The 72,089-nt window shown below is 44.4% G+C and overlaps 3 protein-coding genes and 1 long non-coding RNA gene across 4 annotated transcripts; 3 read left to right on the plus strand and 1 right to left on the minus strand.

The window, feature by feature from the left end:
* The first annotated feature begins 59 nt into the window (after nt 1-59).
* On the plus strand, nt 60-443 carry LOC135393291 (uncharacterized). Its single transcript, XR_010422569.1, has 3 exons — nt 60-211; nt 273-342; nt 418-443. It is a non-coding gene; the product is annotated as an uncharacterized LOC135393291 (long non-coding RNA).
* A 3,708-nt stretch (nt 444-4,151) lies between these two features.
* On the plus strand, nt 4,152-5,975 carry LOC135393292 (uncharacterized). The gene is made up of 2 exons (XM_064623764.1): nt 4,152-4,956; nt 5,035-5,975. The coding sequence occupies exons 1-2, from the start codon at nt 4,245-4,247 to the stop codon at nt 5,661-5,663; spliced, it is 1,341 nt and encodes a 446-aa protein (XP_064479834.1). The 5' UTR covers nt 4,152-4,244; the 3' UTR covers nt 5,664-5,975.
* A 29,939-nt stretch (nt 5,976-35,914) lies between these two features.
* On the plus strand, nt 35,915-37,890 carry LOC135393293 (TNF receptor-associated factor 3-like). The gene has a single exon (XM_064623765.1). It carries the CDS (start codon nt 36,065-36,067, stop codon nt 37,541-37,543), a length of 1,479 nt encoding a protein of 492 aa, XP_064479835.1. The 5' UTR covers nt 35,915-36,064; the 3' UTR covers nt 37,544-37,890.
* An 11,145-nt stretch (nt 37,891-49,035) lies between these two features.
* On the minus strand, nt 49,036-50,472 carry LOC135392503 (TNF receptor-associated factor 6-like). Its single transcript, XM_064623209.1, has one exon. The coding sequence runs from the start codon at nt 50,470-50,472 to the stop codon at nt 49,036-49,038; it is 1,437 nt and encodes a 478-aa protein (XP_064479279.1).
* Nucleotides 50,473-72,089: the final 21,617 nt, after the last annotated feature.

Genomic DNA, 72,089 nt, shown 5'->3' on the forward strand with positions numbered 1-72,089 from the left:
CCGATGAAGGTATAGAAGGAGAAGTACATGTGTTACACCAGCGAGGGTCACATATGGTTCATTTGAGCAACGCATTTGAGCAACGCAAGGCGTTACCGATGGCAAAGTGTCGATGACTAAAGTGCATGGACGCTTGTACAGATGTTCAGTCAGAGGTGCAATTCTGAAGGACACTCTCCACTAACATGCATGGACTTGAGCGACGTTCAAGGTAAATTAATCTATATTACCACAATTTAGGAAGCGTAGAGTCAGTACATTTTTCTTTGTAGAAAATTCTGTCACGCCAACTTCTGCAGCATGACTGTTCTCCCGCACTGAAAGACCTCCCTTGTATGTCAAGTGAGTCATTGTTACAGAACATGGTCACTCTTTGTTGAAAATAGGAGAAATGCTATCACGCTGTCTCTGCTGCAGCGTCAAAAATCGCAGACCAATCCAAGATGTGCCGCCTCCACCCACTTGGCAACCTTATTCTCACTGTATGATTCATTCCAGTATTTCATGGCCTTGCATTGAACGTGTTGTACTTTAACGCTGGTAAAATTAAGACATTCATCATGCAGTGAATGAAGCTGGGCATCCGGACCCTGAATTTCCCATCGGGGTACGCAGAAGTACGCAGAAATTTCCAGCCATACAAAACGCTTTCGAACATGCTTTCAGCATGGTTGGCAAACCAATCCAACCTAAATTTCAAAACCGCTGGATGACCTTGACACTTTATGCGCTTCATATCGCTTTCGACATTGTCACACAGAGTCCCACACAGTCCGCCAAGTATACAACGATGCAATGGCAGACGTGGGAAATGAATGAGCGTCTACTTCAGCCAGTGGGGCAGTCAGCCCCGCTGTCTCAGTCCCAGCGAATAAGGCAACCAGACGCACACAACTTCACAGTATGGTATGCCACTAGAGATTCTCCCAAACGATATTGTGATGCGTTGACTGTTGTATGGTGAAATAACTGCAAAGCAAACTGTTTCAGCTGTGCGTATCCCAAGCAGAAATCAACAAGATGAGCGGCCCCTCCCTCGTACTGCTGCAGTGTATATCCTGCACATGGTAGGAATATTTTCCTGTATGTTAGAAGTGCATTGCAGATCATAATTCCGTAGTCAGCATCATAAAAAAGAAAAAAAAAAGGATCGCGTACTATACCAAGCATACGATTCCCTCTGTCATTAATTTATTTCCTTTTCTTTCTCCCAGATATTGTGTGTTAGTAGCTGGTGCTCGTAACGAGTGCCTACATCTCCATTTTTCTTCTTTTTCATTCCATTCATGTTGCCCATATTTCCAAATCTGTAAACACATTTTGAACACTCTGTACTCATGAGAAAATCATGTACTTTAAAGTAAAAAATGGCATCTCCTGTTTAGATGCCAACATCTTGCCTCGGAGCAGATGCTTTGCACATCGGTCACAGGTGATCAGAATATTTTATTTAACATAATTATCTAAGTACACAAGTCACACGTATGTAGCTTTCAACGTTTTCCTTGATTTTGTGGCAGATTGCAACTTTTGTACGTTGTTTCTTCTTCTAGATCTTAGGGTGTTAATAGGTGCTTCTCGAGGGCTGTCTCAGGAGATCTCCCCACATCGGAAGTAAATACCTCCACTTTGCCTCTTTGCTTCCAGCGAAAGGGCGCAAAGCAATTAACATAACTTACTTTAGCCTTTACAGCTCAAGTGCTCAGAATGGTGCATACCATGAAGCTTATTCAGGAGCACCACACCGCGCGACTTGACCTCATATTGGCCAAGTTAACAACGGCACCAACGGAAGGGCCTGCAGAAAATGACATCTTCAGGGAGCCATTCTAATATCGTCAAGAGCTTCTGCGATTCGATGTCTCTCTTTACCATCACAAAGGCTATAATTGGTACGTTCTGCACAATCCACGCGCATTGCCTACATGTATTTTGCATAAGGTTGTGCGTAAAGTTCTGTTTTCGTCAGTTGAGTATCTCATGGTTTTCTTAATGATGCGCGAGCACGTTCTTCTGAGATGTGGGGGCAGTGACGAAAGAGACACCACTAGACTAATCCAATGTCAACTATTGTCAGATGATGTGGCACAGAACTTCAGCTACAAGGGTCGTAAAGGGAAAAAGAAGAACTTAAGCGCCCTCAATCTTGGGCAAGATTGTCATTCGTATTTACTTTACTCTGCATACTAAAGTGCTCATAACACTCAAATCATCCATTTGCAGCCTTCAAACTGTCTTGTCAAGTTCTCATGCATGCTCAAACGACTAGAATGTAGCCCGCTCGAAGCTTCTGCTTGCCAAAAGTGCAGAGGGGAGTTATACTGTGATATTTTCTGGAGCATCGTTTATCTAATTGAAGTACTGTATACAATATTTCCTTGTGATCTGACTTAAAACGTTGTTCCTTAAAACACTGTTATGCGAGGTAAAAATTGAAGACTTTTGTCATGTACAGTATGTGTCAGCCACATATGATTGAACGAGGAATGTAACAAGAAAAGGCTATAAGTGTTGTATATCAAGCACAGTTGTTGAATGTTTCGAAAAGTAGTATGTTTTGGTCACATGTATCTTTTCCTTGAGACAAATTAAATAGCTGTGAGTAATTGCCTAATAATGCCTTACGTAGACGATGTTCGTAGCAAAAAGATCGCGAAATTACCACAATACGAAATAATACCAGAAGTGACAATCTGTCACGAGCTTTGTGCCTTTCGATAGAATAGCGTCCACGCTTATGTGAAAAACTGTTCCTAGTTGTTGCTGTTCCTAACTATTTCCAAGTTGTAACGCGGTGCATTTTTCTTGAAGAAAGAAAAAAAGTGTACTTTGACTGAGACACAGGGGTAGGTGTTTCTCAACCCAGTCTATACCTTCTGGTTGACACATAGACCCTATATAAGAAGTGAAAAACTTTGCTTTGTTATCCCTAAGTTATTTATTAGCAGCATTGGGGGAAAAACGGGTAGACAGATTAACAAGGTTCATCAGCTGCTGTTCGCGTAGAACGCTTCGCCTGTTTTAATACCGTGGTTCACATTAGCTGGGACACCCTGTATACAAACATTTCTCAGTTTACTGTTCAACCCACACTTTTTCTATTTTCTCTTCTGAGATAGATGAGAGAAGTTTGTGAATGTGTTTGTGAAGATAGGTGGAACCTTGCACCTCCACTGAGTTTCAGAGGTTTTTCCAACAGTGTGTTTATGAACTCTCGTTTGTAGTACGTGTTGTGTACAAGGCCATGTGCGCTTAGGAAATAAATATATTTTACTGAAATTCCAAAGCAGTAGTTTCAGTGCTCTTCGCCATTCTGAGCCACGGCAGTGGGCGGGTAGCGGGAGGAGGAGCTACCGCGATCTCTGGGCTGCATGCATGCTTCACTGCAATACCTCAAAAGACGCACGCAGTATCATCCCAGCTTGATCGCTCGGGTGATCCCCGGGTAGCTTGCGGGGACGTTACTCGGGTGGCCAAGTTGTGCGTTTTTCGGAGTTTTTTCGGGGATTGGCATTCCTACCGGGAACGAACGCATCGCCCCAATGCGTGGTTCGGGGTTCATCGCAGGTATGGATTTTGGTTTGCTGGGATACTTATGTCCTGGGTTACCAGACATGATAGTCACACCGCGAAAACGGCTCTCAATCTTTGACCTTGGTTATTAACCGTATTATGCACTCAGTGTCCACTGCGCTAGATCAATGAAAAAAAAAAAAAAGGAAGGAAGAAACATCACTCTCCCGCGTGATATAGTACGACTGTCAGGACCCGGAGGAATGACGTCAGAGGCGAAAGAAAGGAGAGTCTTAATAACTCCTCCAGTTCTCATAATATTCGTGGTCAACACACGATGCGCTTTATATTACATTGAATTTAAAGAAACAAGGCTTATTAAACATTTACGCTTATGCATGGAATTTTAAAGTGTCTGCTTATTTTGCCACGCTATACATAAGCATGTGCTCTGTCACAAGGGTCTACGGCCGCCATACAGCCCGTGCACCCATATCCCCACACGTTTTTTTTTTCTATCGTCATCATTATCGCCTATACGCACATACCTCGGAGCAAACGATCAGACAAGAGATAAGCACATAGCCCATGTAATCTTTGAACCGGGTGTTGACGCTATCGTTTTGCCCGCATTGTATCTCGCAGAATTCTATCAGAACGCTGTCGCTCTTTGTTTGCAGTAGGTGTATATCCTGTTTCGCATAGCGTTGGGTTTGACTTCAGCTTACAACATGCCAAAGTACGGATACATTAGTGGATTTTCTGACGCGATGGATTGGCGTCCTATCGAATTTGTTGACCTCCCTTCGGTCCAGTCGTGTTCTCTATGTCACGTGGTCCCCACAGAGACGTTCTTCCTGGAATGTTCCCACGCTTTGTGCAGCCAGTGTTACAAGTCACTCCTGCAGGGCAATCGACTCTGTCCCCTGGATGGGGGGACAATTGAAGAAGATGAGGTGCAAGCACTTACCTTCAAACCAAGCCACCTCAAGAAACAGAAGATGCACTGTTGCAATTTGCGTCACGGATGCGACTTTGTTGGGATTCTAGACGAAGTGAAGGCCCATTTCTTGAAGGATTGTACTTTCCACGTTGCAACGTGTAACAGGTGCGATGCTGCCATCTTACGTAATGACTTCGTCCATCATTACACTGAACAGCGATGTCAGGCTGGGAGATTGTCAACGGGCAACGAGAGCCAAGTCAGCACCAACGCAAATATTTTCGACATTGAAAGGAAGATGGACGTTGCATTGGATACTGTCATGGAGAGATTGTGTGCGATTGAAACACAGCTCAACGTTCACGTTGTTAGTATCGACGGTGCAAAGCAAGGCATATCTGCCAATGGGCAAGCATTAAGTAGACTTATTGATCAGCTGGAACGAACGTCCGGTGACACGATGCATCAGGTCGCGGAACTCACGAAGTGCGTAGACACCGGTAAACGCTTGTTGTTAGAGATTATTTCAACGGTTGCAGTAACGTCAGCAGAGGTTATTAATCATACGTCCTCCGCAGGGGAAAACGAAGAAGGTAGATGTCGTTCTCGAGTTTTGCGGGGCTCACCTGGTCAAAGTGCATCCGAGGTTAAAGACGCTGCGAATGATGTGAAGAGGATCATGAATGTTGTGCTTGAAAGTTGCAAGAAGCTCCGTTCTACTCAAGAAATGTTACGTGAGCTGCAATCAGTTACCCGTTTGATCAACAATGTTGCCTATTTTCACATTCAGGACTTTGCCAACATTGAAAAGGAATCGTTGGCTGAGAAGCGAGTAAGGCGGATCTCTGATGTGTTCCACTTGTTTGGCTACTCTGCTAAACTACAAATAGGTATCCGAACTTATGATGGGGTATTATACCTCGGTGCTTTCCTGAGAATTTGTCAAAGCTCGAAGGACTCGTGCTTGAAATGGCCGTTTACACTGCCTTATGCCGTCTTGTTGGTCCATCCAACTGATGAGACAAAGAATATTGAGGAGCACGTTGACGTCTTAAAACTCATAGATAGGTACAGCGGTTCCTTCCGTAAGCCAGTACGAGCTGCCAACAAGGGCATTGGCACATGTCAACTTTGCAAACTGCAAGATGCAGTGAACAAAGGCTTTGTACATAATGACTCAATCACTGTTGGTGTAAGAATTCTGTGACTTCGAATTAGTTGGGACTTTCTTGTTTTCAACGATGTTCCGCCGCGACACATTCTGTTACAGTGCAGGTTACTCTGAAAATTTACGGGGTAAATTGATATACTCTTAAATATCCGAAATGACATAGTTGGTGTCGAAGTTCCCTGCTGGTTCGATCTTCAAAGGACCCTGCTGGTTCAACAATGTACAGAAGCTTGGGAGCTAGACCTCGGAAAGCCACTCCGATTGGTAGAATTCTTCAAGAAGAATTTCACAACAATACTTGAGAGTTTAACCTTGTTCGCAGTTGTATTAAAGATCAGGCACATCTTATTTTGTATTAATTATTAGGGGAATAGAATCTGCACACGGCGAGCGCCCTGTGCACCTCTGGCCATCGTAACCGTTTCTATTTTTCAATAGCGTCTCCCGACTGCGGATGCCCAAAAAGGTACGTCTTCTAGTACGGAAAAAGAAAGGATGAACGCCGATGTCCTTCACGTGGTGATAGGTTCTGGTCAAGGAATGCTTTTTCTGTGATGTCAGCGACTGCAATGTCATGAATACCCTCTGTAGAGCAGTTTGTGGAAGAAGTGTTCGACTGACACGAGCCACGTCGTTGGTTTAAACAAGTTCGTATTCCTTAGTTGTGCGATACATACAGTAATGTCTGGCTTATCCGGTGTTCATATATCCGGAAAACTCGTTATCGGGACTACATTACCGGCAACGAACATGCTACCATGGGATTTTGTCTCGGCTATCGTGAATTCGTTATCCGTATCTGGACAGCAGGTACAGGTCCCGACAAAAGTTTACGGAACACGCGAGCGGTGTATTTTCTCCTCGGTACGACACCCTAGCGGCAAGCGGAAGCTGGCGAAATCAGGCCAGTTCACTGCCTCAGAGGGGTGGACGACTGCGCTCTTAGCGACACAGCGCGGTAGTTTCGGTATGATTACTGTTGTATGTGCCCGCAAAGTGAGTTGGATTTTACTGTTGTGCTCGCCAACAACACGTGATTCAACGATTGTTGAGACAGGGAGCTCGCCGCTATCTCGTGATAACGAGGATGAATCATAGTGGCAACATTTTACGGTGTATTGCTCTTATTGGAAAGCCATGATATGTAGACAAGAGAAAGAAAGGTATCTGGTAAACAGTTGCTTTATTATGGACGACGCGTGACGAGCTGATAAACAATTGACGCTGACATTGATAATTGATTGATTAATAAACACCTGACGTGAGTCACGAGTTGTTGACGAGCACAACAGCTAGATCCAACTCACGTCGCGGGCACATACAACAGTAATCACACCGAAACTGCCGCTGTGTGTCGCTAAGAGCGCAGTCGTCCACCCCTCTGAGGTAGTGAACTGGCCTGATTTCGCCAGCTTCCGCTTGCCGCTATAGGGTGTCGTACCGAGGAGAAGATACACCGCTCGCGTGTTCCGTAAACTTTTGTCGGGACCTGTACGTGTACCAACGTCATTGTGACTCGCTTATCGGCAAGGGTGAGACAATTGATGTTCTGAGGCTGGAACACATAGAAAGGACAAATACATATAAAGCCTCAAGTGCCTAAGAAATTAATGGAATTAATGAAGTTAATGAAGGCTTCTGTCCCCTCAATGCGCTGTGTTCGGATTGTTCTCGAAAAGGATAGCACCTCACCGCGGCATTCTGTACTGTTTGACTCCCACTTTTGCAGAGGTCACTCCCTTTTGGTGTGTCCGGGCACAGGGTAGATAATGGTAGACGATAAGCGAAAGAGGCGCCTTGTATCCACCGGGAGCAAGAAATCCACATGTGAACGTCAATGTCCAGGCCGTCCGAAAGCATCGCCTGTCTTTTCGCCTATGCCAAAGACATTTGTAAAAAGACAAAAACATGTGCGCGGAACCAACTTTCTGGGACATTACCCTTCTTTTCAGAAGCTGCTGCGTCAGCAGGGTGACGCAGCGGGTGCCGTGGCTGTTACCAAAAATTCTGTCATACGCGTGCCTACTAATTTCAAGCAGCTCACTTCGCATGAATTTCTGAAGTAACGATCTTTTCGTTGTTTCGTTTTCTGGAGACAAAAAGACGTCTCCGGACCTTTTCAAAAAATTTTCCTTTTTCTCCAAACCATTTTTTTTCAAAAATCGGGTTTCTCCGGAAGTGTGCTTGGTTCGGTTATCCGGAAACTCGTGATCCTGACGAAAAGGAACGACTCCCGAGGCCTCCGGATAATCAGGCATGACTGTATTTCACTATCATACTTCGTCTTCGTGCTTGAGTTTGGCACAAGAGCAGAAATGGTACAGGATGTGATTCGAGATACTGGATGTGAATGCGGAGCCTGATAGATAGCACCGAATTTCTCGCAGAACCGGCAACTTTACTCTGGAATATTTCATGGAACTGCGTCAGGGTGTAAGTTTCCATGCCCGTGCTTGAGTACTTCGACTCACTTGAGGAAGCGTTACCACAAGGGAGATACGATCCATTGGTCATGGATGCGGTTGCCTTCCGTTGGCGGCTTCATTCCGCTAAACTTGACGTGCTCGTTATCCTATAGAGTTCGAGATTGTGCTGTGATCAGTATCCCACACGGAGGCTATATATTCCAACTTTGGAAGGACTAGTTATATTGGAACGACTATCATTGAGGGATCAGCTACGGGCTCGCGGTTCCTTCACTTTCACATGGAGCAACTACGTTGAGAGATGGTCACGTGCGAGATAGTTATGAAAACTCATGGTCCGTCAAAAAAGTTTTTCTTGACGCCTAACGTCACTGACTGAGTCATGCTCTTCAGCATTACAGCATAACTCGTTGCAGCAGTGCTCCTGCAACTGACCCATATCGACATACCATTACGCGCAATTTAAAATTATCCCCCGATTTTCTTCAACGATTGCTATCGCAAGCTATGCAGCAGAAAGACCGCTAAGTTTTTACTGGTGCATCCTGGAGCCCACTGGAGACCTTCCTATTTTAGCTGTAATGACATGTCGGTTATAATTATACGTGGAGTTGTTACGACGTAACTGTAACAATGATCCCTCCCCCAATTTCTGCAACAAATCCCTCAGGTTAAACCACTTCTTCTTACACACGCACAGAGCGCAAAGATAGCAGTAACCTTCAAAAATATTTCATAAGGGCAAGATGAGACACGTGGCAAGACACGCATTATTTTGCTCCGACGCCGCCAGTCTCCGAGACGTGTTGCTCCATGCGCTTGAAAATTTACTCATAGGTGGCTCTGCATGTCCGCTTTATTGCACGTGAGAATTGTCCGAATTGGTCTTGGTGTTGAAGAGAAAAAAAAATCGGTTGCTTCTGCCTGGAATGTAAAGACCCGCAAAAAAATGCGCGATTTTCTGTAGTCATTTTTCTTGTCGTCTGGGCAGCAGCGTTTCGCAGGCTTATTTTATCAATGTACGTCCACATTCTATATCTTTATTCATTCATCTACATATATGCAAAATATGGGCACTCTTGATTTTCCGCTGTTGAAAAAAAATAAAAAATAGAATGCATGCGATGACATGCACGGTGCAAAACGCGGCAATTTAATGTAACTTAGAAACTGGTAAGTCAACTATTAGGTGACCTTATGCTTGTTCCTCAGAGATTTCTTTTCTGTATATTGCTTAGGATTTTCCAGCGAAGCAGAAGCGCACGCAAAAGTGAGCGGCCAGCGACACATCAGACTTGCGGTGCCTTGTTTGCGCATCATGTGGGCGGTGGGGTCAAAGGGGTTGCGCAGGGGCCTAAGGGCTTTACTTTGTGTACTTGGATTGCAAAAAACTAATTTATATAGCTCATTACCATGGCGTTTCTCAACTTGCCCCACGCGATGTCTCATCTTGCCCCGAGGGTTGGGGCAAGATGAGACAATCTGCATTTTTTAATTTCTTGTTCTGTGTTTATTTTAGACTGGCTACGTCCGTTCTTCATTTGTAGGTCAGAAGCTCTAGACCCCTGAGAATGTGCCTATGGCTAGTTTTTGAACAAAAACACGAAAAATAAAAATTTCATATTCAATTGAAAATTTCTGTCTCATCTTACCCCTCCTTACACTACACGTCCAAACACCTGCAGAAACACAACGCAAGCATTGCGCGCAGGCACCGGCAGACAACAAAGTACCCTCCCCCCCCCCCCCCCCCCCCACACACACACGCTAAATGACCCATGCACCGCTGAAGAATAGCTGAAGCACAACACAAAAACAGCTGAAGAAGATTGATTTAGTGCAGTGTCTCAAAGATGAGCTTGTTATCAACATAAGGGGATTACGTTATTAGACCGGTTGTCAATACCTGTGCTTTTAAACTCCATTTGCCCCCCTACAACAGTGACAGCCTTTGGGAACAGACGTATTTCACGGTGTTTTCAAGATCCCGTACACATTCACAAGATATCCGTAGGGATTATTAATATCCACAAAATTCAAGAAATGCGGCCACCTGGATATCCTCAGGATGCCATGCAGACGTACGTGTTCCAAAATGATCATGTCCTATGGACATCCCAATCTACCAACACGATATCTGTGGGGTCTCCCATGGAGTGGTTTGAGTGAAAAAGATATATCTATATATATATATATATATATATATATATAAAATGAGAAAAATAGCCGGAGCTCTTTGGCTGCACGTATAGCATATGTTTGTAACTCAAACGTCGCCATGCCAGTACTGGACAGCTGTTTCAGCCTTGTTGGGCCTCATCAACAGTACGCAGGCAGGCAACGTTTGAGTGGATGGCGTCAGAAGGTCACGTAACACGTAATTCCTCCCGTCAGGGTGAGATAACTCACTCACTGAAAGCCCAGTGCAAAGCCAGTGAAGTATAAAATGAGAAAAATAGCCGGAGCTCTTTGGCTGCACGTATAGCATATGTTTGTAACTCAAACGTCGCCATGCCAGTACTGGACAGCTGTTTCGGCCTTGTTGGGCCTCATCAACAGTACGCATGCAGGCAACGTTTGAGTGGATGGCGTCAGAAGGTCACGTAACACGTGATTCCTCCCGTCAGGGTGAGATAACTCACTCACTGAAAGCCCAGTGCAAAGCCAGTGAAGTATAAAATGAGAAAAATAGCCGGAGCTCTTTGGCTGCACGTATAGCATATATATATATATATATATATATATATATATATATATGACGGCAAAGGTGTTACGCACAACACTGTGTTCAACTGGTCACGGAGTAGCCGCCTCTCCGTTGAGCTCAAGTTCTGTCAAGACATGCTCAATGTTCGCCACAAGCCACAGTTGCAGTGTAATCTATCATCACTGATACGATCCTGCACTTGAATTGTGAAAGGCAGGCTATACGTGCAATGAGGCGGAGGCTGTGCAGGAACTTTACTTAAACCACAATACACCTCGTGTAAGTTCAACACATCTTACTCAAACATTTCTTAAAACTGACGAGACAACGTATATATATATAATCCTAAAAACCTTAAACCAGGCCGATTTTACATGCTTCCGAAGATACATAAACCAGGCAATCCCGGAAGACCAATTGTGTCCAGTAACGGTACCGTTACAGAAAATATATCGTCCTTCGTCGATCACATTCTTAAGTATATCCCCCCTAAATTACCTTCTTACGTCAAAGATAACAACCATTTCCTTCAAACTGTATCGCAAGTAACCGTTACATCAAGCTGTCTCTTGGCAACGTTAGACGTCACGTCCCTTTACACAAATATTCCCCACGCAGATAGCAGCGGCCGTTTCAGCATACAGAAATCAACCTGACCAGCCGTATGATCCGACTGTCCTCGCCGAACTGCTAACCCTTATTTTGCTATCCTCCAATAACTTTGAATTTGATAGCAAGCATTATCTGCAAGTTAACGGGACAGCTATGGGCACGAGAGTGGCTCCCAACTATGCAAATATCTTCATGGCATCCCTGGAGGAAACATTTCTCGAATGTTCCGAAGAAACCACTGAAACCACTCGTGTACAAGAGATTTTTAGATGATATTTTTATCATATCGCCTCATTCTGAAATCGATCTCACGTTCATCAACAGATTCAACCAAATTCACTCTAACATTCAATTTACCTCCCACTACTCCGCGTCCACTGTTACCGTCTTGGATGTGGAAGTCAAGTTACAAAACGGCGTTATCTCAACCAACTTATACCGGAAGTCTACAGATGCTCAGCAGTACTTATCGTTCCGCAGTTGCCATCCAAGGCATACTAAGTTAGCCATACCTTATAGTCAGGCATTGCGGTACCGCAGAATATGCACTAACGATGCCGAACTAGACAACCATCTCCAACGACTAGAACAAACCTTCATTGATCGTGAATACCGGGACAAACCTGTGAAGGACGCTATAGCCACAGCAAGATCCACAGATCGCCAAGAATTGCTCCAAAGATCTGCTAGAGCCAATGGAAATTCTGCAGCAAATCTCACTGTCGCATTCAATGGCAGCGTTCCTAACATTAGCCGGGTACTCAACCGCCACTACACAATTCTTTCACAATCTGATCGGATGAAGGAAATATTCTCACAGCCACCGCGCGTAAGTTATCGCCGGCCGCGGAACATCCAAGACAGACTAGTAAATGCCAAAATTAACAAACTTCCAGAAAATAACATTGGTTGCCGCCCTTGTAATGCAAGTAGATGTAAGTAGGTGTATGTAGTAAGCATTTGTAAATCAATGCAAGCTGCTAAATCTGCAGAAAGTACCAATTCTAATTATCGGGTCAACATTAATGGCGACTTTAACTGTAATTCTTCCAATGTGGTCTATCTTCTTCAATGCAATGAATGCAACGCCCAATGTATCGGACAGACAGCTACTTCATTTAGAACGCGATTCAATAACCACAAATCTGATGTCGCGAAGAAACCTAATCTGCCAGTGTCGCGCTATTTCAATAAACCAGGGCACTCAATCACCAATATATCTATTTTCATCCTACAGTCAGGCTTTCCTTCCCAGCGGCTCAGGGAACAGCGCGAATCTTAACTCATTCATAAATTCCAGTGTCAGATGAAGGAAAATCCAGGAATCCTTTCTACTATTCGCAACTTGCATTCCTAATCCAGCACAATACACACGCTCTTTTGTCTCTTTTCAGTCTCACAGGTACTCCCTCAAGGTCCTGCTGCACAGACCCGGCCATTCCCCTTTCACTAGTCACCAACCTGTGTTAGTCATGACAAAAGCGCATGCGCTGCTCTCTTTCCCTTGTACATAACCCTCTCCCATATATAAAGATTGTTCCTGTCACCAAACCCCAGTCCCGTCGAAGGCAGCGCTGACTGCCGAAACGTCGACCCCTATCCCTATATGTGTTAATAAACTCCCCTTTGTGTTTTCCTGTAAGCTCTTTGTCGTCTTCTAATTTTTCCTGCTTATATATATATATATATATATATATACAATATTGCAGTCGCCTGCTTTAAAAAAATCGTCCGGACAATGGATACGCTTCTAGAGGGGGGGGGGGGGATATGTTTAATAGAGTGAAAAAAAAACGGAAATGTCAGCCAGGCTATTGCCAGCTTGCTATTCCGAAAAAGAAACTGAGAAATAAACAAAAGGAAAAAACAGAAAGGAACTGAAAAATAAACAAATAGAAAGATGAAGAAAGGAACTGAGAATAAACAAAAGAAATAAAGGAAAGGAAGAAGATGAAAGAAAAACAGGCATGCAGTGCAGTGCAGTACAGGCACGAAGGAAAGTCAGAGGGCAGATGCAAGGCCAGAGTCATTTAAGAAGCGGAGTAGGGCTGTGGTGACGGCCCACTGAGTAGGCCGAGGAACGGGACCGAGGAGGGTGGCAATAGACAATGTGTTGCAGCCTAGCTGTATTAGACGGCGATGGAGGGTTTGCCGTTGAGGAATGTGCTGCTGGTAGTGCAGGCTGGATTCTAGAGGTGCGCAGCACCCCAGATCCATGAGCACTATGAAGATTCGGACACAGCGAATAGCACGAATGCTGGCGGTTGACGAAAAGGAGAACACTTACTTCAGCAAACAAGAAACCAAAAATTTACTCTTGCAAAACAACTCGATAAGGTACAAGACAAACTACACGGGTCACAGGCTGCTATACTTTTTGCTCAATACACAAAACACATCCGAAATATACCAAACAGGCGACCATAGACAAAATATAATACCCTTCGAACTCTGCCACGTATAGCCTACTGTCACAAACAGACCCTTACTGCAAAACAGTGAAGTCCTTAAAACAATAGAAACTTAGCTCGCACCGGCGGGAAGTCCTCGGAGGTGGCCAATCACAGTCCTCGTCCAGAAGGAGTCCTCGGCGATTTCCCTTGAAGTCGTCGCACTTCACCACACACAACACTTGTTGATTTAATTCAACCTCACTTGTAATAATTGCACTAACTTGTTGATCCCCAACTTGGGAAAAACACTTACGTTCACGAAGAACAACCCTGCCTACGCTCGTTGAATCTTACCTCGGGCGGGAAAGCCGCCGCTACCGCTTGCGATACAACTTTCACTTTTCTTCCAACGCTGACCACAGGACTCGTGCCCTTCTTTTAATTCCTCGCGTCACGGGGCTTTCTACAATGCCCGCAAGACGTGGCCCACTTTCCCTAGTCAAAAATGGGTCGCTGCTTGCGTCACATTCTGGGAATGGAAACTGACCAACTCATATAAACAATACGGCAACCACCTGCCTTCCCACGGTCGAACGGCTATTCGGGCAACCAAATCCAAGATGGACATTTCCTTTCCACGTAGTCTGCCGCGAGGCTTACATGTCAACCGTTGAAAATTATATCGAAAATCACTTTCCCTTAGATATACCGTAAATTAGATACATATATTTGTCGTACTGTGACAATGTCAAAACACTCTTAGACTAACAGTTATTGAGTTGTTGTGAACAAAACCTTCATGCACTGCGTCGTGCAGTTTGCAGAATTTAGGTATGCCAAAGCTCCTGTTCGAATATCCTACAGGCCTACTAAAACACGAGTTGTACTCTTTCAATAATACAATCTTCTGCGAGACGTCAAGATGACACTCGATATTCTTTTTCTCGTCAGTTGGGTGAACCAACATGATGGTATAAGGCAGTGTAAAAGGCCATTTCAAGCAGGAGTCCTTCGAACTCCTACAAATACGTAGAAAAACACCGACATATACACTGCTATCATATGTTCCGATAACGACTTCCAGTTCAGCAGAATACCCAAACAATGAGAAAACATCAGAGGTTCGTATTACGACCTCCTTAGACAAAGATTGCTTTTCCATATCACTGATGTGTTGAACGTGGAAATAGGCGAGACTGTACTTCAAACGGCTAACCATGTGGAGCTCACCCAACATTTCCTCCATACACTCTTACCTGAGTTACTTCTATTGTTACTTTTAGACCGTTGTTACGTGTATTTAGAAGTAACATCGGCTCAAAGGAAGAGGTAACACAGGAAATTGCGAATTTTAGAAGTAAATTGGGTCTCGAAGAGCTGGGGCAGAGGTAACCTGTGGGGAAAACCCCTGTCCTCTCCTGGTTACTTGTACGTGTTACTTCTAGTTGGAGTCCGTTACTTCTACGTCGTAATGCGTTCGCAAACAATCACAGCCGCTTTTGATCGCTTTTGGTCGCTCATCTGGCAACAGTTTATAGTATCACACGAGAAGGGACACTACATCGCGTCCTCGTGTTTTGTCGGTTGCATCTTTTGAAATGTGACGCCTCTGTGGCTGACAAGTTAAATCACGCTCGTGGTTGTAGATGTGTTGTGAACTGCTTCCAAATGACGTTTACAAACAAGGACTTCTCGGGAGTGTCGAGAGGCAGATGCAAAGAGTGCGAGGATTGCAAGAAATACATAGTGGAGTCCGGCAGTCGTCATCTAAAATATGAATACTGTGCGCACAGCCCGGTTTCACATAACAGGATACGTGAAATAGGTAAGTGCGTATTTCATCATGATCGTTCTAAGTAGATTCGCTGTTGGTTCCTGTCTTATGGTAAGTCATACATGATGTGCTGTCTGCGCATATGTAAGCTGTTGGTCGCAGTGTCAACGCTCGGCCTTAGCGCATTCTGCTTTCTCTTGCCAGCTTTGCTTTCTACATCGACTTCACTTTGCATCTCTCCGTGTCGCCTTCTTGTCCCAGCATGTTTCATACGCTGAAGGGTATACGATACCTATAGAGCCATTTTGACATTGGGTTTTGTGTAATGAAATTTAACTACGAGCAAATTGTTTCCATTCAGCGTTGAAGAAGAGTGATAAGCGCTATAGTGTGTGTGTCGTAGGTATTACAACGAAGAGAAACTGGATTTTTCGTAGTACATTGTTCTGAGAAGTATTTAGTTCTCTTATCGTGGGGTTATACTTTTCATTTCGTTTTTTTTTTTTCTGCCGGACTTAATCGATTTTGGTGTATGGGCTAATTGCTAAAAAAACTAAAGCCTAGTCGACTCACTAATGAAACGACGCGCGATATGGAATTCCTCATGAATAGGCAACTGATTGACCACTACAGTAATTTTATGATTTCGTTTCTTTATGCCCAGGTGTGTGTGTGTGGGCGATTAGTATTTTCTTTATTTCTTGATACGGCTTGATTTTGACTTGTTCAGGTTCGTGTTGTCAATGACAGGTTATTTCGTCGTCTTACTGGCTGGTTGATGAATTGACTCAGTCATTTTCTGGCTGATTGCCTTCCTAAATTTCACTTACTTCGTGGTGAATGGGTCGACTGATGACCTGAGCCACTGTGATTGATCGATGTGGTTAATTGACCGTAATGGTTGCCCACATTGATGTCTTAATTGGTTGTTATCAGTGGTTTGCTAGTACAACTGACCACTAGATAGCATCTCACGAATTATACCAATGAAGAAAGTCAAGACAATCAATCAGTCAGTAACACCGACTAGTCAGTAAACTGTTAAAAAATAAGAAATCGATCACATCTGCTACTGAATTACATTCAGATGAATTTATCTACCAGGCAACCTAAATCCCCATCCCGATGAGTCAGGCAGTGGAGGAGCGGGTGGGCTGGTGGTAATTTATATGTCAAGGGCCTGCAAACTAATGTCGACTGATTTCCCTCAGGTGGTGAAGAACATGTTCGGGACGTGAGCTTGCAGCCACAGGAGGAAACAGGGCATAGCTGTGACGTTTTCCATGGTATTTATTTTCTTACATATAACGACCTGCCATCCACAAAATATTTTGCCATCTGTGTTTGTTGGAAGTTAACATTTCAGTACTCTCTTCTTTTTATGTGCATGTATCGCTGGCCTCACAATTATGCTGCATTACACCTTGCCTTGAGGAAGTTCAATGTGAGCTCCATACCGTGGCTGGTTTCATCACTGCCGCTACATGTACAAATATGGAAGCTCGTGAATTGGAAAATACCCTGTTTTCGGCAAACAACGCTGCGATACCGAGCACCGAGTCTTCCAACATATCATATATCTACATTTTTTGCATTCATTACCCGTGCTTGCACAAATGTAATTAAGATCTGCTTTTGCTATTAATGATGTATACCCAAACAACGTGAGAACGATAAATAATGAGTGCCCATTCCATTTTAGATATTTATGGTGGTGAAAGCGGCACCGTCCCCACAGCAACAAGCAAGAATGAGGACAAGGTCCGTATGCATGCATGCCTCCCATGCAATTGTACAACACAATATTTCACGCGATTCTGTGAACACATCAAAGGCCCTTTGGAGCTGTGTTCATTCTACATAGTCTCACATATGCCACCACATCGAGAAACGATATCTTCGTTATCTTACGTTGCCAATGCTGGGTCGTGTTTTCCTGATATTCATAATAAAATACGTGCCCAGGAAAGCCCATGGTCATTGCATTTTGCTATGTCGCCCGTGTCGTGTTTCGTGTGTGCCTGCATGCAATTCGCTGCATGCATGCACGGACGCGAGGAACGGGCGGGTGCAGCCCCGGAGCCCCGGGAACGGTGTTACTTCTAAATACACGATGCATCTGGTTACTTTTAGAGAGGTAACCCCGGCAGAGGTAACACTGTACCCGTCTAGTGTATAGGTAAGAATATTGCAATTTTTTTACCTTTACTAGAAGTAACCGGGCTAAGAGTGTAGTGCGAAGCCTCTTGAAACCTTCAACCAAAAGTTTTAGAGTCCCGTTAACCTCGTTCGCTGCGTCTTTAACATCAGGTGCATTCTCACCAGGTAAGGTTTGCAGAGCTGTAGAACCACTTCCACCTTTTTCGGCGTTGTCTGCCTCATTGCTGTTTTTTCTTGCGGACGATGCAGGACAAAGAATCTCTGCAGGCGTGACTGCTCCCGGTGAAAGAACATCCAACGATACACGCTTTCCTGTACCTACGCGCTTCGACAATTCTTCTATCTGCTGCATCACGACACCAGAAGTTTGTTCAAGTAGGGCAAGAAGTTTACTTAACGTCTGCGCATTCGCAGATATGCCTCGCTTTGCACCGTCGATGCTGATGACGTGAACGTTGAGCTGCGTCTCAATGGCGCACAGTCTCTCCATGACAGTCTCCAATGCAATGCCCATATTCCTTCCAGTGTCGACAACGTCCCCGTTGGTGGTGACTCCATTTTCGTCACTCCTCGAGGAACTTTCAGCCTGACATCGCTGTTTAGTGTAATGATGTACGAGGTCACTGCGAAAGATGGCAGCATTGCATCTGTTACACGTCACAACATGGAAAGCACAGTCTTTCAAAAAATGAGTCCCCACTTCGTCTAGAATCCCAACAAAATCACATCCGTAACCAGAGTTGCAGCAGCGCATTTTCTGCTTGTCTAGATGGCTCGGTTTGAAGGTAAATGCTTGCACTTCTTCTCCTCGAATTATTCCGCCATCCAGGGGACAGAGTCGGCAGCCTTGCAGGACTGACATGTAACAGCGGCAACACAAAGCGTGGGAACATTCCAGGATCAGTGTTGTACGTAGCGCCGTTACTAGTAGCGGCGCTACCGTATCCGTTACTTTTTTCGGTAGCGGAGTAGAGATCGCGCTACTTTTTTAAACTGGTAACGAAAGAAGTACTTCCGTTACAAATTTGCGGTAGCGCAATCTTTGAGCACTACCGCTACCGCTACTTTCCGAGCTGGGGTTCGCGACAACTCGACTTTGACCTATCATCAATCCTCCACTGCCTGCCTTCGAACAAGCTGCCCGATATCACAACTCATTCTGCGAAGACCGGACAAATAGCCGAAAGGAGGGCACAGAGGCCGTTATCTTACAAAGAGGCTGTGTCCTCCACGTGTTCCCTATTTGGGATTAACCTTCTTGAAGATCTGGTGTATTGTCGGAGTTGTCTGCAAACTGACGTCACTCCTACGGCATTCTGGTGCGGTATTCGCTAGCTATGAGTCATGACATTCCACATGACATTGCACCACGTACCCTTAGGTGCTTCACCGTTGCCATTTCTTGTCCGCTGCAATGGAGGGACCATGGCCTGCTACAGCAAGCATCTTTGACTATAAAGAGGAGAAAGAAAACAGTAGCGTGGTGTTCAGATGTCTACTATGCGCCTAGGTGGGAAAGCTGTATCTGTGCGTCAACGAAGTCAACGTCCAATTTGAAAAAGCACACCATGGTATGTTTACTAACTTCTCGTTCCGGGCAATCTGAGTTCTTTTTGTGACAAAGCTGTTGAGCCTTTTATCGGTAGAGTTGCTTTGTGCTTTATTTGCTTTAGAGGAAGAGAAAAAGATATGCAGGATATCGAGTAGGCTTTAGTAAATCTGTAAAAAACGGTTTTCCAAATTTTAGCCTTCAGGCGACCTACGTGTAACCTCCATTGAACGTGGATTTATTATTTTGGGATATTATTTTATTTTATTATTATTTATTATTTTGAGGCTATTGTTTTATTTTATTATTTATTATTTTAAGACGTTTGAAGTACGTCATCAACGATACTGTTTGTTTCTTTCCTAAAAAGTAGCGCGTGAAGTATCGGGTTACTTCTTACGGGTAACGGTAGCGGTATTCCGCTACTTTTGGGTACGTGTAACGATATCGGGATTTCGTTACCTTTTGCTCAGGTAGCGCGTATCGGTATTGCGCTACCTTTTTCGGGTAGCGGGTACAACACTGTCCAGGATGAACGTCTCCGGGGGAACCACGTGACATAAAGAGCATAACCTGTTGGAAGGAAGCTCTAAAAATTCAACAGGACGCCAGTCCATCGCGTCCGAAAATCCGTTTATATACTTTACGGATGACATGTTCTCAATTGAAGCGACTACCGTCCAGAAACAGGATACACACCTGCTTCAGAAACCACCGCGGCACTACAGCGTTCTGATAGCGTTCTACTTAAGACAATGTGAGCTTAAGGACAAGGTCGACATCTTGTTGAGAGATTATGTGTCCTACCTGCTTATCTTTCGTATAAGGGCCCTTGTTGTTTCCAGGGGACAGATAGTCGTTTGTCCGATGATAGTGTTTGCATGAGGTCGTCTCTGAGCTCGCAGATCGTCAGTGAATAGAATCGGAAGGAATATGTAGATTACATACCGACCGCTTGATGGACCCCTCCGGTAGCGCACATGTGTGTCGATAACGATTTTGTACGCACTTTGAAATTCGATATAGAAATTCTGTATAGTTCAGCCAGTTGCGTTCTGGCTTGGTGAGCTCAAGATCGCAGGTTCGATCACGGATGAGGACGGTGACAGTATATGGGTGAGGTAAACATTGCTTCCAGCACCGTGTGAAGCGAATCACAGGAGAACGTGCGAACAGCCTTTTTGGTACGTAGATTAGAAAGGTTCTCGTTGGTAAATTGTTCATTAAGCAGCTGTGGGAGATCATGACGGAATGATTGGTGGCCAGAGTTTGTGCGAAAAAATTGGATTCTGTACTTGTCGTTTCTACGGAGGAAGCTGAATGAAGTACGTTGTTGTAAAAGGGAACATGTTTCCAAAAACTGCCAGTACACTTTTAGACGAAAACGCTTAATAATCACCACTTTTTCGCAACATTATGTTGCTAATATAAAAGGCATCACGTGCCGCTTGTATACAGATAGTTGTATACAAGCAGCACTTGGAGCAAGTAGCACTTGGACTCAGTGATATTATGTGGCGCCTTATATCATGCGGCACCTTAGACCGATATGATATGCGTTGCAGGATGCCACTTCTTGCTAGCGTTCATATGTAATACTTGTGCATAGGCGGTATCCAACTGTGCTCCCTGCGACAGACTCGTCAACAGCCACCGAGGCGATGCTATATGTATTAAGTTGCGTATAGCGTTACCTCGGAGGCTGTTGACGTGCCTGCAGCGGGGAGTACTGTTAGATGCCGCCTAAAGAGCTTGAGCAGTGAAAATAATGACACTGTCATTATATTTATCTGCGTACTGATTCAGGCTTTCTGAACTGAAGAACTGAGCCGCAGCTCGACTGCTCATATGCCGCCCCGTCAGTGACAAGTTTCATGCGGTTGTAAATTGCCTAAATTCGTCATTGCTAAAATTCTAATAAAACTTATATTGGTATCCACACGACTTTTGTAGCAATATGATAAAGAACATCTTAGACAATGATTCCAGAACAACTTAGTACATAGCATCTGCTGCAAAGCAACGACGAACACAAAATCAATGTAAGCATATATACGAGTACATATTACACTTTATTATCTTTACACTTTTGCAGTGTCTTCAATATATGTATAGTGTTGGGACTTTGGGCACCGAACACGAGGGATGTTGCCTTGGCGGCACTTGTGAAATTTGTTCAGAACTGTGGGACGGACACCACCTTTTAAGATCCTCTGTGCATCATCTTGGATCTTGGTCCAAAAAACCAAATGATATCGGGCCACTATCCTGACCAGACATCGGCCCAACTCTGGGCGGTGTTGCAAAGTGTATGTTGGGCCGATGTCGGCTCGACATCGAGGTGCTGCTTGGGACACGACTTTAGTCCGTGCATAGCAAAAAGCGCCGAATACATCGGGTATTGTGAGGAATAACCAGGCAGTGAGGCAAACCCACAACAACCAGAGTACGTATCCCTACCTATAATTCCCTGCGGAACATGGTCGGATACGTCAAGCTACGTTTTGTGACAATTCGCGTACATTTGCGAGTTTGTGTTTAAAAAACTTGTTTTGCATTTGCGGTTCCAACACTCGCTATTCGGAAACTCCCTATTATCACGCGACATCAGAAGTACAATTAGAAGCTACGCGATTTATTAAAATTACCACAGGATTTATATTACGATAACTTTCTTACCCTTAGGCAGTCGATCTGTAAACTTATGCCGCACATCACAAGGCTCCGACGAGCGCCCATTGAAATGGGGGGGGGGGGGGGTATGTTTAATGCAAAGTAAGAAAAAAGAGAAGGGAAAGGTTAGCCACGGTGTGGGCTTGCTATTCCCTAATGCTTTCAAGCAAACAAAAGAAGACACAAACAGCTGGGATATAGAAAATTATCAAAAAATACAGAAGAAACAGCTCCTTCACTAATCGTTGCGCATAGGACGCATCAGAGAATGCCCAGGAGTTTAGATTCCCGAAGGAATCGTGTCAGCGCAGACGTGACTTCAGCGTGCTGGGTAGGGCCAAGTAGCACCGCGAGGGAAAGCTCTCGGTAGCCTAGATGAGCAAGGCGGCGCCGGAGACTCGATCGGTGGTCTTCGTACCGCTGGCAGGCAATGAGAATGTGTGGCACATCGGCTTCTACGTTGCACGTTGGGCAAAGAGGTGATGGGTGCTGATTCATCTTAAATAGGAGGAGAGGAGTTCGGGCCACATTCAGCCGCAGCCGATGAAGCAGCGATTCCTCGATGCGCGGGATGCGGCCAGGCACAGCATATGTCATTAAAGGGTCAATGGATTTAAGGAAGGCATTGGTTCGTATAGCTTCTTGCTGAAAGAGCTGTGTGCGGTTGGCAGTGAAGCGGCGGATTTTCAGCTATTGAAATGGGTGACCAACTGGATCTTGGACCGTTGGATCCGCACAACCCACATGATATGCGCAATGAAGTATCAGACCACGCCAGACGCCGAACAAGTTGTTTCACTTCGTAACAAAGCCGAGAAACAGGTGTCGTTCGATCGGCTAATGCGTCTGGAGTCTTTGCAGGTCGTTACGTGCTGGGAGAGACGGTTGAATGGTGCAAGGGTGTAAGCGGTATATATCAGTACGCATAAAGTAAGATAAAATAAAGAAGAGAGGAGCCACTATGTCTCCGCGGCGCAATGTGCGGCACATGACTCGAAGAGTAAAAAATTCCTGCGCTTAAGCGTATCACGCGCGCTTTTGACCCCTATATAAGTGGCACACGGCCTGTGTCGCTTAATATTTCCAGCAAAACGCTTAAAATATACGTTTTTCATTGCAAGTGGCAAATTGAACGTACCAGGCATAGAGAGTACTCGTCTGTACCTAATTTATATGCAGAAAGTACTCTATAGTTGCAGGGTCAACCCTCGTTTTATGAACCCTCGATTTACGAATACCCTCGTTTCATTAACGGCGTGATAAGGAACCAAACTTTTTCCAGGTATTTCTCCCTCGGTTTATGAACTCTCGATATCCGAACTGTGAACGAATTCTCAGGGTAAGAACCGCAGAAACGCATGTGTTCTGACCTCGATTTATGAAAGGGGACGGCAGAGACGTCCATAGGATGGTTGTGCCTCATATGCACCAAATGCTCATAACCTCCAAACGCTCAAAACCTCCAAACGCTCATATGCACCGAAAAAAAGTTAGTGGTTTTGAGCGTTTGGTGGAAATGAGCAGGAGGGGAGAAGCTGCTCATAAGCACCAAACGTCCAGAACATCCGAATGCTCATATGCACCGAAAGGCGGGCAACCACAAAGGCCGGGTCTTTCTCTCCCGCATTTGGAACAAGGTCATAGGTTGAGAAAGGTGGAATGAATGGCGATTACCAAGGCCGCTTAATGTGTCAGTTTGAAGTTTATGTAACAGCTTGGTCCTGCTTGTATGTAGCCAGAACGAATAGCGCCTTCTCGTTTATGGATTTCAATTTGAGCTTTATTTTCATAGGCATGGAGGCAGCCTAGGACAAAAGACTTGATTCTAGCTCGAAAGGCACTCGGCTCCCAGGGATGTAGCAACAAAGAGCGTGGTCCCCTCCGAACATATGTCCGGGTTCACTTACAGTGCAGAAGCTGGAATACGATATTTATATAGGGTTTATATTATGCATACATAGGCCTGCAGTGAACATTTGCGCAAAACCCTTGTTTCGAGCCTTGTTCTTCGCAAGTTGGTTAATCAATGCGTCATAGTCCAGAGATATGATAATCATGTTTTCGGTTGACTGCGAACTCAGAAAGCCTGACACCTCTTATGGTTGATTGAGCGCAGGATATTCTTGATCGGTCAGTTTCATTGTGCTGAGACTTCTTTCAGCATCAGCGACAGTAGCTGGTGTGGTCAGAAAATAGAATGCTGACGCAAATGCAAGGATTCAGATATATCTCCTGGAGGCTTTCTTGTATGTGTACGTTAAAAATTGTTTGGCATCTCTTTGTTTGGCGTCCTCTCTTTTTCTCAGTGACATAAAAGGATATTCCATTATAAGTTCGCTGGCATCGATGTCTACCATTTTTACTTCAAAATTTTTGCTGCGATTCTCCAGTTCAAGTTCCCATTGACACTGCCCCAAGTTGTTAGCGTTTTACAGAAATCCAAACAACTTTTACCACTCCACGAGTTGGTCGACGAAACAGAAGATATGGCCTGATCAGTGAAAATAAGAAAGAACTGCGATTTGAATTTTCGTTCTGCAGAAAGACGACTCTTTTTTTTTTTCACTTCTAGGAGAAGGTAGCAGACATTGCAGAACTGCTTCATGATCTTGTCGCGTTGTCTGTACTCCGCAAAATAAAGGGAGGAACAGAAAGAACAGACGCAATTTGTACAATACAAGCGGTGCAGCAAATGGAACCGCTTTTATGTTCCTCGTTAAATGGCGTGTAGCATTTTTTAATTAAAATTTCAATTAATTTGAAAACGCATATCTTCCAATTTCGAACAAATGAGGAGTGCGAATGATAGCACTTGATTGGCTATGATCCGGTTTATCAGGTGTCCACAACGACGCTCCTGTATTTTGGGGCGCACGGAACCGCGCGGGACCATTTCTTCCGCCACGCAACCAGGGACGAATTTTTTCCGGGACGAACTTTTCCGGGACTATTTTTTCCGAAACTCCATCCAACATGCTCTACACATTCTCGCTCCTATAGTTGTTCTACCTTCGGTCTGGAAGATGACTAGCTTGGTTCTTTGGATGATTGGTTTTCAACTCATTTCTGTTTGCCCACCGTTCTAGGCATTCAAGAACAACATTACTTCCTCTTATAAGTAGAACTCGGAAATTTACGTGCCAAAACCATGAAAGTAGACAGATATTTAGACCCCCAAAAATACCTAAACAGGCAAGAACATACAAAAACAGACACGTTGTAGCACATGCCAAAACTACTTCTAATGTACGCTTCACGACGCAGACTTTATACTGTGGAACTGTAGCGAATGCTACAGAACCATTCGATGACGCCAGTGCCTGACTGCGACGCCCTGCAGCGTCAACCGTCCTTCCTGCACCGCTAGTTCAAGCTCACTGGGTGTTATCGTTGAACCTCTAACATATATTCAGTTTAATGTTATTTCTTCAGTTTATTTTTACTACTCGTTTTCTCTTGTGTTTACGCGCTATGGAGTAGACGGCGTTCCATGTTGACATCCGTTCATCGGCCACATTTTCTCTTACACGTTTTGTCAACCACACTCTACCTCAGGTAGGCGAATCTAATTCACTGTGGTGACGATGAAAGGTCTCGCCGTTGTTGGCCTCACAGAGGTGGGCAACGTCACGACTGACGGCCTGGAGGAATGTGTATCCTGGTCGACTTCTATAGGAACTGTGCCGACATATGATTTGGTCGAAAGACATTTCATCGAAGATCGAAACGGCAGCGGTCGTTTGATCGATTTTTTATTGGTTCACTTGGAGTGTTGAACGCCGGAGTTCTAAATGCGGTTATCCTAAGCAACATTTAACTGCGTGTAACCCGTCTGCTCGTAAACACATTCCTCATGCTAACCCACCTTGTCAAATAATAATTGATTTCAAGTAGTAAACATTCTTGGCAAATAAATAAAAAATAAATTAATGACATTTTTCGATTATTTATTCCTGTTGAATGTGGATAAATTTTAACAATGTATTATTGTTTCTGACAATCAACTGACCATTGTATAGGAGAAAGAACAGTTTTAGTTTATTTACTTTTCGCCTATGTGCAGGTGAATCTAAATTTAGTTCTTGCAACAGACATGTAACCGAAGAAGTCTTTCGAAACCTAGACAAGATAAGTAGGGCAGCAGATCTTTGTACTTTCTCTATTTTTCCGGATAGCGTGCATGTGTACACCGTTAAAACAGAACTTCACCACATAGCACGCTCCTAACCAACCATCATACCGAATGATATCATTCTGTGTCATGATTTGTTCAAAACAGGCGGGAGGCGCCTATCTGGGACAGATTATCTTGTCCCAGATAGGCGCCTCCCCCCTGTTTTGAACAAATCATGACACAGCATGATATCATTCAGTATGATGGTTGGTTAGGAGCGTGCTATGTGGTGAAGTTCTGTTTTAACAGTGTAGTGACCAAGATTGCAGGTGCATACACTAAACGAGGTTGAACTAAGGTTTTATATGCTGTTAATTTAATATATTTCGTTGTGCCATGGCGAAATTTCCTTCTTAGCATCGACAGACTTCGAGTGGCTTTCGCGCACATATGGCTATCCCGTTTCAGACCGTTCCCTTTAAATGCTTTAAATATGTCAGCAGCAATGAGAAGGGTGCTCAGAAGAAACACAGACTATCGGCTGCTCCCAACCTGGGGCAACTTTCTTCAACATGTGTCCGACTGGTTCGTAAATTACAAACGTCTGCAAGTAACCAGCGGTCTCCCTGCAAGAAAAAAAAAGAGGAAAAGAAAAATAAATAATAATAATAAAAATTAAAAAAAGCAGAGTACCCTGATTGCCAGCTCCGTATGCTCGAGTCAAAAGTTACAGAAAAAGAGGTGCGGATAACATCGTGCATGCAGTTTTGAACTCCCTTCGAACAAACGTCTTTCGAACAAACGGCGTCGATCAACCGGCTTTCGATCAAACGGTTTTCGACCAAGCGGCGTTCGATCAAACGTCATTTGTCCAAACGGCGTTCGACCAAATGGGCGGACACTACGGCGTTCAAACACCCATTGACTCACGACAGATAAAAATAAACTTCCATAAAAATTCGTTCTGACTACATACAAGCAGGACCAAGCTGTTACATAAACTTCAAACTGACACATTAAGCGGCCTTGGTAGTCGCCATTCATTCCACCTTTCTCACCCTATGACCTTGTTCCAAATGCGGGAGAGGAAGACCCGGCCTTTGTGGTCTCCCGCCTTTCGGTGCATATGAGCATTCGGATGTTCTGGACGTTTGGTGCTTATGAGCAGGTTCTCCCCTCCTGCTCATTTCCACCAAACGCTCAAAACCACCAACTTTTTTTCGGTGCATATGAGCGTTTGGAGGTTTTGAGCGTTTGGAGGTTATGAGCATTTGGTGCTTATGAGCTACTACCCATAGGATGACGCACGGGGAAGTACAAGGACCGCGTCAATATAGATGAACAAAGAGTGAAGGTCAAGCACCCGTGCAGTGTGCCACAGCCAAAAGAATTAGAGAGTGAGAACAGAGGAGTGCATTTCCTGTGTTGACGGCAGTCTTGGGAAGTAACCTAGTTACAAGTAACTAGTCACATAAAGATAACTTTTGACTGTAACTACGTACTGGTACGGGAAATGTAACTTTCAACTGCAACTAGTTACTATTTTCGCGATGTAACTGTAGCTATAACGTAACTACTTTTTGGCTCGAGTAACTGTAACTATAACTAGTAAAAGTACTAGTTTCAAAGTAACTTTTCCCAAGACTGGTTGACGGGGTTTTGCTTTAGCGCAGTTGTCAAATGATGGTGCCGATGGTGACCATAGTGATCGTGAAGATAACTAAGAGTACTGTTCCGAAGCTGTCACAGCTCGCTGAGCGTGGAATCACACCCACAGTGTGATACAGTAATTCGAGGACCAGACGGATGAGTCAAGTGCCAGACTTTACCGTCTCTTCTGAACTGGATAAATACAGGAGAATGTCTGGTGCAGAGCACAATTACGCAGTATTTTTAAAAAATAAACGTAATTTAGTGCATTTCCTGTCGTGTTTCAGCCCATTTCTCTTCCGCGCACATTGCACCTCGATTTATGAACGATTTTTCGAGAAACGAGGGGTGTTCATAAATCGAGGGTTGACTGTATAGTACACGTTATAAATGTCTATTATACCTAATGATCCAAAGAGACCATAAGTTGTTTCTGCACATCTTGCACTTGTTATATCACGGATTAGTTTCCTTTGGAGTGAATACATTCTATCCACATCCGAAACGAAACTATGTTCCTATTTGAGTGCAAATGAACCTCGCATGCAAGGTACAAGAAGGATCCCGAAGTTATCTAGAAAATAGCCAACTCATAAATGCTTAAGCTTCCTTTGCCCCAACAGTCGGAAAATAGCCTAGTTTGACGCGAAGCAACCCTGGTCATTAATGTAGTGGCTGCCAGAATGGGATTTCTTACGTTGTCGTCTCGGCGAGAAAAATTATGACATCATGTCGTCACGACCTCTGCGGTTTTTGCGAACACAGGAGATTCCACTTGCATTCATAATGGTCTTATGCGTGGAATCCTTGGTTCACGTGCGAGGCATATGTTGCCAGATGTGCGCAATATGCCAAAATTGCGCAACGTGGTTTATTGAGCTTTACTATTATTGGTTATAGTGCGTGCGCACATATGTCGTGACGGCTGGTAATGGTAATAATAGTTTGTGGCTAATGTATGCACAGTGGTACAACCTCGACAGCATACTGTTCACCACAGTCACTGTACGTCGCATAGAAGAGCCATGTTTGCAACTCGACCCTGCATTACTGCAATGGCATTGTGCTTCTTCATGGAGGCTCCTTACACGGTCCACATGTATAGGCGGCAATGCTGAACGGACGAAAAATGTCCCGAAGGATATTTCTGCTTTATGTCGTCCTTCTGTTACCCCGGAGCTCTGGAAGGAGACCGCTGCACCCTTCGCAAGGAAGGCTCCTCAACGCTTACAGGTTTGTGGCCCGATCTCGCACCCTGTGCTGAAGGCCTGAAATGCGTAGCTTCTTCACCCGATTCTTTACTCGACTCTGAAGGGATATGCGAAAAGTAGGCAACAAGCGCCATGAAGAAAGGGACATGACAGGTAGGTGATTTCTGAAACTTCGTCCTCCATGGCACCTTCTTTGTAAGAGAAATGTATAGAGCACGAAAAACGCCTCAGAACTTAATCTTGACAGCGGATGAAACGTTGGTTATGCCGACGTTTTTTATATCGGCTATAAATTTTGACTATAGAGAGTAAGGGTTGCGAAGCACATCTGTTGTGTGAACGACAGTTTAACAACCTGTAGTGTGGGTATGAAGGGAATGAACACACAATTCAAAAGCATATTTTCGCTCCTTTTATGTCTCAATGTGGCGAAGAGCACACACTGGATGATGATGAGGTGGGTGATTCACCGCCTCTGTGGCGAAGAGCCGAAGAATGTCTGCACCTACTCTTAAATGCTAAACATCACTATCTTTCCAGTGCCAACAAGATTGTAGAGACATCGGAGGTAGAAAATACCTCCCAAGAAACATGTAGGAAATGCACAGGGTCGGAACTGCTGCCAACAGTACGAGATCGTAAAACAAAATTATCCTCTTTCGGTTCATCTCGAGGATATAGTCAACATCGTTTTTATTGTTGCTATAATCCGAAATGTCATCACCAGGAGTGTCCGACTCGCATAGTTCAAACTCTGTAACTTTGTAAACGAACGCCAACTTTTCCTCCAGAAGGAACGCCACTTCTCCCTCAAGCTCTGATGCACTTGCGCAAATGCATTAGGTGACATACGTTGGCAAAAGCATGCTTCTTGTCACTTTTAGGCACCTAAGAGCCGCGTCTCGCCACAAATGTCAGGCGAGAGAAGGGTACGTAGTTCTGATTTAGAAAGTCTAGCAGTAAGTCTACACGCCCTCTTAAAAAGCCCGCTCTAGGAAAAAAAAAGTGCGAAAAGGTGGTAACTTCTATAGTGACCACCTAGGTCAACATAGTGTATGATAAAGGGTGTAAAAGGGTGGTAAAAGCAATTATCATATACCCAAATTGCTACAAAAAGTCGTACGTCCCACTCGCTCTCCGAATCAGAAGCGGTATCATTTGTGGCAATGGTTGGCGGACAACGTGCTATGCGGTAAAGTTGTGTTTTGAGTGTGCCGTAGCAGGTAGAACTTTGCAACCTTTTAGGCACAGCGTATGTGACAACTATTACCTCTTAAAAGGTGTAACTGCTCCACCCTTTTTTTTTTCTAAGAGTGCACTGGAGAGGAACCACGAGGTAAAGGGAGCCCTTTGGGGGAAAATTCCTTGGGTCGTCCTAGCGCGGTGAAGCGACGCATGCACTCATAAAAGTGGTCGTAGGACATGCTAGGAGCTATCCGCAGTTTGCGACACCGAGCGGTGGAAATTTGAAAAAAAAGATTACCTAAGGATCAACCTCGTCCCGAGTATCTTTACGTTTTCAGTTGAAAGGACGCTGTGAAGGCATAAAGCATACTTTCGCAATGTTCAAAGGATTTTGAACCGGCGCTGAGCAGCATGCAGTCCTTGAAACTACGATTGACGCCTTTATCTTGGGCCTGAGACGTATATTGTGTTCGTCTCGCACAAGTGTGAGGATGTTTAAAAAGTAATGATAATTTGGTTTCTTCCAGTTCTGGGAACACGGCTCCTCAAAGGGGCTTCTGCTGCCACTTCGTCAGTTGGTGCATCTTCCTTCGTGTTGCCTATGTATCCAAGAATATTGATACACTTTCTGATGTTTCTCAGCCTGGATGGTTGTATTATACGGATCAAATAAACGTACCGTGTGTCTGTGGATGTAGAATTACTCAATGACACTCGAAGAACAGAGACCATGAGAGGATTCCTCGGGACGACTTGGTATTGCAAAAATATTTGATATTTGTGCATACAATTAAACTGCGATATCTGACACGCAAAGCTGATAGACATAGATTAAAAATATTGATGAGCTTATTGACAATTTAGATACACATACAGAGTGTTCTTGCAGATAGAGTATACCCACATTTGCGCATGTAACACTTTGCTTACCTGCCGGGCGAACCATCAGTTGATCACTGTGACGCATTTACACGATATAACTAACAAAGGAAGCTTGGTAATCAGACTGTGCGTAACGCAAAATATAGCCACGCGAACTTTGCTGGCCGTGCATTTCATACGTGGCATGGCGGTCTCCTCACAGTTGTTCCCACCTGCCGCTAGGTGTGCCACGGCTGAGACACCGATTTCGGTTACAGCATCGTTAGCGACCCTATAGAGGTCCCCGCCTCGTACACAACTCTCCGAAGACACCGCCTTGACGTATTGTATAAGCCACTTGAAATGAATACACAAAGTAATTGATATTAACATTGCCTTGAGTTTGAGGGGAAAACACAGGACGAACACAGGACGAGATGAACAGATAGACCCATAAAAGAAATTTTGCGTGGCTGTGACTTTGTTCGACGAAGGGGGAAGGGTTTCATCATCGGGAGCGTCCGACTCGCAGTATTCAAACTTTGTAACTTTGCAAATTAACGCCAACTTTTCCTCCAGAAACAACGCCACCTCTCCCTCAAGGTCTGATGCACTTGCACAAATGCACTAGGTGACGTACGTTGGCAAAAGCATGCTTCTTGTCACTTCTAGACGCAGAAGAGTTGCGTCTCGCCACATATGTGGGGCGAGAGAAGGGTACGTATAGTTCTGATTTAGAAAATCTAGGCAGTAAGTCCACACTCCCCTAAAAAGCACGCTCTAAGAAAAAAAAGAGGGTGTGGAAAGGTTTTATTTATTTATTTATTCAAACTACCCTACTTCTCCACTTACTGTGGAATTGCATAGGGGAGAGGGAAATACAGCTGATACAGAAATGTCAATCACTATATCTAGCTAACAGAAACTCAGTGCTTTCTAAGTATCAGGAAGATTCAGACATAAATAAACAAAGCTTCATGGAGAACCTGTTTCTACTGTTGGTGGCAACTAGGTCCCGTGGAAGGCCATTCCATTCTGATATGGTTCGCACGAAAAATGAATCCTTAAAGACCGACGACCGGTGGCGATACGGCTCGACCTTGCATGCGTGATCCAGCCGTTCCGAGATAAGATGGGGACTTCGCAAATAATCGTATCGGCTAACACTCGTGTATCCATAGTATATGTCGAAAAAAAGTTTCAAACGAGACGCCTTGCGGCGATTTTCCAGTGATGTCCAGCCCAAGGCTGCTTTTAAATCTGCTGATCTGACATACTGAAAGTAATTGTTCGTGACAAACCTTGCAGCTTGATTTTGTACCCTTTCTATTTTCTTCCGAAGACCAATACCAGATGGGTCCCATACTGCGCTAGAATATTCCAAGATCGGGCGAACATACGACTCGTAAACTATTATCTTGACTTTAGAGCTGATCTAAAATTTCGTCGCAGGAATCCAAGTGTTTTAGTAGCTTTACTAACAGTCCGTTCGATATGTTTATCCCACTTTAAATTTCTGCTCAGCGTGATGCCCAAATACTTGTAGTCTTCTACAGTTTGAAGGACTGTGTTGTATAGATTATATGTTAAAGTGTGTATATTCGAAGAAAACGCGATAGACTGACATTTAGAGATGTTTAATGCCATGCCCCATTCTCTGCACCAGGTCTCGATTTACCAGGTCTCGATTAACTTCTATATAGTTGCCACCTAGGTCAACATAGCAAATGGCAAAGGGCGTAAAAGGATGGTAAAAGCAATTATCATATATCCAAGTTGCTACAAAGAGGCATACGCCCCCCTCGCTCACCGAATCAGAAGCGGTAACCCTATAATTCCTGGCAATGGTTGGCGGACAACGTGCTATGCGGCGAAGTTCTGTTTTGAGTGTGAAACTTTACAACCTATTTGGCACAACATACACGACAACTGTTACCTCCTAAGAGGTGTAACTGCCCCACCCCCTTTTTGCCCCCACCCCCTAAGAATGCAGTGCTTGCAGTGTTTGGAAAATTCATTGGGTCGTCCGAGCGCGGTGAAGCGACGCATGCACCCATAAAAGTGGTCGTATGGGGCATGCTAAGAGCTATCCGCAGTTTGCGACGTCCAGTGACGGAGATTTGCAAAAAGAAAAAAGAAACGATCGCCATAGGATCAACCTCGTACCGAGTGTCTTTACATTTCCAGTTCAACGGACGCTGTGAAGGCATAAAATATAGTTGAGCAACGTTGAAGGGATTTGGAGGTCGCACTGGCGCTGAGTAGCATCCCGTCGGTGAAACTACGATTGACGCCTATATCTGGGTCCTGAGACGTATCTTGTGTTCGTCTCGCACAATTGTGAGGATGTTTAGAAAGAAGTACATAATCTGGTTTCTTCCAGTCCTGAGAGTGGATTCTGCTGTCACTTCGCCAGTTGGTGCATAATCCTTCGTGTTGCCTATGTATCCAAGAATATTGATACACCTTTTGTTGTTTCTCAGCCTGGGATGGTTGTATTACACGGATCAAATAGGCGTACAGTGTGTCTGTGGATGGAGAATTACTGAATGACACTCGAAGAACAGAGACCATGAGAGGATTCCTTGGGACGAACTGGTATAGCAGAAATAGTGCACAAGGATTGGAACTTTGTGCATACAGTTAAACTGCGATATATGAAACACAAACCTGATAGGCATAGATTAATTACATGAATGAGCGTATTGACAATTTGAATACATATAAAATGTGTTCGTCCAGATACGGTATACCCACATTTGCGCCAGTAACGCTTTGCCTGGCTGCCGGACGAAGCATCAGTTGGTCACTGTGACGCATTTACGCGATGAAACTAACAAAGAAAGCTTGGTAGCCAAACTCTGCGAACTTTGCTGACCGTGCATTTCATACACGGCATGGTGGTCTACCCACAGTTGTTCCCACCTGCCGCTAGGTGTGCCACGGTTGAGATACCGATTTCGGTTTCAGCATCGTTAGCGACCCCAAAGGTTTTCTTCCCGTACACAACTCTCCGAAGCGACCGCTTTGACGTCTTGTATAAGCCACTTGAAATGTATACAGAACGCAACTCTTGCGTGGCTGTTATTTTGTTCGACAGAAGGGGGAGAGTGCAGACAGGCTAGTGTTTTTTATTATTTATAACATACAAGTCCTCTTGTACATTCAGTTTAGTGTAAACGATATGAACTAAGAAAATATATAATAATTTTTTTCTAAAACACGCATACAAGAACACCTGGAAAGGACAACGATAGTCAAAGATCAACGACAATAAATACACTCAAGCCCTGCACGTCAGCAAGGGATGTCATTCAAAACGCGTGTTTTTTGTTTGTTTCTTTGAATATTTCTTTTATCTTTTTACCCATTTACATACAAGAACATCCGAAATATTCTGTCTTTGGTTGTGCCACGTGAGTGTTCTTCTGTGAAATTGTACGTATTTAAGGCAGCAGGTAACATAACATCTGAAAACGTTGGTTCCAGGGCGTGGAACATGCCAGTATTCTGCATTCCTAGTTGGTCAGGACAGGGCCCTGTTTTGTAAGTTTGCGCAGTTATGCAGTGTTGCGTTATAGTAATCCGCTGGACTGTTCACATACATGTGGGCATCGAATGTGTAAGCCAATGAGCATCTTTCACGAAGCGTTACGGCGGTCAGTTTGAAGTACACGTTTGAGTTCGGTGTAATGCAAACCGCAGTTAGTTTGGGCGTAATTAAAGCGTTGCAGTGCAATTAATCCTGCATTTTTCTTTCATGCAGTTTCCATGTACTTCATGTTTGCTGCGGCCATGCTGAAATTCATATCACACAGGGTAGGAGAAGCGCTTCAGCACGCAAGCGTAGAAGGCGGCGCTTTGTTCCCCCTTTGGCGGCTCGATGTGTGCGTCGGGGAAAAGCTTAGCTCGGGCGAACTCCTTGCGTTCTGCTGTCAAACGTGTCGCACGTGGCTGTTGCCACGGCAACTATGTGATCGTGTTCGGTGACACACATGCGTTCAGGTTCATAGCGTGAGGAAGCAGATCGGAAAATCTTAACGATAACGCTTCGGATAACATAAGGTGCCAATCGCCAAGTTCCTTTGATCTTTTATTTCACAGCTTTCGTATCGAATACTGGCAATCTGCAAAAACTCCCGAAAGTCGTCCTTCGTCTGATTGTAATGATGTCGCATTTCATACGCCCTTGGTGCCAAAGCGTACAGCCATTTTTTTTTATTTTTTATGAATTCGACACACGGTGAAATGACGTACGAAGGTAGGTACAAGTCCTGTACAATGCCTGCAGTTTGGCAACCTTAGGAACATGCCTCCCTGGCTCACGGGCCGTCAGTGCCATATATGTACACGAGCGAAAGTGACGCCGCCTCTAGTGTGTGTGTGACTATATCCCCCATATTTGTTATTATTGCGAACCTTGTGGTAATGATGAAAACGGAATCTAGAAGGCGGAGCTTAAAAAGTTCGAGGACTAAGAAATTTGGTTGAGCGTTGCACTAAAGCTTCCGATGCTCCAAGCCCATGCAGCATATATGCTGCCCGCGACAAGTTCTTCTGACAAGTGTCGTGGAACCGGTAGCAATGGCTAGCGACCGTAGTAGGATGAATAAGTTCTGCATTTCGTGGAATAAAAATATTTGAAAAGCAGGCACAACTCCCATTTACCGTATTGTTCTCACGGATAAAACTGATTTATCCACTCCGTTTCTGCGCTTTCAGGGCTACAGATGAAAAAAAAAAAAATAGTGCCTATAATGCCACTTTTATTTCCTAAATCGGGATTCTTAGCGCCTTTTATCGGCGCCTAAAACAAGGTTTTTTTCGTGCCTAAAAATCCGGGCTCTAGTTGTAATCCGGGGAAGCCCCAGATAAGCAGTTTTCCTGTGTGTGTGTGAGAGAGGGGGGAGGGCCTCTGCTCGTACACGTGTTGACAACGAGCGAACACCTGACCCCCCTGAACGAGTCCAAAACTGCTTTCCTCGTTGCCTGCCAGTGGAGCGCTCATCGGAGGAACGTCACGGTAACGGGAGGCTGGTTAGAAAAGGCGAGCACAGAACTTCAAAGTGCACGTTTCTCTCTGTATGGCTTGAGTTCGACTGTCGTCCATTCGGTTTACACGATGTCGCCCGTGAAGTACATGAGCGGATTTTCGGAGGCAATGGATTGGCGTCCTATTGAATTTGTTGACCTCCCTTCCCTCCTGTCATGTTCTTTATGTCACGTGGTCCCGAGAGAGACGTTCATCCTGGAATGTTCCCACGCACTCTGTGATCAGTGCTACCAAACAGTTTTGCAAGGCAGTCGACTGTGTCCTTTAGACGGTGGACCAGTTCAAGAACAGGAAGTGCAGACACTTTCCTTCAAACCAAGTCATCGTACGAAACCGAAAATGCGCTGCTGCAACTCCATTCACGGATGCCAATTTGTCGGTATTTTAGACGAAGTGACGACTCATTTCTTGAAGGATTGTGCTTTCCAAGTTGTGTCGTGTAACAGATGCAGTAGTATCATCCTACGCAATGACATCGTCCTTCACTATATTGAACAACGATGTCACGCTACAAGTTCACCAACGAAAGGTAGAAACCAAGTCAGCATCTCCGGGAACATTGTCGACACTGAAAGCAAGATAAGTGTTGCATTGGATTCTGCCATGGAAAGACTCTGCGCGATTGAGACGCAGCTCGACGTTCACGTTGTTGGCATCGCCGATGCAAAAGAAGTCCTATCTGCGACGGGGAAGGCATTAAGCAGACTTCTGGACCTGCAGGAACAAACATCCAATGTCATGAGAGAGAATATCGAGGAATTAACGAAATGTGTACACACCGGAAAGCGTCTGCTGTCAGGTGCTATTTCGGATGCGTCTGCAGTAAGTGTTAGTGATAGGTCCTCCTCAACGGCCGAACACGATGATAACGCTGACAACGCCCAAGATTGTGGAGGTAGTGCTGGTGCTCTGCAAGGCCCACGTGGTCAAATTGGATGTGGGGTTAGCGACGACGTGGACAAGATCGATGAGGTCTCAAAAGTTATTTTTGATACATGCAAGCGACTTTCTTCAGTTGATGGAATGTTGGGTGTGCTGATTTCACGTTTAAACGATGGCAAAAACAACGTTGCCTATTATCATATTCAGGACTTCAACGATATTGAGAAAAAATCTGATAACGAGCAAGTAAGTCTGTGCTCTGAAATTTTCGTCTTGTGTGGCTACACCTTTAGACTGCTCGTGAACACCGATCGATGCGATGGAGACTTGTGCTTGGGAATTTATCTAGCAATTTGTCGGAGTTCGAGGGACTCTTGCTTAAAATGGCCCTTTACATTGCCTTACACCCTCATGCTTGTACACCCAACAGATGAGAAAAAGAACATTGACCGTTATGTTAATGTCTTAGAATACATAAATAGCGAGAGTGAGTATTTCCTTAAGCCAGTAGAAAAAGACAATCCTGGCTTTGGCGCACCAGCAGTTTGTAAACTACAAGACGTAGCGAAGGGAGGTTTTGTACACAACAACTCTATCACTGTTGGCGTAAAAATTTTGAGGGCATGTTCTCTTACATGTCATGAAGAAGACACTTCACATGTGTGAGAGGAGGTTTTGATCGCTTGGTTTCATTATACCTTTCTGGTTGCACTCCTGTGTTTTGCTCACTTATTAAGAGTTGTTGCATAGTTGCGTAAGAAGCAAGTATTTGTCTAGCTGATGCATAACTAGGCTGTAACGACGTGAAAGGACAGACATGAAGTAGACCAGAAACGCCTTCTAATGCATGGAGGCGCTGAAGTGTGTGTGTGCGTGTGCCCATTCGCGCTCCTCAGACCCCAGCTACAATAACATGTTCATGCGCCGTTTCAGTAAGTGTTGAGAATTGTCCGTGGTGTACGGTGGCATACTGATCTTATGCGTTGAAAATAAAATAACGGCTGTCAAACGTACTTTTCACGTACTTTTCATTCGTGTGTGCCATCTATAACTGGGCCGTGGAGGAGAACTTTGGGCAGCCTGCTATTGTGTCCGCTAATCTTCCTTTGCATTACCCGTATCTATTCTCGAACAAATCAGAGCAGCTGTTACGAGAAAGGGCACAATGCTTTTCCGTTGAAATGATTCAGGCACTGATACGCTCAAAAGCGCGCGAGCTTGCGGCGCAGATGACCTACGATCCTAAAGAAACTATCACTGAAGCACGAGGGAATTCAGTAGAGTCAGAAATATCAGAGGATCAAAAGGAGGTAAACGAGGAGAGTCAGACAGGCAACAGCAACTATGCCGATGAGGACAATACGCCGCAGGTGGGCAGTGAAAGCACTAGCAGTCAGGGGGACTGCAGTACGTTGTTGACGCCAGTGTCGAACAGTTTTCAAACGTTAGCGAAAGCCGATCGCGCCACTCTCGTAGCAGAACAGTAGAGTGATCCCTCGCTAACAAACCTCTGTGACAGTGTTAGAGAAGGAGTTGCAAAGAAGAGCATCTCCTTCTACGAGAAGGCAGGTTTGTTATATCGACGGTACAGTGACAGGAACGGGAGAGTATGTGAACAACTCGTTATCCCGAAAAAAGTATCGCGAGGACCTTCTACATCTGTCACATGGTAATTCGTGGACAAGACATCTAGGGGTTCGGAAAACGAAAGCTCGTTTGACAGCCGAATATTACTGGCCAGGATGCTGGAAGGACATTGAGAACTGGGTGAGGTCGTGCGACACGTGTCAGCGTGTAGGGAAGCCGAACGACAAAATGAAACCGCCTATGTGCCTAGTGCCGATAATCACCGAGCCATTCCGCAGGTTAGTGATAGATATCGTTGGGCCGTTGCCTGCGACACAGCAAGGGCACCGTTACATTCCACAGCATTGTGTCCAGCAACGAAATTTCCGGAAGCGGTACCACTTAAGGAGCTTAGCTCAGTTCAGGTTGTTGACGCGCTTCTCTCAATTTTCGCAAGGGTAGGATTTCCCTCAGAAATTCAAAGTGACAACGGGAGCGTATTCACCAGTAATCTAACAAGTACATTTCTAGAAAAGTGCGGAATGAAAATCATTCATAGCTCTATCCACCACCCTCAGTCGAACAGCGTGGAGAGAATGCATTCGGTCCTAAAGAGAGTGCTAAGGGCCTTATGCTATGAGCATAAGACAGATAGGGAGTCCTGTCTTCCTGCCACGATGTTTGCGCTTCGGTCTGTTCCGCATGAGACTACGGGTTTTAGTCCCGCTGAACTGGTGTACGGGCGCGCGTTACGGACGCCATTGCGCATGCTGAAGGAGTCTTGAGAAGGGTGTGGTGAAGATCCTAGCGTAGTTCAGTACGTACTAGATCTTCTCAACCGTTTATTCAGCGCTAAAGAAGTAGTAGAAAGTAACTTTAAATCCGCTCAGGAGAAATCTAAAGTATACTATGACAAGTCAGCTAAGGCGAGGACCTTTAATGTCTATGGGAGAGTCATGCTTTTGAAACCGTCGAAGAAGAACAAGCTAGACGTATAACGGGAAGGCCCCGCACGAGTCATACAGAAGATTTCAGAGACGAACTATGCAGTGAAAATGGATTGCAGGCGTAAAGATATCACGGTATACCACTCCAACCTAATGAAGCCGTACAAGGAACGAGAGGCAATCGTAAACTTAACTCTAAATGTGCCAGAAGAGATGCATCAGGATATCCCTACTATAGGGGATAACGCGGAGCTCACGATTGAGGAGCTGTTGAGCAAAATGGGAAACTGCAACACGCTACCCTCACACCAACTGTTGGACGTCAAACGAGTGCTTGCAGACTATCGTGAGGTTTTCTCTAGCAGACCGAGTAGAACCGCGCTCGTAGAACATGACATCGACCTCCTTAGTGACGAGCCGGTCCGCTCTAAACCGTACAGGGTATCTCCGCGGCAGAGGCAAATCATGGACACGGAGATAAAGCGCATGCTGGAACTGGGGATAATTGAGCCCTGGGAGAGCGATTTTACCTCGCCGCTCATATTGGTAGAAGTTCCAGGAAAAGACCCCGGACCATGCATAGATTACAGAAAGTTGAACTCAATCACTCGCGATCAAACATACCCAATACCAAACATTGAAGAAAGGGTGGAAGTCGTAAGCAAAGCCAAATTCATAACCACCCTGGGCCTAGTGCGAGGCTACTGGCAGGTGCCGCTTACGGAACGGGCTAGCCGGTACGCCGCTTTTGTTTCCCCGTTAGGGACGTTTCGCCCACGTATGCTGAGTTTTAGGCTAAAGAATGCCCCATTTTGTTTTTCTAGCCTTATGGATCGCGTTCTCAGGGGTTTGGGAGAATTCGCACTTCCATACTTGCACGATATTGCTATTTTTTCAGACAGCTGGGAGGACCACATTCGTTACCTGCGAACAGTATTACAAAGTCTTCGTGAAGCAGGGTTGACAGTGCGGGCAGAAAAATGCCAGGTCGGGAGGGCCGAAGTGAGCTACTTAGGGCACATAAGGACAAGGCTACCGCCGGCCGGCAGATGTCAAAATCGCAGGAGCAGCGGAATATCCACGACCGACCACAAAAACCGAGTTAAGAACATTTTTGGGTCTCGCTGGATACTACATCACTATATCAGAAATTACTCGGGCATAGCCAGTCCCCTAACAGATGCTCTCCGAAAAGCGGAACCAAACGTAATCAAGTAGGACGCGCTGAAAGAAAAGGCTTTTGGGGAACCGAAGGATTTGCTCACTCACAAACCAGTACTGAATACCCCAGACTACAATCGCACCTTCATTGTTCAGTGCGACGCAAGCGACCGTGGACTGGGAGCTGTACTCTGTCAGCTAGACGAAAGAGGCCGAGAACGACCTATTTTGTACATTAGTCGGAAGCTTACAGGTCGGGAGGAGGCCTATTGTGCCTCAGAAAAAGAATGCGCCTGTTTGGTTTGGGCAGTGCAGAAGCTGTCTTGCTACTTGTCGGGATCAAGATTCGTTATCGAAACCGACCGCTGTCCACTAACATGGCTACAAAACATGTCGTCAAAAAATGGTCGTCTGCTCCGTTGGAGCCTGGCTCTGCAACCCTTTAACTTCGAAGTAAGGTACAAAAAGGGAAGCAAAAATGGGAACGGTGATGGACTCAGTCGTTTTTTCTAGTTGCACAGATGAGATCTTTAGATGGTTCCAAAACTGTAAATAGCATGTTTGCATTTTGACTTTGATCACATTGAGTTGCAAGTGTTCGGCATGAGTAATTTGTGAAGAGAAATGCCTCACTTTGATAGTTGGCTATCACCTGCATTGAAGGGGCCTAATTATTGATTGTGGGATAGCGGAAAACCAGAACAAGAATTGTATAGGTACGTAATATCAATGTCTTGCAAACGACATGAGAAATCCGGCACTTGTCTGTGCTGAGGTTGTGTTTGGCGTTGATTGTACTGCCGTTTGCTTGCCTTTGTTGTACTTTTTGTCACTTCGTCAGAGTTTCACCGGTAGCTAATTAACCGACCAACTGACGAACCAAGAACACGTCGTCACCAGCGGGGGCGTTACTGCACGGAAAAGGCATCGCAGCAGAACAACTCCAGAGGAGGGAGCTTCAATTCTAGAGCTCCACTTCACAAGTACGCTCTTAGAAAAAAGGTCGGGAAAAAGTAGTAATGGCCGTCATTACTACGTTCTTGATGCATTTACTAGCTCCTGCTGTGTAAATACTACCAAATTACAACCTGCCACCGCAGATATGTAGTAACAGCCTTGGTTACTACTGCTACCAGAGAACGTAGTAAATGCAATATGATGCCATGAGCTTTCTGATCCATTCGGGGGCAAGCCTTATGTTGTACACTTATATTGTAACGGTATTTTCTATGTAACTTTTTCGCATATGCTTTAACATGATACAAAATTTACAGCTTTTACGCCGAATATGCGTTAATAATAGTTGCCGCCAGGCGTCCACCAGCAACTTCCGTTTCCGCGTCTTTGTCTTTCTTTCGATGTGTGTGCTGGATGGCGGGCGTTCGTCTTTCGAAAGTACTTATCAGGAGCTTTATTCATTTGTTTAAGCGCGTAGTTTGCGGTTGCCGCACTAATGAGAAACAACAAGCATCCCGCGGCCGGTGCCATGATACCTTGTGGAATACCTCGACAGAAGGAATTCGCCACTTTTGTGATGACCAAGTGATCTGGTGAGGCACTCAAGTGCACAGATTTTAAGGGCGCTTCGTAGAAATGTCGAATAAAGGTAAGGCGATTTCTACGTATTTCTTGTTCACTTCTAAACAGATGCAATTTGAAAATTTGTAGGTGTACATTGCTATGTTCGACATGTTTGTGGACCCAGACGCGGAACATACATGTTCGAGCGGCGAAGCCGTTAAGTTTCGACGAAGTGCAGATGACAACTGCACCAGCGATAACTGGGTAATAGACTGCACTCAGTGCGCTTTACGAATTTGGCTTTTATGCGGAAATTGCTTGCCTCTACAGGTCGGAAGAGGCAGATGGAGCTGTAATCTCGACGGGCAACCTCACAAGCGCTACGGGAGAGGCATCCCCCAGCGGTATTGAACATCTAACTGGGCCTTTTAGTGGTACATGCTCCAGAACACGTAGCGCTAAAAACTACACGTTTGCGCTTGTCCTTGTCACTATTTAACGCTACATGGAGGATTACAGTTCTAAAATATGCAGGACTTGTTAGCATTGTGTGAGATTGGCTGACTACCATTTTGCTTGCAGGACTCTTGGATAGTGCGTCTTCGTTTTTGTTTGGCATACTTGAGGAGTCCAGACTGGTCTCAATGCAGCAGACGAGGCCACGACAAATTTGGCCGGAAAAGGCATTCCATGAACGCTGAAAATGCTCCAAAACGCCCACATCGTACGGTAAGTGTGCTTTATTCATGGCTGTAATCTATAAAATATGCGTAAAGTTTATGTCATAGACAGAGATGCCCAAATGTTTTGGTGCTGCCTTTTGCCTTACCGTGGTATATTTATGAAGTTTAAACTCGATTAATGCCTTCGTGATGCCTATAGTATGTTTCCATGGACTGTATTGCTTTGGACTGTATTGCTTTGGACTTATGATTTAAACTCAGTGCGTGAGATAGCACACATGCAATGAGCCTGAGCTTATTTAGCCTGTAACGATTTTTTGTAACTTCAGTTTGGTGCCCTTACAGATGACACTGGTTCAGAAGGCAGCATACAGAGCAAATGAAATTGACCAGTTTAAGCAACAGTTGCAGCGCGAAACTGCACGAAGAGTGCCAGGCATTCCCAAATTAAGTGGCATGTTGGGCAAAAGGTTTCGACACAGACACCAGTGGATTGTGGAGACACACCCGACAATGGCTGAAGTTTCGTAACAGTATTTCTGCACTGGCGGTACTGGGCATGGTATGCATACCGCTGCTCAGCGCACCTTGAACAGTGCACACTATCTTAACCTCATAGTGATATCTTATGTACATCATTTCCTGTATTGACAGGTGCATCAGGAGTCTACTGCCCTCACTGGTATCAAAGCAGATGACAAGCTCCTAGAAATCATCAATTCCATTGGTGAAAAATTGATTCACTTCTAATGTAAGAAGTAATGTAAGAAGACAGTAGAGTTGAACAAAGCAAATTTACTGTGTGATTGATTGCATAGCATGTTAGTTGTACGAAGGAAGTCATTCATGCAGATCATTTGTGATCTGATTTGAGCGTGCATAGTGCGAGAGCCTCATCTTAACTTTTCACCTTTCTTCCATAGACTGCTTCGCAATTTATGTTCTTTGGCTTCTGCCATCACTTCTGAAGGAACAGCAAGAATTTTTTAGGGGCTGTGTGAGTACACCCCTTTGATACTGCTTATGTAGTCGTGAAAGATGAGCATTTTTCTGATATCTATATGTCACAATTGACTGTTTGGTTGCAGTTCCCCTGGCGTGATATAGCAATATTGCTGTTTTACACATTGATTGTCTAAATAAGTTTCTGTGCACTTGGCCTAACATGACGTTCATTTCCCTTCCAATCTATATAGGATGTCTACCCTTCCATCACGTGCAAGGGCATGAAACTGCACGAGGCACTAGAAGTTCATGTCAAGTTCGAAGCCATGGATATAGAAGTGGAAGACATCAGTAATGGTGTTTCAACAGTCATCGAGCTGTACTGGACTTTCAATGTAGAATAAAACAAAAAGCAAAACATGTGAACTCTCTTGGAGTGCATCTTCGGTCTACAGTAGACTAACTTATCGCCTCATGTGGGGAGACTTGTAACGTGCCTCAGAGCACAATAAAGGTATTCTTGTCCTCTATATATTCTTCTTGAGCAATGTTCTTTTCAGTATTACATGCGTATTCGTTCACGAAGACACACATGGCGGGATGGGGAGTGCTGTCAGCCCTCATGTACACAATGCAGCAACATCACCACACTGTGAGCTCCTGAGGAGCACAGGGGGAGGCACAAACTAGCATTTACTACCTTTCTCCCCAAGATGTAGTAAATGCACAGGTAGTAACATTTACTTCCTATGTCGTTACTACTCTCAGTTACTAACATGTTAGTAAAATCTGCGACGAGCCTATACTACACTTTGAGTAGTAATTCCTACAACCTTTTTTCTAAGAGTGATATATATATATAGCTAGCAGACATCCTGGAGGCAAGATGTAGCTACTGGTCTTACGCATCAATCCAGTGGAGCAACTTCAGGGACTGCTCCCCTTCTTGGTGATCTACCTGGCGGGGGCGTGCTGTTACGACCGGCCACCAGTTTGGGCATTCCTTCGTCTGACCCGTCGCTGTCTCGACTGGACACCATTTTCGACAACCCTTCGTGGAATCCATCGCCGGCCAAGGACGGCAGCGAGATAAACGCCCGCAATCCCCATTCAGCGACTGAAAGGAGTTTGGCCTATGTATAGAACAATGGCGCAACGCAAGGTCTTGAAGAAAGGCACCAGCCTCGGCGTCCCGTGGGAACCGGACTAGTTTCGGGAAGACCAAGACCAGCTTGAAGCCTGTGCCAAGGTTGTTCCCTCGCCCAAAACCCATATCACCATTGGGCGCCATTACATATCGCTCTCATTCTTGCTCTGACCATGTCACTGTAAATAAACATGTACAGTTGTTCCTTCCCGTGTTGATGCCTCGGTTCGCTACCAAGCCGACTTACAACCCAAGTCGCAACAACGTAAATATGTGCTATTGGTCAATTTGATGGCATAAGGCTGTATAACCCTAGCCACCTTGGCAATTTTTTGTCCCCACCGAGTAAGAAACAGCGCTTCTTTCTTCGCAAACTGTGCCCTATGTATGCTGCAAGATTTTATATCACTCGATATATCACGGTTGACGGTTTGATTCAAAGTATTTTCACGCATGCACGCGAATAAACCTCTACCCGAGAAACGTCATCATGACGTTGGTAGACAGAATGAAATCGAAACAAGTCTGAAGGGGAGGGCTGGGTTCCACGAATGGCCGTTTGTTCGCTGCCTCCTACTGAAAGAAAAGTACGACTGAAGGTCGCGGCCTTTTCAGGGGCCATCGTAATAACCCCCAATACGTGGCTTTGGGGCTCGACCTTGTTCGTCCCTAGCTTCGAGCATAGTTCAACTCGATCAAACCCGTGGCGCTGTCGAACACTATGACGTCACTTGTTTACAAACAGGGAGAGGTCTATTATGTACCAGGAACTGTCAGGACAGCGTGAAATGCAGTCTCCACTCTGTGACATTTATTTAGACCTCTGTATATACTCCTGATAGGGGCTATTCTTGTGGCAACACATTTAGTCCCCAAAAGAAGTAAAAGTACTCTTGTGTGTGTGTGTGTGAGGGAGGGTGTGTGGGTAGGGGGGAGGGGGCTGCTTCGGACAGCGTCCTACTACGCTACCTACGGCAAATTGAAACTCCGTGCAGAGGCAACATGGCCTTGCGTCTGAGGGCAACAACGAGACAGGTCGGACAAAGGAACACACACGAACAACTCGCAAACCAGCAAATAAAAGTTTATTTGACACATATGTGTGAAGGGACCGAGGACGAGGCTAAAAGGAGGCAAGCCAGGTCTGTGCGAGGAAATGGGGTCAAGAAGGGCGAGTAACACTTTCGGAAGAACAACGTTCGGATGGCAGACTTAGGGTCATGGGTTCTAGCAATAAGGTTGAATTAAGGTGCGACACAACTGGCTTGTACGTGGAATAAGAAAACCGACGTCATTGAATTCAACAGAGTAGTCATTAGAGCATAAAATATGGTTATACACTCTAAATCGTTTTACACCTTAAAGGGTGTAAATCAAAATGTTCATGGCGCACACCTTTTAAGGTGTATTTTAACACCCTCATGGCAATTGGGGTGTAAAGGGTGTAACGCCGAATAAAACTGCTGGGTTCGTGGCAATATGCTGGTAACTGCGTATTCACAATTACCAGCATATTGCATATTGAGGTCCATATATGTATGCACATCAAGGTGATTAAATATATGTGTAAACATGCACAACCGACAAACAGACAACCATGTATGGCATGGCTGCTGTATATAGCTTTTCGTGAAATTGTAGACCTCCTCATGAGCAGGCACCTCCCCCATATGCATGTTCATTACTTAGAACGTTGCATTTATTTGTTTCTTCAAGGCTTTGCAGTGTTGTACCCACAAATATCTAACCCCTGTAAAATGCATTACACTGTTCATTATCCGCGATTCATCAGGGTGTTTGGTCCTCTCCTAGCTGTATGGTGTATGCGTTTCGAAGGGAAACACTAGCATTTTAAAGATGTTACTAGAAGAACTTGAAATTTTAAGAACATAACCCTTTCATTAGCAAGAAGACATGCATTTTATCAAATGTATGTGTGGTCGCAGCCCTTCATCAGAAATGCCACATCTACTGATGGTTCCGAGGAGATACTACTTCAACATGCCCCAGAAGCAATTCAGAGTTACATTCATAACCGTGACATTCACGCAGAATCTATAGTCTATGTGAAAAGTGCAGTTGATAATGATAACACCTTTCCTGTTGGCTGTGTTGTTGCCAAAGAATCTTCCTAGGAGGACTTAGCCGTGTTCGTTGAGATTGCAGGCATATATGTTATTAACTCTGATACCATTTTTCTCATACAAACATTAACTGCAGTTGAGTATGATGAGCACTATCACGTATTTGTTCTGTCTTGCAATGAGGAGCAACGTGTTTTAAGAAATTTAAGCACTATCTCAACAGATCTTCTAAATCTGCATACATTATCAGATGATAGACGTGTTGTAAATCCACGCCATGCACTTTTGTAATGTAACTTCCCGTTCCCTGTTGTTGTATATATTTACTTTTGTTCATGTGAGCGCAAATAAACATACTCCCTTTATACAACCAGGCGGCACACCTATCACCATAGTTCACCTGAGGGTGTAGTACACCATTGTTACACCCTCAGGAACTTCCACAACAAAGTTGTAGGGTGTGAAAGGGGTGTGATCTTTGTTAACACACCTATTTTACACCTTTAAAGGTGTGAAACGATTTAGAGTGTAGAGTACCGAGGTGGCACATTTGTTTTTGTTTATTTTAAAATGTTACTTGCGCGCTTTCAACATGGAACTTTATGCGACTACAGAAACTGAGGGAGGCTAGACATCGCCCCACCCCATGGATTCGCACCTTCCTTTCTCCTCGGGAAAGGCTGGCGAGCTTTTCCTCGTCGACTTTACTCTGGTGATTTTGAATTAAATTAAATTAATCTCATTACTTCAAACTTAAAATCGGCAAAGCTAAGCAAATTACCTTTACTTTCAGATTTTCAGATTTGTATTTGTCATAAACTATACATGGCGTCAGCCCTGAAGCACCGCCATCGGTTACGCGCAGCACTGCGCGTGACCCGAGCTTTCGTTTTCCGTTCATCGCCATTAACCGTCATTAAACCCATCAACCTCAGTAGAGCCTGGTCGCCTCATTTCTCGCTCTACAACTGGTGACCCGAACGTGCGTTCCAACGTTCCACCATCATGAACGGAGACCAGCACTCCACCAGCTCTTCGCCTTCCAGCCGGCCACCGCCACTTCCACCGCTTGAGGCTTCTGTGGCACCGCTCCGCCTGCCGCCTTTCTCCATCCCCGACCCTCAGCTGTGGTTCGCGCAGGCGGAGGTTCTCTTCGACGGACGCCGCGTCACTTCTCAAGCCTCAAGGTTTGGCTACGCCATCGCAAACCTTCCCCCTGAAGCTGTGACGGAAGTCCGCGACCTAATCAAGCCACCCACGTCTTCGTCCGCCGGGACTCTGTGCGCTCCAGCTTGCAGCCTCCCTATGACGGCCCCTACAAGGTCACCTCGCGAGCCGGGAAGTTTTTCCGCCTCGATCTTCCGCGGGGACCTGACACTGTGGCCATCGACAGGCTCAAGCCCGCATTCCTGTAGTCGGCACCTCTGGTATCGCCCGATCCGCCCTCCCTACGTCCGCGCTCACCTCCTGCCTCCAGCCTTCCTCCCCCTCCACGTCGAGTGCATTGGGCTCCGCAGCTCGCACACTACGAGCCGCCCGGTCCGGGTCCGGGTCCGGCTCCTGCACTCCTTGGCTTCGGCGCCCGACCTTCCCGCTACCCTCGGCCCTCCTCGCCAGCTTTGTCATCCGCCACGGGGGGGAGCCCTGTAGCAGCAGCGTCATCACCAGCACCGCCATCGGTTACGCGCAGCACTGCGCGTGACCCGAGCTTTCGTTTTCGGTTCATTGCCATTAACCGTCATTAAACCCATCAACCTCAGTAGAGCCTGGTCGCCTCATTTCTCGCTCTACAACCCTATACATTACTCACACAAACGGTGGAGGGTATATCTGCGAAACAATGAAACAACATCCTTTTAGCAAAACGTCTGACGATGTGAAGTCCTGTGGCTTTCACTTTTTTTATTAAGAAAAAGCAAAAGCAAAAAGGTGATACAATTAATGTTCAACCATCACTGCCAAAGAAAACATTTCTTGCGTTCAGAAACCATTGCACGTCAGATAACCGAACGGAAGAACACTGAGGATACTGTTGTCGCCTTTCGACAATAGGACAGACAATGGGACAGTGGTCGAAACGAGGCAGTCATGTGCGAGAAACCTCTTATGGAATGCTTACACCGACAGTGATTGAGTTATTGTGTACAAAACCTTTCTTCAAAACATACTGCAGTCTACAGAGCTCTGGAGAACCAAAGCCCACGTTAGAATCTTCAACTGGCTTGATGAAAGACTCGCTGTCCTCATCTACATATTCTAAGACGTCAATGTGATCCTCAATATTCTTCTTCTCGTCAGTTGGGTGCACCAACACTAGGGTACAAGGCATAGTAAATGGCCATTTCAAGCACGTATCATTTGAGCTCTTACAAATTCTTAGAAATACACCCAAATATAGTGTACCACGATATGACTCAATTACAACTTTCAATTTTGCAGAGTAACCAAACAAGCGAAAAATATTAGAGGTCCGAACAACTGCTTCCCCAGTCATAGATTCTTTCTCAATATCGGCAACGCCCTGAATGTGAAAATAGGAAACATTGTTCCTCAAACGGTTGGTCAGCTGAAGCTCACCCAACATCTTTTCAACACAATGAAGCCGCTTGATGGCATCCACAACCTTCTTCACACCGTTACGAACTCCAGAAGCATCTTGACCATGTGGGTCTTGCGGATATCTAGCACCACCTTCAGCTTCCTGCGAGCTGTCAGTCTTACTGTTGTTTTCTTCTGTGGACTCCTCCACTGTTGTGTCTGCATCCTCTGAGGTGAGATCAGATAACTCGTTGTTTATGACACGTACCCAGTTCGTCAGTTCTTGGATTTCATCCATCATGGCACGCATCCTCTCGTTTACAGTCTCGAACCTGTCGGAATTTGTTAGGTGTTCTTGTTCTCCCACGGTCTTCTTCGACCCGTCAACGTTCGATGCTTCACATTCGAGGGCTTTCCTTATTGCTCCAGCATGACTGTGGAGCTGTTCCTCGATTGCGGACAGGCGGTCCGTCATGATCCCCAGTGAAGCGTCTATCTTCTTTCCCATCTCCAGTGCAGCGTCCGAGACACCTGCCGGTGGGCACACAATAGCAGATTGGCGTGACACGCATTGTTCGACATAGTGATCTACGATCTCTTTTCTGAGCACCCTCACTTGGCAGCGAGTGCAGGTTACCGCGTGGAACGTACACTCCTTGAAAAAGTGCTGCTTCACTTCATAGACAGTTCCAACAAAATCACATCCTTCATTGAAGTTGTAACATCGTGCCTTTTGTTTTCCTATTTGCACAGGTGTCAGGATCAACTTGCCCGTACCCGTTTCTCGGAAGCCTTCGCCGTCTAAAGGGCAACGTCGTTTACCCTGAAGGAGATTCTGATAGCACAGTTCACAGAGCACGTGAGAGCATTCCAGAACAAAGGTCACAGTCGGAACAATGTGGCACAAAGAGCACGCCATCAGAGGGTTCAGATCGACAAAGTTCGTGAAACGCCAATCCATTGTTTCGCAGAAACCGACGAGTCGTCTTTCCGATGTCGCCATCTTGAAGCGCAGGAACGCTTGAGTAATGCAGACGATGTCAAAACGCCACAGCTCTCAGTAGAACCCTTTCGAGTTTGCGTAGCGCGCGTTAACCGACAAAGGAATGACGAATCACGCAACTCTGCTGAGTTCGCGGTGCCAAACCGGGAGAGTGCCCACAGAGAGCCGATTAAAGCGCCCTCATATTGTGTCGAGTACCTTGAGCTATTGCCATCCGAATACTCCTTTACCATGGCGCAGATTCCAAGGAAGCGAAAGAGGTGATCAAGATAATATGTCTTATCGTATCTATAAAGCAGCAAAATGCCGCAGCAATTTCAATGTCGTGGCCACACCACGTCCATGGCAGGTGGGCGTTGCCTCGGTTGCAAATGCCACGAGTGTTGTTCACCGGCGATTAGCTTCGATGTGGAACGGATTTTCTGCACGACAAACGGGTTATTAATACGGCATGTGCAACGCAACATTCCGCTGTCGATGTAAAATAGAGAAGCTTACATGGTTTTAACTTGCACGTTTCATTGTTCGCTTTAGTGCAACGCGCATCATATTCCATTGCCCATAACGTGCAAAACATGAGTCTGCGCGCGACTAAAGGGAGAAGGCGAACACACAACTCGCTGGAGATTTTTCGCAGAGCTAGCGACCGACAGGCGAACTTGTCTCTTATAGTTCAATTGTCTCCCGTGCGTACATTATTTGCGTAGTTTTCCTGCAAATGGGAAGCGTTGAGAAGCGTTCGAGAGCGAAAACATCGCACTATTAAAATTTAGTTGTTATTCTTGCTAAGTTGTAAACACAGCTACAGAAATTCAGAAATAAACATGTTCGTGCAGCTTTACAAACAAACCTAGCCAAAGGTACGCGTATATTGCTGTTCGACGTGTGATATCAATCTTTACAAGATTCTCAATGAAATGCCTACTGTTACCTTTATCTAGTACACACACACGACGTTTTCACATGTCATTTGGTAGACAGCAGGTGTGATTAAGTTTGGCAACAAACATGTAAAACAACGTAATTCTAGTTTTGGGACAACAGACGACGGAAATTAGTTTTCGCGTTTTACAATGACACATGCGTTGTGAATCTTGGAGTAAACAAAAAGAACAGCAGCTTATTATGATGTTTTACCACCAAGGGACCTGGCGGGCACTGATAAATGTTCTTGTGGAATTTAGGGCCGCACTGTGAATAAATATCCAACTCTGGTGATGCCTCCATTTTCATCTGTAGTGTGCAGTTTTGACATGGAGGAAGGAAACACAGGAGCGGCCGTTTCGAGCAGATTTCCGTGGGACCCCTCTGGCGGTCGCTCCTGTCAAAACCGCCATTACTTCCTGTCCACCACGTGATCCTCTCTAAAGTTTCGGTTTGGCAACGCTTTGTTGCTCGCGCTGCTTTTCGTGCTTTTATGCTTTTCCAAAGTCACTTACTCTTAAAATGTGAGCACCACTGCGGAAACAACGTTTTGTTAACGTGTTCTTACCGCGGTTGCGGCTGTCGTTCAACAGAAAGCAGCTCTGTCACGGGAATAACGTTTCCTTCGTAAGCACGTACTTGACCGGTTGTTTCGTACCCCTGTCTGTGAGAGAGTCATCTTGAATCGTTCCTTTGCAAGCTGGCGCTGTGCTACAGCTGCAGATTCAATTGATTTCCTCCATCGTTGTACAAATTTGATTACTGGCATGCTTTACCACTTCAGCAACAAACACACAAAACGCGGCCACGTCGTCACACAAGCATCGCTGCCGCGAATGATGTTTCTAGTCCTGCGTGGTTGTCCTGCAGACCCTGACCGGTCTTGTAGTAGAAGGGTAAACCAAGAGTAAACCTCCGAACACAGACAAATAAAGCTGGACGCGCGGCGTTCGTCACATTGCAGATATCTGAACTGCAAGACAATCACGGCTCCCGTCGTCTGCTTTGGGAGCTGGCCTGCGCATGCTCTTGGGGTCACGTGAGCGGTCACATGGTAGACAGGAGCATCCCAGAATGCAGTGCGAAGCTGGCACGCCCGTCCCCATGGAGGAAGGAAACACAAGGAGCGGCCCCTCCGACAGTTTTCTATCGGGACGAGCGTAGCCGGCCTCGCATTGCATTCTGGGATGCTCCTGTCTACCACGTGACCGTTCACGTGACCCTAGCACGGCTCCAGCCTCCAGCAAAGCAGACGACGCGAGCTGTAGTTGTGTTGCAGTTCAGATGGCAGTATTACGGTGAACGCGTGCTTGCACTTTATTTCTGTGTGTTACGAATGTTTACTGTTCTATTAGAAGACCAGTCACAGTGTGCAGAACGCAAAAGGAGTACGCGGGACCGGAAACCTTACGTGTGGCAACGGTTACTTCCAACGTATGTACTTTTCTTGACTAAGTGGTTAAGAATGCCGTTCCATTAATCAGATTTGTACAATTGAAGATATGAAATGAATCTGCGGCAGAGTTTGAGGTCCCAAATGAACAATTCAAGATGACTCGAAGACACACGGGCGACTAAAGCAAGTTACCGTGTACTTACGAACAAAACGCGTTCCCGTGACAGAGCTGATTTCAGTTCAACGAGAGCGACAGCCGGGACAGGAACACATTACCATACGTCGTTCCTACGACGGTGCTCACATTTTCACAATAAATTACTTCCAAGAAGCAAAATCATACGGACAGCAGCGCGAGAAACAAAGCCTTGCAAAACCGAAACTTTAGAGGGGATCACGTGGTGGACAGGAAGCAATGGCGATTTTGACCCGAGCGACCGCTAGAGGGTGGCTACGCTAGTCTGGGGGGAAGAGCCGCTCCTTGTGTTTCCTTCCTCCATGCCCGTCCCAATGGCAAAAAGTTGGAAGGGCCGCTCCTGTGTTTCCTTCCTCCATGCGTTTTGAGAGCAGAAGATGCAAGATAATGACTGCATTGCACAGGCTGTAGGTACCCATGTTGAACGTATTATTCGGTACGTAAACGTTTACAATCTCCTAAATGAAAAAATACTGCAACTTTAATAACAAACAACGTTGGGCCAGTTGGTTCTTTTGTCCGTGTTTTCTGTGCGCTTTTCAACCATGCAACTTTAATCTCACATGTGAATACAACACTTTATGACTGTCGTGTCCTAGCTACCTTACGCTTCACAGCATCAAACGAATGTCTGTTGTCTTTGATCATCCACATGCACTTCAACGTCCAGTTGCTAATTCTCCTGCTAACCGTTAAAAGAATCACGTTTCGTGCATCATATTTTTTAAATATATTTTAAATATTTTCTTCCTTTTGAAATTATGAACTTTCCATGGCGCGTGCAGGTGGTGGTTGTGGTGGTTGACTCTGAAAAACTCGGGGCCTCTTGGATACTTCTGCAAGTTAATTCAGTGAGAGATAAGTGGAAGGCAGGTCTGTTTCGCTTGCTTGGTGCGACAACAATTCAAGAAGGATCAATACTGCGTTTTCCCGCAACTCACTCGATGACAGGTAAATTCCTATTCCATTGTGCCGCTTAGCATAGCATAGCATAACACCTGTGCCATATATGGAGCATTTCGGCAGGTAGAAGTTTTGGTTTTCACGTTTCTGATTAACTGTTCTGATCTCTCTTGCTCAGGTACAAGCACTCAACTCATATCTGCTTCAAAAAAGCATCTGCATGGATAAGCCACCCTGAGTGGTTGGAATATCTTCCTTTTTCGGCATCTCAGCTGCACAAGTTCCTTTGTGACGGGTCCACGTGAGACATCATCAGTGAATGCAAATTTGCTTCGGCATATCACTCGAACTTCAGAAGAGTGTTCATGTCATGTTCGTGTTTGGCACGGCTACAGCAGACTGCATATTTCTGATTTGAACATACCTATCCCGAAAAATAAAGCACCTTGTGTAACAGAAACAGCCAAAAGCTTCCGCGTGTTGTTACCGATTTCACTCGACGCAAACGAAAATCCACAACCACCCAGAACAGTCAAAGCAGGGGACAGGGAGAAATTAGATGAGAAAGGGAAAGCCTCACCAGGGTCAACGTCACCCAGGGAGACAAAAAAAAAAGAAAAGCAAAAAGGTATTCAACCGTCGCCCAACGATTGGCCCGACGCTAGAGGTCACGTGAGTTTTTACCCAACAATACAAATAATACAATACGTTATCCTGCTTCCTGGTATTGGTGAGTCGCATGACTATCCAAATTGGCGGCAGAGGGGAGCAGGTTTTCTAACGCGCGAGATTGGAAGCTCTCCTGTTGTCCACGGAGGGAGGGTATTTATTTGTTGAAAAAGAAAAGGTAAAAGATAAAAAATGAAATGTCAGCCATGCAGCACGCCGACTTGCTTGTTCCTAAAAAACAAAAAGAAAACAAAAAACAAGAAAAGCAGGAAAGAAAAAGAATGGAATAGAAAAAAAAGAGACTCCCGACTACAGGGAGCCAGGAGCTAGGAGTTAGTTCCTAGGAGCCAGGAGTTAGAAGAGGCGAGCACAGAACTCCAAAGTCCACGTTATCAACATTCTTCTTTCTCACTCTGCACCTCTAGTTGTACGGTCGTCGATTCAGTGTACAGCATGTCCTCCGTAAGGTACATGAGTGGATGTTCAGACGCGATGGATTAGCGTCCGATTGAATTTGTTTACCTTCCTTCAGTCCGATCGTATTCTTTATGTCACGTGGTCCCAAGAGAGACGCTCATCCTGCAATGTTCCCATGTACTCTGTAACCAGTGTTACCAAACAGTTCTTCAAGGCAGTCGACTTTGCCCTTTAGACGGTGGACCAGTTCAAGAAGTAGAAGTGCAGACACTTTCCTTCAAACCAGGCCATCTTAAGAAACCGAAAATGCGCTGCTGCAACTCCGGTCACGGATGCGAATTTGTTGGCGTTTTAGACAAAGTGACGACTCATTTCATGAAGGATTGTGCTTTCCATGTTGTGACATGTTACACATGCAATACTGCTGTACTACGCAGTGATATGGTCCGTCATTACACTGAACAGCGATGCCAGGCTGCAAGCTCATCAACGAACGGCGAATATCAAGTTGGCACCAACAGGAACATTGTCGACACAGAAAACAAGGTTAATGTCAGGGTGTCGAACCGAACCCGAACCGAAAACCGTACCCGAACCGTTATTTTTGCCGGAACCGAATCCGAACCGAAATTTTCATGACACTGTTGAACCCGAACCGGAGCAGAACCGTAAAAAAAATAGCGGTAACCGGTTCGCAACAAAACGGTTCGGACATAAAAGAAGTCAGCATAAGAGTTCCTCTCTATCCCCGAACGAAGACACATTGGTATCATCATCACGCGCCTATATCATGGATTTCAGAAATTTTCACCTAGCAGTGAGACGACGACGTATAGTAAGTATACTTTCAGCGTCTTTTTAACATGTTGAAGCGCAGTTGTCCTTGTGAGCGCCGCGGCATCTACGCTTCAGAGACGAGGTGCCACGCGGACGAATGAAACAGGAATAGAGTAGGCCAGTTATGTAGCTCTACAGGACGAATATGCGATCAAATAAGCGCCCAAGATTTCCCTTTACACGTGAGCAGTACAAATTAAACAAGTCACAAACATGAGAAGTGGAAAAGGAGCGTACGCAGAACGGTACCTGTTTGATTGGTCGTGGCTTGAAAAGTAAATGTGGTTCTGCTTATTGGTAGTGCAGTTGGGTCGTGACATATTGCCTTTGTGTTGTGGATTAACTAGTACACTGCTGTGAGCTCGGACAGAGTAAGGATGGCAGGCTTATTTTCGACCTGCTTCAGTACGGTTTCAGATCGATTCACGTTGCGAAGGCAGTGTGCCGGCTAGTACTGTCGTCTATGTTACGCTGTCCATCTTATCAGGCTTCCTTTAAGTGTATCTTGCTGGCACTGTGCGTGTGAAAAAAGAGATTTTGGGAACAGAAAGTAGCAGGACTACACCGCTTCAACAGCGTGGACTCTATTTGCAATAAGTGTTTATCCATTCCTCATTTCTCTCGCTAAAGGACTACCTCACCGCTCGAGACGTCAATGCAGACAACAGCAGTAAGCTATTAGCCACGCATTTCCTGATAAAAGCAGTTTTATGGAACATAGAAAACGGAAGCGTTGAACCGGTTCGCGAACCGGTTCGGGGCTGCTAACCGGTTTGCGAACCGGTTCGATTCTTGGCGTGGCCGAACCGGAACCGAACCGGAACGAAATCAAAACAACGCGAACCCGAACCCGAACCGAACCCGTATTTTTTGCGGTTCGACACCCTGGAATGTTGCATTGGATGTCGCCATGGAGAGACTATGCTCGATTGAGACACACCTGAACGATCACATTGTTAGTATCGACGGTGCAAAGCAAGGCATATCAGCGAATGCGCAGGCGTTAAGCCGACTCCTTAACCTGCAGGAGGCAACATCTCGTGTTATGATGCATCAGATCGTGGAATTGTCGAAATGTGTAGATATCGGAAAGAGTGTGTTGAATATTCTTTCAGAGTGCACAGCAACGCCTGCACAGAGTGTTAGTCGGACATCGCCCGCTGGGGAAAACTGCGATAAGCGTGATAACGCCGTAGAAGGTAGAAGTGCTTCTAGAGCCATGTAAAACCCCGACCGTGTGTATTTGAGCCTACGGACGATGCGGATAAGGTTCAGAGGAGCTTAAACCTCGTGCTTCAATGTTGCAAGCGGATTCACCCCGTTGAAGAAATGTTGAGGGAACTGGAGATAGCTAGTCGTTTGAAGAATAGTCTCGCCTATTTTCACATCCAGGACTTTGCCGATATGGAGAAAGAATCGTTAACTAACGAGCTCGTAAGTCGCACCTCCGACATTTTCCGCTTGTTTGGTTACTCTGCTAAATTGGAAGCAGAAATCGCGAGGCACAAAGGTGTTACGTACATGGTTGTTTTTCTACGTATTTGCCGGGGTGCGACAGACTCTAGCTTGAAGTGGCCCTTTACGTTGCCTTATACTGTGATGTTGGTTCACCCTACTTGTGAGAAGAACAATATTGAATGTCGTATTATTTTCATATCGGAACGTATAGCTGAGTTGAGCGAGTGTTTCGGTAAGCCACTGGGATTTTCCAACGCAGGCTTTGGCGACCCTGAGTTACACAAATTAGAAGATGTAGTTAAGCAAGGTTTTGTGTGCAACAACTCAATAACTGTTGGCGTAAGGATTCTATAACAAGTTTCTTCGACGTGGTGACCTCGTTTCCGTTAGTCTTCCTTATTGGCGAATTCCGTCGGCCCTACAATGGATGATGACAACCTGACGGGGTAGAGAGGAATACTTATTCAAAATGCAATCATAGCAATCTAGCCTCCGAGTTCAGTACTCGCCTGAGGCTCTTGGAAGGAGACCGAGAGAAGAAAAAGACCATTGGTCGAATTTTTCGAAAAGGTAACACAATATGCCGATGATTTGTGCAGGTTCAATTTCTAATAGAGGACTGACGCGAATTGCAATGTTATTACAAATGTTATTACCTTTTTGTTTTTACAGCCCAAATTCTCCATCTGTGCTTCACGCCTAATTATTCAGAGAAACGCCTTTCCCGTCCGTGCTTTCGGCAAGCGCGTCTGATGGTATGGAGACCGAGTGCCAAGATCTGACGTCGAGGCCGACTTTCCATGTGGCTCCCGTTGGCTTGTGTAGGCTATAGCAATCGCTAGATCAAAACTGAAACGGGGGGTGAGTAGTAAATAGTACGTACGATTAGTGTACCGTCGTTCTCGTACTACTACTACGGGTGTATGCAGAAATAAACAGTTATAAGTCAAACTTTAAAAAATCCACGCTTGAAATTCTACTCGCCGAAATCCATCTACTGAAATAAGCGAGTTAACAATCCACGCTCTTAAAATACACACGATCAAAATTAATCCTAGTTAAGCCTACTCCGCTGTACGTTTGTCTATGGGCATTCCACTCCTAGAGTGGAAAACCTCCCCACTTCATCATATGTTGTTGTTGTCTATGGGCAACACGATGTTGTTTTCAACGAAATGCACAATATTGCCTCTATCTAGTCACATCTGTTCCATAAATAAACTATGTGTCGTCCAATAGTACCTGAGGAAATCGAAATATATAGTTTCAAAGTGAGACGACGATGCGTATGTGTATTCGTGATCCAAATTGTAGAGCAAAACCTAAGTAGCGCTACCACTGAGTCTGTGGCAGACAAATGCCATGTAACAGAACTGACTGAAAGGTGCGTGAAGTAGCACTTCTTGTTCCGTTCTTGAGTTTAATAAAATTTCCTGTAACAATAACACGTCATCATCATCTGCTCTTTTTGTGTATGACATGCAGGCGACCACAGATGTTTGCATTTGCAAGCACTGAGAACCTCCATATAACGAAATTGGAAGGGCAGGCACATTTTGTGACCAAGTTGATAGGGAGATCCTTGAAGCACACATGGTACACAGAGCAGGTAATGTGTAAGCACACCACCTATCGATCTCGAACAAGCTGAAATAATGTTTCTAGATAGTGAATTCTAGTGCTCACGTGTTTGTATACCTACGTCATGGAATTTTGTCCTTGAAGTTTTGTCAACAATAAAATTCTCCTTAGTTGTGAGTACGCAGCCTTCCCGTCTGGTTCTGTCCGTCCCCTGTCTCTCTGCTAAGTTTAATTTTTGAGGTTACTCTAAAATTAGTCATAGCTGTCACAAGGGAAACTACTGTCCAAATACGGTGGCCCAGGTGGTCGCTTCATGACGTTTAGGGATTCCACAAAGAAGAGCACTTTTTGGGTCACTGCTCCAAGCCCTTGCATCTTCTTGGCTTTTGATCCGGTCAGGGGATTCATTTTCAGCGAGCACCCGAAAAGGGTAATTAGCTTTATTAAAAAGTAACTGCTGCTCTGGACTCGTGATAGAAATAGCTGCAATGAAGGGAAATGTCGTGCCAAAACAGTTGTCGTATAAAGAGTTAGTATATTAACATCTGAGCAGGAAGCACATATGGCACCGGAAATCCATACTACAGTTCTCAGTAACTAAAAATAGTCCAACGCCGGTCGTATTTATTCCATTTTTTGCACACCGGCACAGCGGTTTTCCCTACCTAAGAGTATAGTGGCTTATCTAAATCCAAGGTATGGCCGGTATTACGGGCATGTTCCGAAGTTCGGACTTTTTCTACTCTGCTGTTTTACTTGATGTGTATGGCGGTGTGTAACAAATGAATAAATTGTCTTCAGTAAACGGAAACAGATATGGGAATGAAAATGATTGGCTGATAATGAATTCCGGTAAAGGTGCAAAGTTGCGCAGCGACGTTAGTGTCTTTCTGGTCTTTTTTTCTTTCCTGCCTATGGTATTGCTGGCCTTGAAATTCCACAGTAAAGGTGATGGAATGATCCACCGGAATATAGAGGAGATCGTGTTCCTCTACAAAGACATATGCGAGTCATAAAAAGAAACACTGATACTGCACTGTCTGTGCTGGCTGCACACACCCCTCCTTTTAAATGGACCCTGAATAGAACGTGTGATCCTATTTCACCTTCCTAATGAACAGCGGTAGAAGGACATACGTAAGAGCCTTCGGGAACTATTTCTAACATCTGAAAGAAATCTGTCAACAACAACAACAAGAAATAGATCATGACTATGGCCTGGGTTGATTCGATATCTGTCAAAGCTGTCATAAGGCAGCCCAGTGTGTGGGAAGTTTGGGAGTCCGGACATGACGATGTGTTGTCAGGCGCAATCCTGACATGCACGGGCTTCCTGCAGGGATGAGAAAAAGATTACGACACCATATATAATTATATAATAATATATGCATTTGTCTGGATTGCCAAACATGGTTTGAATTATGTTCTCCGTAGATTTCCTGTACAGTTCTTCACTTTTATTCATCTGTTGAGAGTTCAGTTTTGAGTTGAGTTTATTCATATTTGCTGCTCCACATATGTACTGTAGAGTACAAAGAACTCACCTGTAGACGCAGTCATTGGTGTCAGTGGAAGTGCAGCGTATTGCACCACTTCGTCAGGCTAGGAAAAAAAGGCATAAAACATGTAGTGGAAGTAAGAAACTTTTGAACATAAACTGGTCCCGTCCAGGGGAAATCTACAAACACACACATATACATTGGATGGTGATGGGGTGGCCGATTCACCTCCGCTGAGGCGGTACACTGTCCTATTTCGCGTTGGGAGAGGATGACGGGATGATGATGGGGGCTTTCAAAGAGCCGTCGCCAGACCGGTGGAGCACAAGTACTCCGCCAGAAGACGAAGGCCCTGCGTCTGGTGGGCAGCCTTCGACCACGGACCGAGGATCTCCGCTACGTTGAACGCCCGCTTGTCAATGCGTTGCATAGAGAGTTCCATTAGTGCACGCTAGTGGTGGTATTTGTTAGACAAGTGTATGCAGTGCGACATGATTCCAAACAACGACGTGCCTCATGAGCTGCAACAGTTTAATGCGTGCGGTTCTGGAAGAACAAGCTCGCGACAAAAAGTAAAGACAAAAACGAAAACCCCAAAATACCAACGCACCACAGGTGGCAGTACATTACAACATAAATACTGACAGTATTGCCCACAAGCCAGGATGACGTGGCTGAGGTCGCCGTGTACTCCACAAGTGGGGCAGAGGGAAGACGAGGTGGAGCCGAGACGGTGTTGAAAGGCAGGTGTAAAGGCAACGTGGAGCCTCATCCGGTGGAAGAGAGCAGTTGAGGGGCGCGGTAGTCGTGAAGGAAGGACGAGAGAAAGCGTGGGGCTTACATCAGAGAGAAGGGAGTGAGCTATGTCGTGTTCCCACTGAGCCTGCATCTTGGGACCGGGGAGTGTCGAGAGGAGGTGTCTTCGGTCGCCTGACGACATCATTATCGGGGAAAAGCTGCGTGCTGATGGGCGCTCAATGCGGCTCTGTCTGCTTCTTCGTTGCCGCTGATACCGACATGTCCGGGGATCCACTACAATACTACAGTGTGCCCTGCAATGGTCGCCTTCTTATAAGCTTGCAGGATGTCAAAGACAACAGGACCGAGGATCCACGTATCCCCAAATTGGCCACACACTGGAGCGCGGGTCTTGAGCGGGAAATCTACACACACACACATACATTGGATGGTGATGGGGTGGGCGATTCACCGCCGCTGAGGCGGTACACTGCCCTATTTCGCGTTGGGGGAGGATGGAGGGACGATGATGGGGCTTTCAAAGAGCCGTCGCCAGACCGGTGGAGCACAAGTACTCCGCCAGAAGACGAAGGCCCTGCGTCTGGTGGGCAACGTTCGACCACGGACCGAGGATCTTCGCTAGGTTGAACGGCCGCTTGTCAATGCGTTGCATAGAGAGTTCCATTAGGGCACGCTCGTTGTGGTATTGCCCACAAGCCAGGATGAAATCTGCAGCTGCATGATGCTGCTGTTGATGTGCATTTTCTGATAGTAGCCATAACCCGCCTGCGACGAAAAAGACACCTCACATGCCTTTTGCATGATTTGCTGCGGTACATCGTGATGCTGCAACGAAAAACGAAGTGGGGGAGCCTGCAGTCGGATCTTTAAGCAAAAGCTTCTCGAAAAGTTTGTCGATAGCGTTGCGAGACTTATCACTTGGGTTGAACTACAAACAAAATGGGGAAGGAGCATCTCGCAAAGTCACTTTTCGAAGGGTGATACGAAATGGAAGACATGATCATCTGGCGTTTATCACGAGAATGACGAACTTTCAAAAGGGATTTCTTAATTCACTCGTCGAAAGCAAGATGTACTTGCACGCAGCAAGGAAACAAGATGTAAGCAAACTGTACATTGTGCCAAGTGCGGTGTTGCACATGTTGATGCAGTACCCGCCCTTCGGCTCTTAGACGAACTTGTTGCTAATGGGGTATCGCTTCCGAGTGCGAAAATCACAACAGTGAACTCCTTTCCCTGATGTGTTGCATCATGCATAAGGCAGAACACGATTTCAGATTCGTTCGAATCGACTCATGCGTCCAGTATTTCAGCGACCATCTTGACTGGAACATTCTCAAACGTATCATTTTCCAAGTATTGATGTGCGAAAAGACGAGGGTCGATTATCAACACAACAACGAGGGTCACCACTGATTTCTCTGTCCCAAGAACGAACTACGAGACAGGGCTCGTACAATTTCTACGCACGTCTGCATTGGTATAATGTATGTGCAACAGCATATGCATTATTCTGGTGTCGAATATAGTGGCGAATATTCTGGTGTCGCAAAAGAGCTTTGTAACGTATCTGAGTATGCTCACCTTTCAAAGCAGGCAGGCAGTGTTGACACTTGCAAAACACTGACATGAACCAAACGCGGGACCCAGGGGCGCTATTCTCGTCAAAGTAATCGACCTCGATTATTTCGTGTCTTTGGCTGTCATTGGTCGTTACGTGAAGAAGGCGTGACCGCCAAGGCGTGAGGACCAATGACAGACGAGGCAGAAATTAATCGAGATCGACTACTTTAACGAGAATAGGGCCCCAGCAGGCGTTGCCGTAGTACAGTATTGCTGCTCGCTAGGTTTTTTGCCCACCGACTCCGTAAACTGACGATAACGCCCGTGCCCTGTAAAATCTTTGCGGGGCCCGGCATGGATGGTAGTGACGAATCAACGCCAGTCTTACCTCATCTGCAAGTTAAAATCAACAATCAACAAAGATCCTGGTGTATCCACAATAAGAAGCCTTGTCACCTAATTGTCCAGCCTGTGGCTCAATCGAAGACGTCGAACATATTATAGATATGTGCCCAAGATACTCTGAGTGTGGTGACAGACTTGTAGCCGCGTTAGACCGGGTTGACAGCCGACCCTTCGGAGTCCAGTCCTTACGACAGTACAGTCCTTACGAAGACAGTACCACTGTCAACACGTTGACCACTTTCAGGTTTCTTTCAATAGTAAAATATGGCTTTTTTGGAACTCGAATCCCATGTTGGCATGACTGCGCTTGTCTCGCAAAGAGAACTTTCAGTCGAAAGAGCGAGGAAAATGAGTAGTACTTAGTCATGCCGAGGCTACGGGGTATCGAAACTACATCATTGCCACCAGGGCAGCGCCACCGTCACGCCAACTTTTTTCGCGTATTTTTTCCTGCGCGCGGCAGGCGGTGATTGGGTGGAGGCTCTTACCGGTGGGCGGAGCGTGGCCGGAGGGCTGCGTGCGCTACTTACCCGCTCACATTTTTCAGCCTGGGCCGACTTCTTTCATCATTTTTCAGTCTGTGCCGACTTCAATCGCAATTTTTTTCCCGGCTACAATAGGTGTGCAGTAGACTGTTTACATGCAGGATAGCCATACACAAAGTACAAGTGAAAATATATTTATTAAAATCAATAGTGCAAGGAATTATGCTGTGACTCTGTGTGGTGGAGAGAAACCCAGCCAAAAAACCTGAAGCAGAAGAAACACAATGCAATACACGTAACAAAGAATATACTTATTACAGGCATGATGCAATAGCATTGAATAGGTATCACAGATCAAACACAATATTTTTTATTATCTGTAATCATACACACAAGTTTTCAATGAATCAAAATTAAAATGCATTAGCACAATTAATCAAAGAAGATGTTCTTAATCAATACGATTACAATCAAAATTACAAGTTTTATTATAAAAAGTCTGAGATGTGAGAACCTGATAGATGTAAGTAATTTCGAGCACAATATGGAAGCTAAGTTTAATATTCCAATATGACACAAATTTAATTAGTCAGTTTCTTATGAAGTTAATAGCGCAGACATAAGGAAATAATTCGAATCAACACATAACATTAATAGAGAACCTAACTGACGTATTCTCCAACATGTAGGAAAATAATAGCTACACAATACCATATCAAAACGAGAAACAGTCACCACATTTAATCAAACAAGATATTCTTAATCAATATGATTACAAACAAAATTACAAGTTGTATTATAAAAAGTCTAATATTCCCATACGTGAGAACCATCATGCAGTGCAATAGCGGGAAGTTCTGATAGTCGTATGTAATTAAATGTGAACAGCACAGACCCTGGAAGACCATGGGACACGAACACAAGAGGAAATAAAATCTATACAATTACAAAGAAGTTACTCTTAATCAAAACAACAGAGGAGAAAATCTATCAGTTTAACTACCATAAAATCATCCTCGTGACACAATGTAATCGAACAATATACAATTTTCATTCTAAGACACACTACAAACCTTACTTTATTTTATGAATTCAACACAGAAAATAGATATGTTAAAAATGAACTTCACAACATAGCACGCTCCTAGCCAACAACAAGCTCTGATGATACCTGCACTGATTAGTTGAAGACGGGTGCCGATAGATGTATGTAATTAATTGTGAACAGCACAGACCCTGGAAGACCATGGGACAAGAACGTCACGAACACAAGAGGAAATAAAATCTATACCACTACAAATAATCTATCATTTTAACTATCATAAAATGATCCTCGTGACATAATCTAATCGAACACTATACAATTTCCATTCTAAACTACAAGCTTTACTTTGTTTTATGAATCCAACACAGAAAATATATTCAAAAATGAACTTCACTGCATAGCACACTCCTAGCCAACAACCAGATCTGATTATATCTGCCCTGATTTGTTGAAGACGGGTGCCGATAGATGTATGGAATGCCACGGAACACGAACGACACGAACACAAGAGGAAATAAAATCTATACCACTACAAAGAAGATATTCTTAATCAATATGATTACAATCAAATTACAAGTTGTATTATAAAAAGTCTAATATTCCTATCCAGCATTGCAATAGCGTGAATATTTGTCATAACATTTCGAGCGCAATTCCAACATTACACAACTTGTAGTTTCTTATTAAGTGAACAGAATAGACGTAAGGAAATAACGAGAAACAACACAATCAACAGCTACAATCAATAGAGAGCCAAACCTGTGCATCATCTACCACATACAAAAATAATAGCTAATCAATCTATCAAAAGGAGAAATATTACAATATAGCACAGACTTAACGCTGAAGAACAGGCGAACACACTAAGCGGCGACATGTAAACAAGAACACAGGAAAATAATCTATCATTGAACCATCATAAAATCGACCAACATACAATTTTCATTCTAACAAACACTGCGAACCTTGATGGAGGTATCCAAGACATAGAAAATATGCACTCGGTTTTCACTCTTTTCCTCAAAGCCGGGAGACTTTACGTCTCTATCTATATGACCAAGCTCCCGTGCTTTATCACTCAAAGGGTTGGGGGCTATATTCCTTCGTCCAGCAAACAGGACGTTCTAGAGGTCAGAGAAGATAGTTCAAAGGCGATATATCTTATTGCGCAGCGCAAATAGATGCCGATATTATTCGCGGGAATCACTATCTTTTCGTATCCTTTCCTTGAAACGGAAATCTTTCGTCAAAGTAGTTGACAAGTCGACTAAGTTTGTACAGATGCGATATTGTTATTGAACATGTAGAGAAAGTCCAAATTATTAAATGGTAGCAACAATACTAAATCAAAAACGAGAAACAAATTTAATGACATCAATTTTTGTAATACCTTGCAACAGAAAGTTCTATATAGATGAACCACACAGAAAAATCAAATGTGAAACACAACTCAGAAATATGAGGCATTCCCAACTCAGAGATTATTTTTACTTATCTCAATCGAGTGAACAATTGAAACAAATACGACACAATTAATACATCATGCATACATAATGTCCAACTCATAGAATATCAGTCGAACCTGAAACAAAACAATAATTAATTCAGACAAATCATTTCTAAGCAAGCAGCGTGAATACACCGCAGAATCTGTACAGAAACTTGTCATTTTCAATGAATAAACAGGATCAACTAGTGGATTCAAGGGATAAAGTGCGATGAAACCCGACGACCCCCAACAGCAACATCAAGTTAGGGAGGGACGGGCTCTAGTATGGCCTTGTAGTTTTTCTGTATGGCTACGAGAAATCTCGAGTATATTTTGTGAATTGGATCTACGTTTATGTGTGACTGGCGCTGATCTGCTTATTATAATTAATATAACATATTTTCCAATGTGTTTATGCATAACGCTCATCTTCATTGTATACTGGTTAATCATTTCTGATTGCGGTTGTATGATCCGTTTCTCCCAAAATCTGATTGCTACTTGGAAATTATTTCATATACGTTTGTGTGCCGTGTGTTAGGAAGATTACGTGATTAGAGATGTAGACTTTGCCTGCACATCATGCTTGTAAAATCCTCCATTTGCATTGCGGCATTTGATAATAGATTCGCTTTTCGCGAAGGCTTCGTATGACCTCGCAGGCACTGAACCCGAATGCGGTTGTAAAAGTCGATGACACTGTGTCGGGAACGCTATGACTTATCTTAACGCAATCAGTTTGCCTGCCTTATTTCCCGTTTTTCCCTATCTTGGACGGCTCATTTTTCCAATCCAGTCATACAAACGGACAACTGTGTTGACGAAAATATTTATTTATTTATTCCGCACTCCAACCAGGTTGTTGTGAAAGACGCCTTTTCTTCTTCTTTTACTACGTCTGGGCTAATGCAACTGATTGAGAAATATACATGCACTATGAAATTTAATTCATAAGTTTTCACAATTGATTAGTGATCCTTTTTTGTAATCATAGACTAATGTATCATGCCTCTAAATTTCAATGACCGATCCTTCTCCGGCAATTCTATCCTTCGGATGTTGAACTTGTACAGAGTGTAGTCGGGTAAAACCTATTTGATGGTCAGGTCTCATTCCATATGAGAATTCTTACACACAGTGTGGAATATTCGTCTCCTTAGCAATCTTCAATCTAATCATAAGCTGTTTTCGTTGCGATGTGTAGGATACATTACAATGATGACAAAGAATACAATTATTATTTCAATTACATGCTAGTTTATTCCGATAAATTACAATTCTATTCCAAGCTTTGAAGTTTTCGTTTGATGTTTTGATTCATGAATTCCGAAGACATGAAGTAGTTTATTCTGATTATTGGGCGCTTGAATCCAGCGTTGATCAACGCAGGTGATATGTTGTCGCCGTGTTTGTATTGCTTCAACAACTTGCACTTTGTCGCGAAGATCTCTTATTGATGTTTCCTTTCTTTGTATGAAGATTCTTGAATGGCGTACAAGAGTGTATTAGATGAAAATCGTCCGGTGGTCCACCGCAATTGATATGTTTGTTGAGTTTCAATAAGTGATGATACATCAGACCTTGCACAAGAATATCGAACTTCTGTTCATTCGAGATCACTGACTGGTAGAATAAAATAATTGCGTTGCCGTGGTAGTGGAACATATCCCGTGATAAGATTTTATGTGCTTTCCATCTCAGATATGTGTAATTTCAACAAATCCGTAATGAACCGTGCGATATAGACCGCTTGTATATGATAATTTGATCCGGCTGCTTTCTTGATGAACGCAATGCCCATTGCAATGATTACAATTACATCTAGTCTAGTGTATTTAAATTCTTTGTTAGCAAATCTCAAAGACTCCGCCATCAATCCCAGTGGCCCTTCCGACGTTGATGTGCAGATATTTTTATAAGTATTGTAGATTCGGCATATAAATTCTTGCATCTTCAGTTCTGCAGTTTGTACCATATCTCCGAATACGACCATGTCTAGGACGTATTGAAATGCAGCGATAATGGAATCGTTCCGCGGGTCTTTCTTTTCGAAGCAGTGTTTTATCACGTATAAAATATGTCCATCTTTTCAATGTAGAACAATTGTCTCTTCTGTTTTCAAGTGCGCGTCTACACTTAATTACTAGCATATCCATGCTCATTTTATTGATTAAATTTTTTTAAAATGTTATTAATATCCACATGCCATGAGAATTATGGAACTTGATTTACAAAAAAGATGTAACGAGTAAGAAAAAATGTGCGCTTTCAATGATTCTATGTACAAGGCCATACTAGAGCCCATCCCTCCCTAACTTGATGTTGGTGTTGGGGGTCGTTGGGTTTCATCACACTTTAGCGCTTGAATCCACTAGTTGATCATGCTTATTCATTGAAAATGGCAAGTTTCTGTACAGATTCTACGGTGTATTCACGCTGCTTGCTTAGAAATGATTTGTCCGAATTAATTATTGTTTTGTTTCAGGTTCGACTGATATTCTATGAGTTGGACATTATGTATGCATGATGTATTAATTGTGTCGTATTTGTTTCAATTGTTCACTCGATTGAGATAAGTAAAAATAATCTCTGAGTTGGGAATGCCTCATATTTCTGAGTTGTGTTTCACATTTGATTTTTCTGTGTGGTTCATCTATATAGAACTTTCTGTTGCAAGGTATTACAAAAATTGATGTAATTAAATTTGTTTCTCGTTTTTGATTCAGTATTGTTGCTACCAGTTAATAATTTGGACTTTCTCTACATGTTCAATAACAATATCGCATCTGTACAAACTTAGTCGACTTGTCAACCACTTTGACGAAAGATTTCCGTTTCAAGGAAAGGATACGAAAAGATAGTGATCCCCGCGAATACTATCGGCATCAGTTTGCGCTGCACAATAAAGTATAAAAACGACGATAAAACCAGAGACACGGAACAGAAAAAGACAACACGACACGTACCGTGTTCAGGGAAAGTTCCGTGTCTCTGGTTTTATCGTCGTTTTTACAATGTACCAGCTCGCCTGCACCCCTTGCACTCCTACCAAAATAAAATATATCGCCTTTGAACTATCTTATCTGACCTCTAGGACGTCCTGTTTGCTGGACGAAGGAATATAGCCCCCAACCCTTTGAGCGATAAAGCACGGGAGCTTGGTCATATAGATACAGACATAAAGTCTCCCGGCTTTGAGGAAAAGAGTGAAAACCGAGATGAAAACAGTGCATATTTTCTATGTCTTGGATACCTCCGTCAAGGTTCGTAGTGTTTGTTAGAATGAAAATTGTATGTTGGTCGATTTTATGATGGTTCAATGATAGATTATTTTCCTGTGTTGTTGTTTACATGTCGCCGCTTAGAGTGTTCCCCTGTTCTTCAGCGTTAAGTCTGCGCTATATTGTAATATTTCTCCTTTTGATAGATTGATTAGCTATTATTTCTCTATGTGTTGGATGTTGCGCAGGTTTGGCTCTCTATTAATTGTAGCTGTTGATTGTGTTGTTTCTCGTTATTTCCTTACGTCTATGCTGTTCACTTAATAAGAAATTACAAGTTGTGTAATGTTGAAATTGCGCTCGAAATGTTATGACAGATATTCACGCTATTGTAATGATGGTTCTCACGTGTAGGAATATTAGACTTTTTATAAGACAACTTGTAATTTGATTGTAATCATATTGATTAAGAATATCTTCTTTGTAGTGGTATAGATTTTATTTCTTCGTGTCGTTCTTGTCCCACGGTCTTCCAGGGTCTGTGCTGTTCACAATTAATTACATACATCTATCGGCACCCGTCTTCAACAAATCAGTGCAGGTATCATCAGAGCTGGTTGTTGGCTAGGAGTGTGCTATGCAGTGAAGTTCATTTTTTAATATATTTTCTGTGTTGGATTCATAAAACAAAGTAAAGCTTGTAGTGTCTCTTAGAATGAAAATTGTATAGTGTTCGATTAGATTACGTCACGAGGATGATTTTATGATAATTAAAATCATAGATTATTTGTAGTGGTTAAAATTTGTTATTTCCTCTTGTGTTCGTGTCGTTCTTGTCCCATGGTCTTCCAGGGTCTGTGCTGTTCACAATTAATTACATACATCTATCGACACCCGTCTTCAACAAATCAGTGCAGGTATCATTAGAGCTGGTTGTTGGCTAGGAGGGGGCTATGTTGTGAAGTTCATTTTTAACATATCTATTTTCTGTGTTGGATTCATAAAACAAAGTAAGGTTTGTAGTGTCTCTTAGAATGAAAATTGTATAGTGTTCGATTAGATTATGTCACGGATGATTTTATGATAGTTAAATTATAGATAGATTATTCTCCTCTGTTGTTTTGATTAAGAATAACTTCTTTGTAATGGTATAGATTTTATTTCCTCTTGTGTTCGTGTCCCATGGTCTTCCAGGTTCTGTGCTGTTCACATTTAATTACATACAACTATCATAACTTCCCGCTATTGCACTGCATGATGGTTCTCACGTATAGGAATATTCGACTTTTTATAATACAACTCAACAGAATATAAATGTCATCATGACATTGGTAGACAGACTGATACCGAAACAAATCGGAAGAGGAGGGCTGGGTTCCACGAATGGGCACTTGTTCACTGCCTCCTCTTGAAAGAAAAGTAGGACCGAAAGTCGTGTGCTCTGTCAAAGACCACTGTAATCCCCTCAAGAATGTGCCTTTTAGACGCGAACTTGTCCCCCATAGCTTTGAGCGTAGCTCAACTATACCAAATTGGTGGCACTGTTGAACAGCATGATGTCATTTGTTTTTATGATGAACAGTATGCTGTCATTTGTACCGTTTCCAAGGCACTTTGTACAAGGGTTTTGTATGCCAGCAGTGTACTGTCTGCAAAAGGTAGTTTCCGTGTCCACTTCAAGAAGACAATTTTTTTAAGAGGCTTAGAGGATGCGTAACTAATGTGTGATTCCCACTAAATATGAGAAGAGTGGTGCACACTTAAATACCTGAAACCCTCAACTCAATTAATTGTAAGATCAAAATTACATGGGAATATATTGAGGTTTGTCTTGTTCGCAAAAGATATCATTGCACAGTCTGCAAAGTTCATCGGTAGTTGCCATGGCCAACATCAATCATAAACACTGCAAACCACTCATTGAGCATGGTCAGTCCGTGGTACGCAAAGTGAAAAGCATGATTGCCCATTCTGAACATGGCCATGCAACAGTGCATGCGGCTTTGCATTTCTCACTAGTTTCTTTCATCACTTTGTTATGAGATGACTAATGCCTTTGCCAATTCAACACGAACATACTTTGTAACAACTGCTTGGAACTTTGGAACAACTTTGCAAAGCATATGCACTCGTATGCACTTCCTTTAATCGCTTCAGGAGTATTTCTCCCGTAACATATCCAGCAGATGCAGCATGTCATGTAGGTAACACATTTTGGCACAGTATTTGCTTGATATGTCCAAGAGGCAGATATATAAAATCTTTGTACCAAAATGGTGTACCACGTGTCCGTGTAAAGACGAGTCGCTTAGATGGAATAGGCATAGCATCTTGACGTTGAATGCAAGAAGTTAATGTTTGACAACATATACGTCGTGGGTTAAATAGAGCAGTATATCATACACATCAGAATAATGCCAACACTTCAGTGCTTTACGTTTACCTGTTACTCCAATATTTACTCTCCCTTCTATTGGAATTATGTATTTCATAATCATTTTTGTATTATTGAATTTTAATTTTGCAATCCTTTCACATGTCTTGTGATAGACAGGTTAGCAATGTAAGCAGTTTTTAGGTGAATCTCACAACCTGCATCTTTATGCAAAAATACTCCATAAGCCGGGAGATGACATAACTAGACAAAAAAGTAGAGAACTTCGACTCAACATAACAACATAACAGGATTTACTCAGTCGTTTCGTCCGTCATGTGACGAACATCATCAGTGCCAAACTGAATGAGAGATTGCATAACCGGTCGCTATTTA

This window comes from Ornithodoros turicata, chromosome 4 (assembly GCF_037126465.1).
Source record: "Ornithodoros turicata isolate Travis chromosome 4, ASM3712646v1, whole genome shotgun sequence".
Taxonomy (NCBI): Eukaryota; Metazoa; Arthropoda; class Arachnida; order Ixodida; family Argasidae; genus Ornithodoros; species Ornithodoros turicata.

Excerpts from the sequence above, each read along its gene's own strand:
- LOC135393292 (XM_064623764.1), top strand. The coding sequence starts at position 4,245 with ATGCCAAAGTACGGATACATTAGTGGATTTTCTGACGCGATGGATTGG. Across the intron at positions 4,957-5,034 it reads CACGAAGTGCGTAGACACCG|GGGAAAACGAAGAAGGTAGA; the intron begins GTAAACGCTTGT and ends CGTCCTCCGCAG.
- LOC135393293 (XM_064623765.1), top strand. The coding sequence starts at position 36,065 with ATGTCGCCCGTGAAGTACATGAGCGGATTTTCGGAGGCAATGGATTGG.
- LOC135392503 (XM_064623209.1), bottom strand. The coding sequence starts at position 50,472 with ATGGCGACATCGGAAAGACGACTCGTCGGTTTCTGCGAAACAATGGAT.